Source organism: Aegilops tauschii, chromosome 2 (assembly GCF_002575655.3).
Source record: "Aegilops tauschii subsp. strangulata cultivar AL8/78 chromosome 2, Aet v6.0, whole genome shotgun sequence".
Lineage (NCBI taxonomy): Eukaryota > Viridiplantae > Streptophyta > Magnoliopsida > Poales > Poaceae > Aegilops > Aegilops tauschii.
In genome coordinates this window covers 39,302,693-39,374,781 of record NC_053036.3, presented here as the reverse complement: position 1 = coordinate 39,374,781, position 72,089 = coordinate 39,302,693, and the positions used below count along the sequence as shown (strand labels likewise).

General features: G+C 45.7%; 1 protein-coding gene and 3 pseudogenes across 1 annotated transcript; 1 reads left to right on the top strand and 3 right to left on the bottom strand.

Annotated features, from left to right (window-relative positions):
• Positions 1 to 44,095: 44,095 nt before the first annotated feature.
• Positions 44,096 to 46,031, top strand: LOC109761522 (uncharacterized). Its single transcript, XM_020320341.1, has 3 exons — positions 44,096 to 44,587; positions 44,692 to 45,010; positions 45,991 to 46,031. Exons 1-3 carry the CDS (start codon positions 44,096 to 44,098, stop codon positions 46,029 to 46,031), a joined length of 852 nt encoding a protein of 283 aa, XP_020175930.1.
• Positions 46,032 to 47,294: 1,263 nt separating this feature from the next.
• On the bottom strand, positions 47,295 to 49,005 carry LOC109761543 (uncharacterized; annotated as a pseudogene).
• Positions 49,006 to 49,029: 24 nt separating this feature from the next.
• On the bottom strand, positions 49,030 to 54,080 carry LOC141040701 (uncharacterized; annotated as a pseudogene).
• A 12,105-nt stretch (positions 54,081 to 66,185) lies between these two features.
• On the bottom strand, positions 66,186 to 67,896 carry LOC109761545 (uncharacterized; annotated as a pseudogene).
• Between the last annotated feature and the right edge of the window lie 4,193 nt (positions 67,897 to 72,089).

The following is a 72,089-nucleotide window of genomic DNA, read 5'->3' as shown; positions in this document are numbered from 1 at the left end:
TTATGTGAAAAAATTCAACCTGATAAGCTCGAACCCAAATCGGAGAAATGTGTCTTCATAGGATACCCAAAGGAGAGTGTTGGGTACACCTTCTATCACAGATCCGAAGGCAAGACATTCGTGCTAAGAATGGATCCTTTCTAGAGAAGGAGTTTCTCTCGAAAGAAGTGAGTGGGAGGAAAGTAGAACTTGATGAGGTAACTGTACCTGCTCCCTTATTGGAAAGTAGTTCATCACAGAAATCTGTTCCTGTGACTCCTACACCAATTAGTGAGGAAGCTAATGGTGATGATCATGTAACTTTATATCAAGTTACTACCGAACCTCGTAGGTCAAGTAGAGTAAGATCCGCACCAGAGTGGTATGATAATCCTGTTCTGGAGGTCATGTTACTTGACCATGATGAACCTACGAAATATGAGGAGGCGATGATGAGCCCAGATTCCACGAAATGGCTTGAGGCCATGAATTCTGAGATGGGATCCATGTATGAGAACAAAGTGTGGACTTTGGTTGACTTGCCCAATGATCGGCAAGCCATCGAGAATAAATGGATCTTCAAGAAGAAGACAGACGGTGATGGTAATGTTACTGTCTACAAGCTCGACTTGTTGCGAAAGGTTTTCGACAAGTTCAAGGAGTTGACTACGATGAGACCTTCTCACCCATAGCGATGCTTAAGTCCGTCCGAATCATGTTAGCAATTGCTGCATTTTATGATTATGAAATTAGGCAAATGACATAAAGACTGCATTCCTGAATGGATTTCTGGAAGAAGAGTTGTATATGATGCAACCTGAAGGTTTTATCGATCCAAAGGATGCTAACAAAGTGTGCAAGCTCCATCGATCCATTTATGGACTGGTGCAAGCATCTCGGCGTTGGAATAAACGTTTTGATAGTGTGATCAAAGCATATGGTTTTATACATACTTTTGGAGAAGCCTGTATTTACAAGAAAGTGAGTGGGAGCTCTGTAGCATTTCTAATATTATATGTGGATGACATATTGTTGATTGGAAATGATATAGAATTTCTGGATAGCATAAAAGGATACTTGAACAAGAGTTTTTCAATGAAAGACCTTGGTGAAGCTGCTTATATATTGGGCATCAAGACGCTTAATTGGACTTTCACAAAGCACATACCTTGATAAAGTTTTGAAAAGGTTCAAAATGGATCAAGCAAAGAAAGGGTTCTTGCCTGCGTTACAAGGTGTGAAGTTGAGTCAGACTCAATGCCCGACCACTGCAGAAGATAGAGAGAAAATGAAAGGTGTTCCCTATGCTTCAGCCATAGGCTCTATAATGTATGCAATGCTATGTACCAGACCTGATGTGTGCCTTGCTATTAGTTTAGCGGGGAGGTACCAAAGTAATCCATGAGTGGATCACTGGACAGCGGTCAAGAACATCCTGAAAAGGACTAAGGATATGTTTCTCGTTTATGGAGGTGACAAAGAGCTCGTCGTAAATGGTTACGTCAATGCAAGCTTTGACACTGATCCGGATGACTCTAAGTCACAAACCGGATACGTGTTTATATTGAATGGTGGAGCTGTCAGTTGGTGCAGTTCTAAGTAAATCGTCATGCCGGGATCTACGTGTGAAGCGGAGTACATAGCTGCTTCGGAAGCAGCAAATGAAGGAGTCTGGATGAAGGAGTTCATATCCGATCTAGGTGTCATACCTAGTGCATCGGATCCAATGGAAATCTTTTGTGACAATACTGGTGCAATTGCCTTGGCAAAGGAATCCAGATTTCACAAGAGAACCAAGCACATCAAGAGGCGCTTCAATTCCATCCGAGATCAAGTCAAGGAAGGAGACATAGAGATTTGCAAGATACATACGGATCTGAATGTTGCAGACCCGTTGACTAAGCCTCTCTCACGAGCAAAACATGATCAACACCAAAACTCCATGGGTGTTAGAATCATTACTGTGTAATCTAGATTATTGACTCTAGTGCAAGTGGGAGACTGAAGGAAATATGCCCTAGAGGCAATAATAAAGTTGTTATTTATATTTCCTTATATCATGATAAATGTTTATTATTCATGCTAGAGTTGTATTAACCGGAAACTTAGTACATGTGTGAATACATAGACAAATAGAGTGTCACTAGCACACTAGTAGAAAACAGGGCTTTCGTTCGGGCAGGGCAAGCCCATTAGTCCCGGTTCAGTCATGAACCGGGACCCATGGGGGCATTCGTCCCGGTTCGTTAGCCCAGGGGGGGCGGCCGGGGCCTCGTGGGCATTGGTCCCGGTTCGTGGGGACCCATTTGTTCTGGTTCTAGGCACAAACCGGGACCAATGTGCCTCGCTCCTGGCCCACAACCATTGGTCCCGGTTCCAGCCACGAACCGGGACAAATGAGTTGCCTATATATACCCATCGCCACGGGAGAGCACTCCACAGTGCTCTGTTTTTTCTGGCCGGCGAGGGGGGCATTTGGGTGCTCTAGCTCACCTCCTATGCGCATGAGGTGTTCGATGAAATGTCTGAGCCACACTAGTTAATCTTTCTCCTCTCGAAACTCGACCTCCGAGCTCCATTTCCCCCCAGATTTGTCTAGGTTTAGCGGTCCGTCACGACACGTCCCCGTCTTCACCGCCGTCAATCGCCCGTGCGGATCTCGTCGCGGGCACCACCGTGGTGAGCCTCTTGTTCTTATCTTCTTTCTGAAAGAAAAAAGTTCTTACTTTAGATGGATACTTGTCTAATTTTCTTACATTTATTATTCCTTGTTATTATATAGTGCAATGGTTTTGGTATCCGCCCCCGTCGGCCCTCGTCCTGTCTATGATTCGGATGTGGTATATATTATCTTTTTATAACTATTTGGTTCATTTATTGTTTATGACAATTATGCCGACCAACGTGACATAGATTTTATTTATCTAGGAGGTGGTTGAACCGGAAATTCCAACCGACCCTATTGTTGAGAGGTTAAATTTAGTTGAAGAAGAAAACAATTACTTGAAGGAAAAAATAAAAAAATTGAGGAGGAGAAGGTGATATTGGAGTTGCATGTTGCGGATGTCGTCGATGATCACAAGATCAAGATGGATGCAATGCGGTTGAAGATTAGAAAGATTAGAAAATATGCCATTCATACCGAGGCTTGGTATCATTATGCAGTTGGATCAATTGTTACCTTGGTTGCGATTATGATCGCATTTGTTGTTGCATTGAAATGTTTTACATAATTTCAATGTATGGTTTAATTAGATGCTCCGGAGAGCTATATGTTGTTCAACGAGAACTATGTATGTACTTTGGTTTGAATGTGATGATGAACTTCTATTAATTTGGTCACTTATCTACTTCGAAAGAGATTGGCCGTTTTGTACACGAAGTGCATCCAGTTTTTGCCGTAACCCTCTTTACTTTCTTGCACATGCTATGTGGGTGAAATGATGATACCATGCCAACTTTCAACCTTTTCAGAGTTCATTTGAAATGCTTTTCAATTTCAGGGTCTTATAGCTCAAAATAATCAGTAAATGCATGAAAATAACAAATGAAGTCAGAAAGGGTCGAAATTTGATGATGTGGCTTTGAATGGTGCATTTTGAACACAGAAAAACTTTGGAGTTCAAATAAGTTCAAAAAAAATGAAATCCCTTTGTAACAGACGAGTTTCCGTATGACACCCTGATACTTCGAAAGAGATTGTCCATTTTGTACACGAAGTGCATCCAGTTTTTGCCGTAACCCTCTCTACTTTCTTGCACATGCTATGTGGGTGAAATGATGATACCATGCCAACTTTCAACCTTTTCAGAGTTCATTTGAAATGCTTTTCAATTTCAGGGTTTTATAGGTCAAAATAATCAGTAAATGCATGAAAACTAACAAATGAAGTCAGAAAGGGTTGAAAATTGATGATGTGGCTTTGAATGGTGCATTTTGAACACAGAAAACTATGGACTTCAAATAAGTTAAAAAAATGAAATCCCTTTGTAAGTAAAATCCCTTTATAGAACTCTAATAGCAAAAGGAATGAACTAAAAAGCTTTAATAAACCTCTAGTATTTTTTAAAATAAAATTATATAAAATTCATGCCACTCAAATTATCAAAGTATTTTCTGTTCAAAACATGAAAAGCAGAAAGAAACAAAATAAACTTTAATAAATAAGTAGAAACAAAATAAAATAAAATAAATAAGTAGAAACAATATAAACTTTAATAAATAAATTAAATAAACTTTAATAAATAAGTAAAAAAAATAAAAAAATACAATAAACAAGTAGAAACAAAATAAAATAAAGAAGTAGAAACAAAATAAACTTTATAAAAGTAAAATAAATAAACTTTAATACAATAAATAAAAATAGCAACAGTAAGTTTTTTGTTGTAAGTATAAACAAAATAAAATAAATAAAGCAACAAAAAAAAGTGCCACCTATTGGGCCACCACGGCCTGAATACGACTAGAAACCCAACCATGGGCCAGGATTCAGGCCCGCAGGAGGCCCAGTAGGCCCACAAGCACATTGTGACAAATTAGGCCCGCAAGCCTGCAGTTGAGAGGAGCTCGAGAGGGTTGGCACAGCCCCGCTTACAAACCACTCTCGAGCTCTCTCAACTAGTGTTGGGGATATTACTACTGGGCGTAAACCGGCCAGGAGAGGCCGGGTTAACCCCATAATGGTTCACTGTACCTGAAGCCCATGAAGACAGACGGTGGTGCTTTACGAAGGCCCAGGGCCCAAAGACGGTTTAAGGTCTATAGATGTAAACCAACATTGATATATAAACTTGTGTTGTAAGATAGAAAGAGCAGAGACTGAGCCGGACACGTTTATGAGCCCGCCTCGGGACCCTGTAAACCGACGGGCGTCAACCCATGTATATAAGGGGACGACCCGGCGGCGGTTTAGGGGGAAGAGACAACAACTCAAGACCCAGGCAAAGCGTATTCGCTCCCTGGTCATCGAAACCTTAGCAATCCCACAACAACTGGATCGTAGGCTTTTACCTTCACCGCAACGGGCCGAACCAGTATAAACTCTCTGCGTCCCTTTTCTGCTTTAACCCCTTTAAGCTAACCCATTGCGATGGCTCCACGACTAAGTCCTTTCTCTACGGCATCTGCCATGACAAAACCACGACAGTTGGCGCCCACCGTCGGGCTATCGCACGATGGTTTCGAGTTCTTAGAGGGCAGCTTCGAAGGACTCAAGGGATACGCTGTGGGCCAGATGACCAAGAGTCGTCGCGGCAAGCTCTACATCGACGACGCAGGCTGGGGCCCTGAGGCCGGCTCAATCGAGTACGGGTACCGGGTCCCCTTCGGCGGTATACACGTTTTCATTGGCAAGATCGGCGAACCGGGCCCTGAGCCGGACATCTGCACCGACATCATCGAGACGGCTCAGCGTGCGAGATCTGCCCGGGTTAAGCCTGTCATGAAGCGTGCCTTCGTGGGAGTCATCCACGGAGTGGAATCTGAGGATAGATCGGAATCTGGTGGTGAAACCTTCGTTTATTCCGGCGACGAGTCATCGACCGGAGAGACCGAGTCACTATACCAGCTGCAAGATGGCCGGATTGGGGGCTGTTCCGATGGCGACAGTATTCCGGACCCCTTTGATCCGCCAAATCTGGTTGCGATCTTCATGGCCGGTACACAGCCAGCGCTCCACTCGTCGACCGCAGTGGCGGTGATTTCCGGATCAGCAGCAGCGACAGCGGCCAGGTCAGGAGGCCCCGTGCGACCGCCGGCTCAGGTTTTATCTGATTTATTTGACGCCTTGGCAGCACTGATGGCGGAGGTTAATCCGGAAAATCAAGATGAGCATAATGCGGAAATCGCGAAAGTGCAAGATCAGATAACCCAGGCCAAGGCCGACCTGGCAGCCGAGGATACCAGGATGGCTGCGGAATGGGCCGTGTTGGATGCACAGGCTTACCGGCTTATGTTGGATTAGAGCGCGTCAAACGATGTTATGAGGAGAAGGTACCGGTCTCACCTGCCGCCGGTTTATGAGGCCAAGAACCTCTTTAATACCCCAGGAGCGGGGACCAGTAATCCGCCGGTGGTAAACCGGACGGAGGCACCTGGAACGGGGGCGCCGGTTCAGCCACGTCCGACTGATCCGCCTCGTCAGAACAACGTTTTGTCACAGCACGTCCCAACACCACCGGGTCATTACTCTAACCCGATGGATAACATAGTCGCTGCCACTTCACGACTGACGGCCCTCCCGATCGAAGGCGAGTCCCCAATAGCGGTCGAGACGCGACGAGCTAGGGAGCTCCTTCAGACAGCTTTGACTCAGCAGCAGGCTTATTCATATAGTCGCGAAAGGATCCATTCTACACCCCGCCCAAGCCGGAGTTACAGCAGGCATATCGATGAACCGTGGCCATAACCCGGCGGGTGGCGGTGGTGATGCTCAGGATGTGGTGGATCGTGCTAGGGCATGTCGAGAGGCCGAGTTAGTGGCGCAGCATGAAGCTCGCCAACTTACTCCGGTTCGTCCAACCACATCGGTGGAACCAGGGGTTACTTCCAGCTCTTTGGGAGTGCCGTGTCTCGTCCCAGCGCTGCGCAACGTGCGCCTGCCCAAGGACTTCAAGGGCCCACGTAAAGTGCCGAATTACACCACCGATTTATCCCCCGAGTCATGGGTTGAAAGCTATGAGATGGCAATGGAGATGCTGGATGTGGACGATGCGGCGTGTGCTAAATACTTCACCATGATGCTGGAGGGGACAACCCGCACTTGGCTGAAGAATTTGTCGGCTAACTCCATTGGGTCATGGGCCGAATTTAGGGCCCGGTTTATCCAGAATTTCAAGGATACATGCAAGCAGCCCATGTCAATTGTGGACTTAGCTGCCTGTGTCCAGGAGGAAGGAGAATCAACAACCCGTTGGGTGTGCCGGGTTTCAGAGATTTTGCATTCATCGGACCGCATCAATGTTGATACAACAGTTTTGACATTGGAAGGCAATTGCTGGTTCGCACCTCTGAAGTTGAAGTTGGGACGGCTCAAACGTCATTGTAATGACATGGGAACACTTATGGCAGCTCTGGTAAAGTATGCCGACTCTGATAGTACCCGAGTCTGACGATGACAAGACAGGGAAGGGAAAGAAGAGCGGCAACACCAAGGGGCAACAGCATAACCCGGCGGGTCATGGAAACAGCGGTAAGCGTAAGGCAGATAACAGTTTAGATTTTGTGGCTAATACCAACACGCAGGACAAGGGCCAGCGGCGTAAGGGTAAACCGCCCCAGCGTGGTGGAGGACCAAGTCCTAATCCGGAGCGCCTGTCTTATCTGTTAAACCAGCCTTGCCCAAAGCACGGGACGCAGGACAAACCGTCCACGCACCTCTGGAAGGATTGTTATATCATGCAGGAGTTCAAAAACTCCGAATTTTTTCGGTATGATCACGGACCGGGCGGCGGTTCAGGCCCTGGATATCATGGGCCGGGTTACGGTGGAGGCAATTCCGGTTCAGGTTTTCACGGTAATCAGAGCGTACATGGTAATCAAGGCAATCAGGGCAACCAAGGTGGTTATTATCATCAGGGGAGTCAGCAGCAACAGCAGCAGTCGGGTTATCAGAGCAACCCGAAGCAGTTAAATAGTGGGCAGTATCATGTCTTTACCACTAGTCTATGCAAGCGCGATCAGAAGCTTCATAAAAGGGCAGTGAATTCCGTTGAACCGGCGGTGCCCCGTTAATTACTTGCGCTGGTCTGAGCAGCCGATCGTGTGGAGTAGAGAGGATCATCCACCCCAGGTTGATAATCCGGGTCATCTGGCATTAGTGGTGGCACCTCAGGTTGGAGGTTATAAGTTCACTAAGGTACTCATGGATGGGGGGAGTAGTATCAATATCCTTTATTATGAAACCTTCCGTCGCATGGGGTTAACAGATAAAAATCTTAAACCGTCCAACACGGTTTTCCACGGTGTGGTGCCTGGTAAATCGGCGTATCCAGTTGGTAAGATAGCTCTGGAGGTGGCTTTTGGAGATGAGCATGACTCAAGGTTAGAGACATTGACTTTTGAAGTGGTGAAAATCAAGAGCCCGTATCATGCCCTGTTTGGACGGCCGGCTTATGCTAAGTTCATGGCGAGGCCCTGTTATGTCTATCTGCAGCTCAAGATGCCGGGCCATAAGGGGACCATCACGATCCATGGGAGCCGCAAGATCACTTTAGAATGTGAAGAAGGTGATGCTGCTTATGCTGAGTCGGTTTGCGCAACAGAAGAGTTGAAGTTCTATAAGGACAATGTTGATCCGGCGGATATGACTTCTTTGAAAAAGCCAACTACAGAGCATGATCCGGCCTTGAAGTTTAAATCGGATGATGAGACTAAGCTTGCCGATTTCGTTCCTAGCGATTCATCCAAGCAATTTAGCATCAGCGCTAACTTGGATCCGAAATAGGAAAGTGTGCTCATCGAGTTCATCCGTGAGAATCGGGACATCTTTGCGTGGAAACCTTCTGACATGCCAGGTGTACCGAGAGAACTCGCTGAGCACACTCTCAATGTCGATCCCAAGTATAAACCGGTCAAGCAGTTTCTTTGCCGGTTCAATGAATAAAGACGCAAGGCTATTGGTGAGGAGGTAGCCAGGCTCTTGGCGGCTGGATTCATCGTTGAAGTATTTCATCCTAAATGGTTGGCTAATCCGGTGCTGGTACTTAAGAAGAACGGCACTTGGCGTATGTGTGTGGACTACACAGATCTCAACAAGGCCTGTCCAGTAAACCCTTTTGCCCTCCCTCGTATTGATCAAATCATTGATGCTACGGCGGGTTGTGAACGTTTGAGTTTTCTGGATGCGTATTCTGGGTACCATCAAATCAAAATGGCAGTTAAGGACCAGGAGAAGACAGCGTTTATAACTCCTTTTGGAGCCTTCTGCTATGTATCTATGCCTTTTGGGCTTAAGAGTGCTCAGGCGACTTATCAGCGCTGTGTGCGGAATTGTCTTCATGATCAGATTGGCCGCAATGTTCATGCTTATGTGGATGATATTGTGGTGAAATCCAGAAAGAAGGAGACATTGATAGATGACTTGAAGGAGACCTTTGATAACCTCCGGGTTTATAAAATGATGCTTAATCTGGCCAAGTGTGTCTTTGGTGTACCAGCACGCAAACTCTTGGGCTTTTTGGTGTCTAACAGGCGCATTGAAGCTAATCCGGAAAAAATCAAGGCTATAACTTCTTTGGCTAAACCGAAGTGTATCAACTATGTTCAACGCCTGGCGGGCCGGATTGCCGCATTCAGCCGGTTTATCAGTCGCCTTGGTGAGAAGGCCATCCCTCTATATCAGATGCTGAAGAAGACGGATAATTTCGTCTGGAGCGACACCGCCAATGAAGCGTTTGAAGACTTAAAGTGCCAGCTAGCCGAACCGCCTGTCCTTGCTGCTCCTATTGATAAACAACCTTTGCTATTATATGTGGCTGCTAATGCTCGGGCTGTCAGTGTGGCTATTGTGGTGGAGCGAAAGGAGGCCGGAAAGGAGTATCCGGTTCAACGGACGGTTTATTACATCAGTGAGGTACTTATTGAGTCCAAACAAAGGTACCCGCATTGGCAGAAGCTGGTGTATGGAGTTTTCATGGCGACCCGAAAGCTTAAGCAATATTTCTACGGTCATCCCATCACTGTGGTCAGTTCTGCTTCTTTGGGGGATATAATCCAGAACAGGGAAGCGACTGGCCGGATTGCCAAGTGGGCTATTGAGCTCGGGCCTCATGGGTTGAAGTATATGCCCCGGACGGCGATCAAATCTCAGGCACTTGTGGATTTCATCAATGACTGGACAGAATTACAGGCGCCAGAAGAGAAGCCGGATCATACCTATTGGACTATTCATTTTGATGGGTCCAGGCAATTGGAGGGCTCGGGGGCTGGAGTCGTATTAACTTCTCCACGAGGTGATAAGTTTTGTTATGTTCTCCGTTTAATGTTCCCTTGCACTAACAATGCAGCTGAATATGAGGCTTTACTCCATGGTCTTCGGATGGCTAAAGAGATGAATCTAAGCCGAGTTAAGTGCTTCGGTGACTCGGACCTGGTGGCTCAACAAGTCTCTGGTACTTGGGATTCCAAGGACCCACTCATGGCAGCTTATCGTCGAGAGGTGGATATTGTTGCAGGTCACTTCAAAGGTTATCACGTCGATCATGTGGACCGGCGGAAGAATGAAACGGCAGACGCTTTAAGCCGCTTGGGTTCCCAACGTAAACCGGTTCCACCCAATGTCTTCCTGGATGTGATGCATAATCCGTCCGTCAAGCTCCCTGGCGAAGAGGATTTGGCTATTCCTGATTCGGAGGCTCAATTGGTGGCGGCTCTTGATTTTATCCCGGATTGGATGGTTCCATATTTGGCGTATATGAACCGGGGTGAGTTACCAGAGGATGAAACTTCGGCCAGGCAGATAATCCGGCGGTCCAAGTCCATGACTATAATCAATGGAGAGTTGCATCATTGTAGTGTGACAGGGGCGTTTCAGCGTTGTGTATCTCCTGAAGAAGGCCGTGAAATTTTGTGTGAGATCCACGAAGGAGATTGTGGTCACCACGCCGGTTCAAAATCTCTGGTGGCCAAGGCATTTCGTCATGGTTTCTATTGGCTGACGGCTCATGCTGATGCCGAGGATTTGGTCAAGAGGTGTGATGGATGTCAAAAGTTCTCACGACGCGCTCATGTACCGGCTCAAGAGTTGAGGATGATTCCAATCACTTGGCCGTTTGCGACTTGGGGGCTAGATATGGTTGGGCCTTTTAAGAGATCTAAGGATAAGAAGACCCACCTGTTGGTGGCAGTTGACAAGTTCACTAAGTGGGTGGAGGCAGAGCCAGTCAGTAAGTGTGATGCAGCTACGACGATTCAATTTATCAAGAAGGTGATTTTCCGGTTTGGCTTTCCACACAGCATTATAACTGACAATGGTACCAATCTGTCCAAAGGTGCTATGAAGGAGTTCTGTCAACGTGACCACATCCGGCTTGACGTATCATCCGTGGCTCACCCCCAGTCTAATGGTCAAGCGGAGAGAGCCCATCAAGAGATCTTGAGAGGCATCAAGCCCTTGCTTATGGTTCCTTTGCAACAGACGCCGGGTTGTTGGGTGGAGGAGTTACCTTCTGTGTTATGGAGCATCAACACCACGCCCAACAGATCCACGGGTTACACACCTTTTTTCATGGTTTATGGAGCGGAGGCGGTTCTCCCTAGTGACATCCGTCATGACTCGCCTCGTGTGGCGGCGTATGTTGAAGCTGATAATGAGAAGGCACGACAGGAAGCACTTGACCTGTTGGACGAGGAGCGTACATTGCAGCAGCCCGTTCGGTGATTTATCAGCAAGATCTGCGTCGTTATCACAGCCGCCGGGTTAGAACCAGAACTTTTCAAGAAGGCGATCTGGTGCTCCGACTCATCCAGGATCAGACAGATATGCACAAGTTATCCCCACCTTGGGAAGGACCCTTTGTGGTCAGCAAGAATCTGCATAATGGGTCATACTACCTTATAGATGTTCGAGAGCACAAATACTCACGTAAATCGGAGGAGGAGACCCACCGGCCGTGGAATATCGCTCATCTTCGGCCTTACTATACCTGAGCCATAGGCTCTTCTTATGTACATAGTTATGATAATGTATATATTATGATCAATATAATAAACCAGAGCCTCAGCTAAAGCGGGGTATCTGTTGTTTTTCTTATATTATGTGTAGTTACATGGGGGCTTCTGTTCATAAAGCGGCGCCCGGTTTACACCTTGATTCAGCTTATAAAGCTTTATATACAAATCACTTGGGGGCTTGGTCGTATTCGAACCATAGTCACACCTCTTGATCAGCTCAAAGCCAAATTACTTCGGGGCCAAAGAGAGTGTTGTAAAAGAACAACTCAAACATAGGCACCCACTGAGCACAGCTCAAAATATTGCTTGGGGATTCTTTGCTATCGCAATGAACAAAGAATCTACACTTGTAATAGGCTATCAAGCCATGGCTTGGAATCCTGGTGTATACACCTAAAACCCCGGGTTAGCCTACCTTTTTAAGTAAGTCACTCCGTCCAGGTAAACCTGGTATGACCCGCCGAACTTCGACAAGTCAATCTGATGAGACCCTGAACTTGTCAAAGTTAAAATGACGACTGGTTAAGGATTGAGGACCATCTTAAAAGGCTTTGTGAAATGGTTTAACTCAGTGGCCTGGCAGCCCATGAAAATTTGGGGCATGGCAGCCCGTGAAAAGCCTCGACTACAAGTTTTTTCGTATGCTTTTTTGCCAAGTTTTTTTTCTTTTGATAACATTTATAATGTTCTGATAAACCGGCGTTCATTAAACCCGGCTTGACTTTCAACTACAAGTTGTCAGTATATGATCAGTCATAATCCGGAAATTATTAACCCGGTCTGGTTTTGGCTATAAGTCGCCAGAATTGAATATGGATAAACCGGTGTTTTTCACAACCCGGAACGGTTTTATCATAAACTAGTGTAATATGACAGGAGTTATTATTACTCCAGATTAGGGTGATCACCCTCACCACAACAGTTGGTCAGCCAACATTATGACTCAAGGTCACAGGTATCCATGATTTTCATATTTGATTATCTTTTTACAGCCTTGGTTATAAACCCTAGCTATATATCTGGGCATCATGACCCGTCCGGCGGTAAACCGCCAGGACACTATCTACTTATTGTGTGCAGGAATAGCTGAGTAAATCGCTACGGATTATGAGCATCATATGTCTTAAGCATGGCGGAATAATAAGTGTCAGGCACAAATAAATATGCATGATGGCATAGCAGACCAAGCGTTTTAACTAGACTATTACAAGGCGTTTCAGTGCCCAAAAGGATAATTGTTTTCTCGACAAGCATTGCAGCACGTGGAAGTTTAAACCGGCCTCCGGATCATGATTCGTCACCAGCTTGACCTGACGGTTGCGCATCATCTTGCACCGGTTCATCCTCTTCGTCTCTACCCAGCGGCTGGAAGTCAATAGTTGCCCAGTCGATCCCAGTTAGGGCTTGGAACACAGCTTCGTCGCTTATAAGGGTGGACGGTTCAATGTCAGGGGCATAAGTGTGCTTACAAATTGGCGGGATGAGATTTTGAACCTCAGGAGTTGGTGCGGCAACCCGTTTGTTGTTGACATCATAACTTGCCTGATAATGTGAAAGATCAGCTTCTTCAGGTAATTGGCAAGCTAGTGGACGTACTTCCCGGTTTATGGCTCGGAGGTCATCATTGCCAAATTCTGACCCATCTTCTTTTAAGCTCGGATAGCCTTTGCTGACATCTTCCAGATCAAGATCGGGCACCCATGCTTTTTCCCGGGTTAGCGCGGTCAGAGCACCAGCTCTTGCAGCAGATCTCTTTAACTCTTCTACCCGGGCAGGCAGCATTGACAGCCTTTCTAAGGTCTCCTTGATTAAAGTTTGGGGCGGCTTGTTGTGAGAAGCGGTGCAGATAATCCGTTGCACGCCGGTATATAACTGCTCTATAAGAGTATAGGCAGCCTTCAGCTTCTTCTATACGTCAGAGCCCAGATAACTAATGCGAGTTCCTGCATCATTACAAACATCAGTGAACCGACAATGTATGGGATGATATGTTGAAAACCTAAAGCAAGGATGTTTACCAAACACAGCAGCCGTCATGGCATGTATCTGCTACTTTATGCCAGTCAGCTCATCTACTACCGGTTTAAGAGCTGCTTCCACGTCCTCGGCTCTTTTTTGCAAAGCGGATTTTTCTGTGTCCCAATCCGCCCGCTCCTTGTTGAAACTCTCCTTTAGCTTTTCCATAGCGGCTAAAGCACTGGTCAGCTCATCCTTTGCCTTGGAGGTTTCGGCCTGCTGGGACTTGATGTTTTCTTGCAGATCGGCGGTTTGAGATTCCTTTTTGCTCAGCTCAGCCTATAAGAAACAGACATATTATGAGTTGACGGTACCTATTTGAAGTACCAAGCGCATAACAAGTTATGCACCTGATACTTGGGGGCTAATGCATATTTGCTTGTTCTCGGAAATTTCTACAAGTCCCAAGCACAATACAAGTATTACTCTTGGCACTTGGGGGCTAATGTATGTTTGCTCAAAGTACTGATATGGGAAGTCTTTTAAAAGTCCCGGTTCATCTTTATAAAGTTAAACTGGCCCTTGGGGGCTACACCAGTGAAAGATACAGTAATGCAATTCTACAATACCGGTTCATCTTAAAGAGATAACCCGGTCCCTGGAGGCTAAGCATGAAAAGTTAAGTTATTACTAAGTCCCGGTTTGGATTGATATCATAAACCGTCACTTGGGGGCTACTGGAGTTGATATTTGGAATTAAAAAGAGAAACAGATGCAGAGTTGAGCATTAGTTACCTAGTATCGCTCTTTCATTAAGTTTACCAAACCAGCTTCATAGTCGCGGCTGGTGTACAGACGGTTCAAGAAGCCTGAGTGAATATCTTGAGCATTGAGATGGGCATAGCTTGACAAATCGGCATTCCACTTGCCTTTGCCGATAGCATAAAGCTCATCCTTGGCAGTATGCTTTGATAAAGTGACAGGATTGCCAGGAGTGGTGTGGCCAATGCCAGTAATCATAATATCATTTTCTTCACCATCAGCGGCCTTCACGGGAGTCGATGGTTTGTCAGCGGCTTTAGCTGGACTTGCCGGTTTATCAGTGTCGCGGACTGGATTAGTCGGTTCATTGGACTGGCCCATTGGATCAATTTCCACTTGATCAACAACAAAGTCATGATCCTGCGGTGGCGGGTCATCAAGTATGGCGTCAGCGTTTTCCGGATCTGGAGTCCTCTCCGGTTCAACAGCGGTATTGTCGTCAGCCGGTTTATTTAACCGAGCCTTCTTACTGGGTCTGGGTTTAGCACTGAGAAGAACAGATATAAAAGATCAGTACAGTATGCAAAAATAACACATCAAGGATAAAATCAAGTGCATAGCTCACCCATGAACTGTCTTGAGGGTTGGAAGTTGTGTGGCTGTTGACTCGCCAGAAGATGAGTGAGGTGTTCCCTGATAATTCGAATTAGATGGATTAAGAGGCTGTCGGAAACAACCCGCCTTGGGGCAAGAAGTGTCAAGAGTATAAGAGACCTCTGAACGACGTTTCCGAACCGGAGTGTTCGGTAAACCGGCGAAGGTAACTACCTGGCCGCTGTGCCGGGTTGTGCGGCGAGCTTCGTGTTGCTGCGTCTTCAAAAGAAAGTTTGGGTCCAAGTAAGCAAGGGGGTGAGAAAATTTTACTTTCTAGTTTGCTCAATGGATTTTCGATGTTGGCAGAGGATCTGAATCGGAGGAAAGAATGATTACCTCTACGTCATCAGCTTGACTGCCTTCAGCGTTGTCCTGATAATAGTCATTGTTAATGAGGTGTATGAACAATGAACCAAGAGAGTCAAGTTCTACCTCTGAGTCCGGATTAGCCACATCGGCATCAGCATTTGGCTCGGAAGATGCAGTGGTCCTTTTCTTGGCAGGTTTTTTAACAACCTTGGTCTTCGGGCGAAGTGGCTTGGATGGTTTATCTTGTGGTTATGCCGGTTTATCTTGTGGTTTTTTCTTCCACAACGGATCATCGCCCTGTCAAAGATGGACAAGATTTTCAGAGAATATTTTGAAAGAAGCAAGTTAAAGTAAAAAGGGTATATGATCCTTACAGTTGGCGGTTTGTTGGAAACATAGAAAGGACTTAATCCGGTCTTGCTATAGACAGCCTCCGGTTCATTCAGCATCTTCTTCACAGCCTCAGTAACTTCAGCATCTCTAAGCTGAATATCAATGTGTCGTTGAGGGTCCTTCAAACTCCCGGTGTATTCACACATTAAATCGGGGCGTCGGCTTAAGGGCAATATGCTCCAAGTTATCCAACAACGAGCAAAGTCAACACCTGTTAAACCGTTCACCATAAAGGCTCTAAGCTTTGACAGTTTGGGGCATAGTTGGCCCTTTCCTTTGCAGTTAACCTTTGAGGAAAGGGATGTGTATTGCTAAGACGGTGAGGGCGGTAACCCGACAAGGGTTTTCATCAGTTGGTGATGTGTCCTTGCAGTAAAACCAAGTCTGGTTCCACTCCTTGGGGTGACTGTGAAGCTTGGCATGAGGGAAGCTGACTTCCTTCCTTTTTTGAACCACCATTCCGCCGAGTTCAGTATTGGGTCCATCTGTGAACTCTCGACGGTTTAAGTGGAATAAATCTCTAAAAAATTCAACTGTGGGCTCCTCTTGAAGATAAGCCTCACAAAAGACTTGGAAATGGCAGATGTTGGACATAGAGTTTGGACCGATGTCCTGAGGGTGAAGCTGAAAACTGGCAAGCACATCTCGGAAGAATTTTGAACCGGGAGGGCTAAAGCCTCGACCTAGATGGTCAACAAAAACGACTACTTCTCCGTCCTTGGGTTCAGGAGGATTTTTCGGACCAGGGGCCCTCCAGTGGATGACCTCTTTCTTGGCTAAAGCGCCAGTTGCGACACATCTGTTTAACTGATCTTCAGTGACCCGGGAAGGAACCCAGTTGCATTCATAGACTTGTTTGGCCATCTCAATGGAAGCTGAAACATAGTATTGCCGATTTAAGATTTGTAATGAGCAAGTATAAAGTGATGCAAGTTAAAGCAGAGGTGTACGCATATTGTTAAACCAGAATATGGCATTACTAAACCGGAGTCTGATATTGCTAAGCCGGAATCTTGCGATGGAGAAGGTGCAAAGATAAATGAATCGGCGGTTTAAGAGGGGACTAATGGTACCTACCGGATTATCATTTTTTCAAAGCTAAACCGCCTTTATTGGTATGAAAGGTATAGATCTAAGGTACCTAAGTGAAGGAAAAACAAGTTTCGCAGATTGATGTGATAAATTTCAGATCTGCGGTGTGACAGAAAACTAGAAAATATTCAGACCTAATTTCAAGTGCTTGAACAAGTTCATCAAGTTCAGTTGAGTTTTTATATAAAGGAGATGCTCCAATAAGGAAAAAGGGGATTATGGCCACGGCCACACAAGAAGTATCAGATCCAAACTAGCAGTTTGTGCTACTAAGAAGAATAGGGAAGAACGGCGCCGAAGCTGCAATAAACTCTAATGAACACTGAACCCTAATGGTGGATCTAGAGCGAGGAAAAGAGGAACTTACTGATGCTGAGGAAACAGCGGAGGAGCGCCGCGTTTCTCTGGGGCAATCAGGTTGATGCAGCGGCCGTTGTTGAGGCAGATGCGAAGATCGACGGCGGCAGCAGAGCTCGAAGGTTCGGTCGGCGCGAGGAAGAAGACGATGCGAAGAGGCATGGGGGGAATGGAAAGACCCCCTGGTCCTATTTATAAAGGCAAAGGGATAAGTGACAGGTGCGAAAATCGAGGAGCCCAAAAGTTAGATATATGGCAGAGTTGTCACCTCGATTGTCGGAGGCTCATTAAGGAAGGTGAGCTATATGCAATCTTTAATAGCAGGTGACGTCATGGCGGTTTATCACGATTCTAGAAGATGACATCATGGCGGTTTACAAGATTTCAGTGAAGATGATGATGCGTTGAAGATTGACATGAACCTGTTCAAATCAATCTGGGGCCTAATGTTGGGGATATTACTACTGGGTGTAAACCGGCCAGGAGAGGCCGGGTTAACCCCATAATGGTTCACTGCACCTGAAGCCCATGAAGAAAGACGGTGGTGCTTTATGAAGGCCCAGGGCCCAAAGATGGTTTAAGGTCTATAGATGTAAACCGACATTGATATATAAACTTGTGTTGTAAGATAGAAAGAGCAGAGACCGAGCCGGACACGTTTATGAGCCGGCCTCGGGACCCTGTAAACCGACGGGCGTCAACCCATGTATATAAGGGGACGACCCGACGGCGGTTTAGGGGGAAGAGACAACAACTCGAGACCCAGGCAAAGCGTATTCGCTCCCTGGTCATCGAAACCCTAGCAATCCCACAACAACTGGATCGTAGGCTTTTACCTTCACCGCAAGGGGCCGAACCAGTATAAACTCTGCGTCCCTTGTCCGCTTTAACCCCTTTAAGCTAACCCGTTGCGATGGCTCCACGACTAAGTCCTTTCTCTAGGACATCTGCTGTGACAAAACCACAACAGCTAGCGAGGTGGGACTAAAGTTTTGGCCGCGACACGGGCAGCACAGGGCCTTTGGTCCCGGTTGGTGCTACAAACCGGAACTAAAGGGGTGCATTGTTACCGGTTCGTGGCACCAACCGGGACCAATGCCCCCCCTTTAGTCCCGGTTGGTGCCACCAACCGGGACCAAAGTCCGCCGCTTCCCGCCCTTTGGGCTGCCGAAAAGTGACCTTTGGTCACGGTTGGTACTAAAGGGTACCCTGCTTAGCAATATCAGACTCCGGTACTAAAGGGTGCATTGGTACCGGTTGGTGCTACGAACCGGGACCAATGCCCTGGGTATATAAGCAGGAGTTGTGAAAATTTTCACTTCTCATCTTGCAGTTGCCTCCCCGACGACGCCGACGACATCGACGCCGCTAGGCTGCCGCCCCCGTCCGCAGTCTCCGTCGCCCTTGCCTCGGCCTCGCCGCACCCTGCCCCGACCTCGACGCGCCATGCCCTGACCTTCCCGTCGCGCACGCCGAGCGCCCTGCCCCAACCTCGGCGCCGCTCGCCTGCAGTGTGAGCCCGCGCCGTTCCCCCTCCTCTCCCCCTTCCCCCCGCGCCCCAGCGCCGCCGCGCGCCCGCCCCAACGCCGCCTCCCGCCCCGACGCCGCTGCCCGGCCCGTCGCCGACGACGAAGCAGGCCCCCTGTTCATATGCAAAAGTTAGGATTTTTTTATTGTAGATATGATGAAGATATTGTAGAATATGCAAATGTTTGTATGTTCATATGCAAAGAATTTTTATTTTGTTCATAGATTTTTATTTTGTTCATAGATTTTTTATTGTAATTTTGTTCATAGGATTTTTTATTGTAATTTTGTTCATAGGATTTTTTTCTGTTGTAATGTTGTTCATAGAATTTTTATTGTTTTTTCTGTTGTAATTTTGTTCATAAAGTTTTAGGATGAAAAAGAAGAAGAGGAAGAAATAAAAATTCTATGAAAAAAAGAAGAAGAAATAAAAAGGGAGGAGGAGAAGTTTCGTTTAGTTTTAGGATTATTTTAGTTTATGTTTAGTTTAGGAAGAAGGAAAAGAAAAAGATGAAGAAGAGGAGAAATAAATAAGAAGAGGAAAAAAGGAAAAAAAGAGGAGAGGAAGAAAGGAATAGATGAGAAAAAGAAGAAATAGAAAATATTCTATTTTTTCTTCTTCTCCTCTATTCCTTTCTTCTTCTCCGCTTTTTTTCTTCTTTTTCTTCTTCTTCTTCCTTTTCTTATTTTTTATCGGGTATGTCGTTGTCGATATAACCCCCTCTCAACCGTGATAACTTATACCACGGGAGCACCCCCCCCGGCCCTCTCGCTCGACCAAAACTCTCGAGGACACCCAAACCCTAGAAAAAACGATATCGGTCTCGTACCCCCTCCCGCCGCGCCCCTACCCGACAAACACTCTCGAGGCCACCCCAAACGTTTGCCAATAATATATGCATCTGTCATGTTTGAATAATAATTGCCATGTTGTAAATATTTGCAGAAACTATGGACCCCCGAGACAAAGCAATAGAAGCGGTGTTGGGGGACATAATCGCACACGGAAGTGATGCTGTCTTCTCGTTTCTCAACGACACCGATGGTCTGGAAGAACAGGGTGAAGAAGCAGACTACGGTGATCGAACAATGGAGGAGGAAGGACATGATCATGATGGCTCCGGTGACCCAATGCCGACGCAGGAAGGATACCGTGATGACGGCTCTGGTGACCGAACCGAGTCCGGCCAGGTATATATATTAGTTAAGCCTGTGCTGACTAGCTAATTGATGCATTCATTGTTTTGGTATATGTACACATATTAATTAACTCTCGTCTTTCTTATTTTTTCTAGCCCTCCGGATCGAGCACAACTTCGGTAAAGAGACGAGGCCCGAAGAAAAAGTTGCGCTCGGATGATAGGTTTGAGATCATAGAAATCGCGCGCGATGGCATGCCGATTGAACCCATCCGGACAAAGGAAGCATTTGCTGCTCAGTGCAGGGTTCTTGTTAGGGACAAGATCCCGATCAGCATCCACCAATGGTTAAAGCTGGCTAAAGAAGACCCTGAGGTGTCTTATGTCTCTGATATGCAGAAAGATGATCTTTGGACCGCGATGAAGGAAAATTTCACCCTACTGCCAGAGGAGGATCCGGAGAAGCTAGTTAAAGAGCAATTGATCAAGTCTCATGCTCTTAAGAAGATGGCAGAACTATTCAGGAGGTGGAAGAATGAGCTGAAAAAATTTGTCGACAAAGAAGAGACACCAGAATTCATCGGCCGGTATGAGAAGATCAGAGATCACTGGCCCGCATTTGTGGCCCACAAGACATCGGACAAGAGTAAGAAGATGTTAGTAACAAACAAGAAGAATGCTGCGAAGAAGAAGCTTCACCATCGCACGGGGTTAGGTGGCTACCTCAAAGCCCGGCCGTTATGGGCCAAGGTTGAGAATGACCTGCTTGATAAAGGGGTCGAACCAGAGACATTGAGGTGGCCAGACCGTTGCCGGACTTGGTTCTTCGGGGCTGGCAGAACCTTGGACCCTGTATCAGGGAAGTGCGTTTGGACGGACGAGCAAATGAGAATAACAGTCGTGAGGCTTCGGGAGTATATCGAAGTAGCCCAGCAAGGGACGTTCGTTCCAGAGAGAGAGAACGACGAGCTCACAATGGCCCTCGGGAATCCTGAGCACCCTGGACGGACACGAGGCACGCCAGGCTCCGTTCCGTGGAAGGCTGGGTTTCCGGACGCATGCGGTTACAAATGCCAGGATAGGAGGAAGAAAGTGGAGCATACCCAACTGCAGGCGTTGCACACAAGGGTACTAGCGATAGAGGAATGAGAAGCAAATATCAGCAAACGACCTGCCGAAGCTTCCCCCAAAGCTACCCTGCCATCTCAGCGGAGAAGCAGCGTGGCTTCCAGCGAGCTGCTTCAGCAGGAGCCTGTCTTCACGGCTCCTGCTAGCTACCCCGTGGATGCTATCACGGAGTCTCAACATTGCCACCTTATAACGCAATGGATGAAACTCAAAGTCAAGGCGGCTGTTGGCTCTGTTTTACCTACTGAACCTGGCGCAACCTACCACTGCCGGCCGATTCCAGAAGGATATGCTAGGGTGATGGTGGATGAAATAACGGACGGATTTGAGGACCTCGAGCTTGACCACCCTACCGGTGAAGGGGAGACTGGGCTGGGTTCTTCTCTGAAGACTCCATGCCTATGGCAGAAGGAGCTCATCAACCTTCCGAGCTGGACGCATCCGCCTCCTCCTCCTCCTCCGGCGAGTCAGGGCACTCCGCCTCCTCCTCCGCCTCCTCCTCCGGCGAGTGATCAGGGCACTCAGCCTCCTTCTCCGGCGCGTGGCGGCACTCCGCCTCCTTCTCCGCATGCGCCAGCGTGCCTGAGCAGCCAGCCTTCTCCTTCTCCGCCTCGCTAGCAAGGGCAGAAGAGACCCGCCGCCGCTTCGGCTGCTCCGAAGCGTCGTAGTCCTTCTCCTCCGCCTCGTAAGAAAGCACGAAAGAAGACAGCCGCGGCCGCTCCGTCTGCTCCGGCGTCTAGCAGTACAGCCAGAGGCGGGAGGCAATACAGATTCGGTTCTTCTTTGAAGACTCCGCCGAAGTTACCATACGAGAGGACCGTGGAGGAAAACAGGAATATCGTGCGAGCCGAAGTGAGGAAATTCTTTGAAGGGGTGAAAGCAAAGAAACATCCACCTCCGGAGGAGAAGATAGATCCGGTGAAAGCGAAGCGCACTATCAATGCCCTGAAGAAACCACCAAAGTCTCCGCCGAAAGCCAACTATGACCGCATTATTGAAAAGTCATTTCTCGAAGCGAAGCGGTCGGGAAGTACTATCAATGATCAAAGGTTAGCAGAACGACGAGCTGGGAAAAACATTGCCCAGCTCCGCGAACAAGCGGACCAATCGTGCCCCCTGCTCAAGTTGTCTAGTGACATCGTCGCTAATGATCCGAGGATGGTGCCTGGTTATAGCAATCTTGGAGATTACCTGCCCGACGATGTACATTATGATTTCTTGGAGGTGGACGAACACAGATGCGAGTACGGGAAGCCTCTCGTCAAAGATGAAAAATCTCTAACAACGATGATGCGAAGATTCCATGATTGGTACATGAAAACCTGCAGAGAGTCTGGGGGACGGATACTTTGACGCTGAGAGTTAAACAGGAGCATGACCTCGTTGGAATTGAACTGTTGAATGTTCCATTTGAGGAGTTCTTCCAGTTTTTCAATCAACAGGCCCTCGATAAGTTAACGATCACTTGCTATTGTCTGTAAGTACTACTTCTGTCATTAAGTCTCTATATATAGGTCAGCTCTTTCATTGCATGTATTTATAATTATCCTCACTATATTATGCAGATTGAAGATCGCCGAATTGAAGAAAAGACAAATCGGTGATATTGGGTTCATTAACACAAATCTCATAGATGCAAATGAGGTTAAATTTCATGCCAAAGATACCGAGGCCAACTTGCTAAGATCGTTGGTAATAAATGAAAACAAAGATATAATACTCTTTCCTTACAACTTCAAGTGAGTGTTACTGTCTTGTGCATATTCGGTTTCCCTTATTAGTCCAGGTTATAGTAATGTAATTGATGAGTTATGCATGCATGCGCAGCTTCCACTATATTCTCCTAGAGATTAAGCTTGAGCAGGGACTAGTAACCGTCTTAGACTCGAGACGAAAAGATCCTAAGGAGTATGCGGACATGACTGAAATGCTCGAGAAGTAAGTTAAATCGATCATTATCGCACCATATCAGCAACTTTGTTCATTTCCTGATATCAAGTAATTGTTTTCTTTGTCTGGCAGGGTTTGGACAAAATTCACCAAAAAAGCTCCGGGACTGCCGAAGAAGCTGCAATTTAGACACCCGAAAGTAAGTACTACTAGCATGTTCCGCGCATCTCCTAGTGATTCAAGCGCTAGTTTCATCAATACCATTTATAGCATGCTTGCTTATCAGTTTGATTGACCTCTATTTCTTGTAAAGTGGTTGTGGCAGGAAGCCGAGAATAATTACTGTGGATACTACGTTTGCGAGTCCATCCGCCACACGACCTGTGAGCGGGGCTACTCTGACGAATAATATGAAGTGTGTAAGCAATAATATTCACAATTTTATTTTATTACCATCATTTGTATTGAGTTTCATTTATTCATATATATATATATATATATATATATATATATATATATATATATATATTGACCCCCTTCTTCAAATTAGATCTTTCGGATGCGGGATGAACTCCTACCACCAGATCATATGCGAGCAATTCAAGAGGAATTGGCGGCATTCTTCCTTGACCACGTGGTCGCTAAAGACGGAGAATACCATGTGGACCCTGTGTTCATATATAATTAGGAGATTAAATTGTAAGAGATAATTATATTGTATATATGTAGCCAGTAGCGTCGGATAGATATACGAGAACTTGTTGTTCGACCAATCTCTCGGAGAAGGAGAGGTGGTCGATATCACTTCTCTCTGTATGCATATGTTCATGACAATCTTCTGTTTCCTTCATTTGCTTACTAGCTAGCGTGTTGAGTCCTCTCTATACGTATAATACGTAGCGTACGTCGACCAAGCATGGAGATAAGAGAGGACACTTCTCTCTATTAATTAGCTAGATAACACAATATATGAAACACCTAAATTAACCCCCCAAAACCCCTAAACCACCCCCTTTCAAAAAAAACTCAGCTCCTGCCAGCTGCTGACGCGTGGACGCCTATTGGTCCCGGTTTGTGCCACCAACCGGGACCAAAGGGCCTCCTGCCTGGGCTCGCTGCACGGGCCACGTGGAGGCCCATCTGTCCTGGTTCATGTAAGAACCAGGACTAAAGGCCCAGGGCATTAGTAACGACACTTTAGTCCCGGTTCAACAACCGTGACAAAAGGCCCTCAAGAACCGGGACAAATGGCCCTTTTTCTACTAGTGGTATGCCTCTACTTGACTATCTTGTTGAATCAAAGATGGTTAAGTTTCCTAGCCATAGACATGAGTTGTTGTTTGATTAACGGGATCACATCATTAGAGAATGATTTGATTGACTTGACCCATTCCGTTAGCTTAGCACTTGATCGTTTAGTATATTGCTATTGCTTTCTTCATGACTTATACATGTTCCTATGACTATGAGATTATGCAACTCCCGAATACCGGAGGAACACTTTGTGTGCTACCAAACGTCACAACGTAACTGGGTGATTACAAAGGTGCTCTACAGGTGTCTCCGATGGTACTTGTTGAGTTGGCATAGATCAAGATTAGGATTTGTCACTCCGATTGTCGGAGAGGTATCTCTGGGCCCTCTCGGTAATGCACATCACTATAAGCCTTGCAAGCAATGTGACTAATGAGTTAGTTGCGGGATGATACATTATGGAACGAGTAAAGGGACTTGTCGGTAATGAGATTGAACTAGGTATTGAGATACCAACGATCGAATCTCGGGCAAGTAACATACCGATGACAAAGGGAACAACGTATGTTGTTATGTGGTTCGACCGATAAAGATCTTCGTAGAATATGTAGGAGCCAATATGGGCATCCAGGTTCCGCTATTGGTTATTGACCAGAGAGATGTCTCGGTCATGTCTACATAGTTCTTGAACCCGTAGGGTCCGCACGCTTAACGTTCGTTGATGATATAGTATTATATGAGTTATGTATGTTGGTAACCGAATGTTGTTCGGAGTCCTGGATGAGATCACAGACATGACGAGGAACTCTGGAATGGTCCAGAGATAAAGTTTGATATATGGGATAATAGTGTTTAGTCTCCGGAAGGGGTTCCGGATGTTTCTCCAAATGTTTGGATACGAGAACACTTTATTTGGGCTAAAGGGGAAAGCCCACAAGGCTTTTGGAAAGTGCAAAAGGAAGTTTTGCAGAGACCAGAGGCTAGACGCCAGGTTGGGTAGACGCCGGGAAACCTGGCGTCTAGCCCTGGAGTCCGAGAAGGACTCTTGCCTTTCGGGAAAAACCGACTTGGAGAAGGCTTTTACTCCAAGTTTCGACCCCGGGGCTCAACATATAAATAGAGGGGCAGGGCTAGCACCAAAGACACATCAAGGATCACCAAGCCGTGTGCCGACAACCCCGTCCCCTCTAGTTTATCCTCTGTCATAGTTTTCGTAGTGCTTAGGCGAAGCCCTGCGGAGAACGTTCTTCACCAACACCGTCACCATGCCGTCGCGCTGCCGGAACTCATCTACTACTTCGCCCCTCTTGCTGGATCAACAAGGCAAGGACGTCATCGAGCTGAACGTGTCCTGAACGCGGAGGTGCCGTACGTTCGGTACTTGATCGGGACGGATCGTGAAGGTGTACGACTACATCAACCGCGTTGATAAACGCTTCCGCTTTGCGATCTTCAAGGGTATTAAGATACACTCCCCCTCTCGTTGCTATGCATCACATAGATAGATCTTGCGTGATCATAGGTAAAAAAATTGAAATAATGCGTTCCCTAACAACACAACCAATGATAAGATCAGATACTCCACAGGATAGGGAGTCGGTACATAAGCCTGGTGGAAATGGATTATTTGCGCATCTCTACTCCGAGGTGGAGAGGAGCGAGGTGGTGGATGAGGGAGTCCTGGACTATGGGCTCCTCGGGCATCCGGCCTGTTAGCCATGGGCCGGACTGATGGGCTGTGAAGATACCAAGACCGAAGACTCTACCCGTGTCCGGATGGGACTCTCCTTGGCGTGGAAGACAAGCTTGGCAACATGAAGATTCCTTTCTCTATAACCGACTTTATGTAACCCTAGTTCCCTCCGGTGTCTATATAAACCGGAGGGCTAGGTCTGTAGAGGCGAACAATCATAATCATAGTCATACAGGCTAGACTTCTAGGGTTTTAGCCATTATGATCTCGTGGTAGATCAACTCTTGTAATACTCATATTCATCAAGATCAATCAAGCAGGAAGTAGGGTATTACCTCCATAGAGAGGGCCCAAACCTGGGTAAACATTGTGTCCCCCGTCTCCTGTTACCATCGACCTTAGACGCACAGTTCGGCACCCCCTACCCGAGATCCGCCGGCTTTGACACCGACATTGGTGCTTTCATTGAGAGTTCCGCTGTGCCGTCGTCAAAAGGGTTGATGGCTCGCCTTGTCGTCAAGGAAAATCTCACCTCCGGAGGAGCCCTGGCCCCAGGCCAAACCCTCCGGCTGGGCGGCTTCATCATGACCGCCTGTTCGGCCCTTAAGCCAACGATGACCTCTCGAGTCATCGAAAATCGCCTCCGTGTTGATTCCGAATACTCCAAACGGATGGATCCGACGAAGCTATCGTCTTTAAATGAACTCCTAGATCGCATCGCCGACTTGGGGGTCGCTACAGACTATGATCGGATCGGGCTTAAACCTGACCAGAGAGAAATTAAAACTCCACTGATCACCCACCAGATAGCGGTACTCGAGGAGCAAGACAACTCCTCCTCTATACTGAGGACGAATTGTGTTCGGATCTCCGAGCTCGAGGAGCCGGACACCTTCCTCCAGAAAGATATGCCTTGTCCTCCGAACATAGAATCAGACGACAACCCCCAAAAATCAGTTGTCATCCCGGAGCCCGAACTATTAAGTTCGGAAGTTCTTCAGACTCCGGATCCCAAATTGGGTCAGGGTGCGGATTTAAATCCACCCACCCACCCAGATATAAGCGCTCTCATGGGCATACAACAGCAGTCTCAGGAAACGGTCCACCACTTCTGGGCCATATTCCTCCTTGTCAAACATAAGATTAAAGATTGCCGTGACGGAGACGCAATCTCAGCGTTCTGCAACAATTGCACGGATGAAGGAATCCTCAACGCCATCAACCGCCGTCGCGTATCACACTTCGCAGACTTGGCAAACATAGTGCACAAGTACTGCGCAATGGAAAGTGCCTGGAAAACTCATGCAGCCCGCTGGAAACCACCGGTTCCCACCAAACCCCTCGTTCAGGTGAAAAGGACGCACCCTCATGGCACTCCCGGCCCAATAATAAAGAAATACAAGCCCATTACAGGGCACGGAACCGTTCTTGAGGGATGGCTCGATGGGCCATGCAAAATACACACAACACCAGATACCATATCAACCCACAGCCTTAGAGCATGTTGGATACTCCGGCAAGTGGACAAGAGCGGTGAGGATATCCTCACCAAAAACACCGCAGAGCAGCATCCCCCAGAAGACGACGACCTCAGAGTACTGACGGTCTTCGAGATCTTTGCTTCAAATAATAAGCGCAAAAGGGCACTCCGCGACCTCGCCGAAGTCTGCCAAATCTCAGCAATAAACCCTTGGAACGACACGGCCATAACCTTTAATGCCGATGATGAACCAAAATTCAGAACAGTCCGGGCACCAGCCGCCTTGGTCCTCAGTCCGATCCTGGACGGCTTTCGGCTCACCAAGGTTCTCATGGACGGCGGCAGCGGACTAAACCTCATTTACGAGGATACACTCAGCAAAATGGAAATAGACAGGAGCCGCATCGAGCAAAGTAGCACGACCTTCCGAGGAATTATTCCCAATCGGGAGGCGCGATGCGCGGGAAAATCACACTCGACGTGGTATTCGGCACACCGGAGAACTATCGGTCCGAAGAAATAACCTTCCAAGTGGCCCCTTTCAACAGTGGATGTCACGCCCTATTAGGGCGAGATGCATTTGCATGCTTCCAAGCTATACCTCATAATGGGTATATGAAGCTCAAGATGCCCGGGCCCAACGGCATAATCACCCTCGCCAGTGATCCGGACATAGCACTCCGCGCCAAAAATAAAATTGCATCCTTGGCCCTTGAGGCATTATCTGAAGCCCTTGCGGCCGAAGAATTAACCGCATTGCGCTCCACGGTGGATAGGGATGACGTAATCCTGGACAAACGACCCAAATCCACCTCCTTCAAACCAGCAGAAGAAATAGTCAAATTCCAAGTGCATCCAACGGACCCCAAGAAGACAGCATCTATCGGGGCGCTAGACCCAACGGTCGACGCCGTGCTACAAGAGTTCCTGCGCGAGAACTGGGACATATTCGCCTGGCACCCTTCTGATAGGAATCCCACGCAGGTTGGCCAAACATAGCCTCAATATATTGAAGGGATATAAACCGGTCAAGCAAACACTGCGGCGCTTTTCTGAACCCAAACGTCAAGCTATGGGGGAGGAGCTAGCCAAGCTAATCGATGCCGGATTCATTAGAGAAATAAAACACCCAGACTGGCTAGCAAACCTGGTGATGGTACCAAAGAAGGATAAATCCTGGCGTCTGTGCGTCGATTTCAAAGACCTCAACAAGGCATGCCCTAAGGATCCCTTCCCCCTCCCTCGCATCGATCAGATTATTGATGCAACCGCAGGACACGACTCACTGTGCTTCCTCGACGCATAACCCGGATAGCATCAAATCAAGATGAAGGAGTCAGATCAAGCCGCAATGGCATTCATTACCCCATATGGGCCTTTCTGCTTCAACACCATGCCCTTCGGGCTCAAAAACGCCGGAGCCACCTACCAACGCATGATTCAAACATGCCTGGAGAAACAGACCGGCAAGACAGTTGAAGCATACGTGGACGACGTCATCATTAAAACTAGGCACGTCGAGTCACTAATAGACGATTTACGTCTCACATTCGACAACCTTCGGGCATATGACATCAAGCTCAATCCGGAAAAGTGTGTTTTCGGCGTCCCTGCTGGAAAACTGCTAGGCTTCATCATTTCCAATAGAGGAATTGAAGCAAATCCAGCCAAAATCCGAGCTTTGTCACAATTGGCTACGCCAACGGACCTTAAACAGGTCCAAAAACTCGCCGGATGCGTGGCAGCTCTAAGCCGCTTTATCTCCAGATTGGGAGAAAAGGCATGGCCACTGTATCGCCTCCTCTGGTGCACCAATCACTTCGAGTGGACGGATGCGGCAATGGCCGGACTGGAAGAAATAAAAGCCCTTCTAGCAAGCAACCCAATCCTGGCCGCGCCTAACGTCGGCGAACCCGTGTTATTATACATATCGGCAACACACCAGGTGGTGAGAGTCGTGCTCGTCGTTGAGCGAGAGCAGGATGGACACAAATTCCCGCTTCAGAAGCCGGTATACTACGTATCCACTGTCCTCACACCATGAAAATCCCGGTACCCTCATTATCAAAAGATAGCATACGCGGTCTTCATGGCATCCCGGAAGCTACGACACTACTTCCAAGAGTGTTTGATCACGGTGGCTTCCGAAGTACCACTCAATGACATAATCAACAGCCGCGATGCTACGGGCCGGATTGCCAAATGGGCCATTGAGCTCCTTCCATTCGACATAACATACAAACCGCGTTGAGCCATTAAATCCCAAGTACTGGCGGATTTCGTCGCCGAATGGACAGAGGACGAACTCCCTAAAGAGTACAGCACATATTCCAACTGGGTTATGTATTTCGATGGTTCCAAAATGCTGGCAGGACTAGGAGCGGGCGTCGTTTTAACGTCCCCCACTGGAGACGTAGTCCAATACGTACTCCAAATATTATACACAGACTCCAATAATGCAGCCGAATACGAGGCCTTATTGCATGGTCTTCGGATGGCTGTCTCCACGGGCATACAACGCCTGGAAGTGCGCGGGGACTCAAACCTCGCAATATCTCAAATAAATGGAGATTTCGATGCCAAAGATCCGAAGATGGCGGCTTATCGTAATGTCATCTTAAAAATGTCGGCTCGGTTCGAGGGGCTCGAGTTTCATCACGTGGCCCGAGAAAGTAATCAAGCGGCGGACGTCCTTGCTCACATCGGCGCCAAGCACGACCTCATCCCACCTAATATCTTTCTGGAAAGGCTTTTTAAGCCATCTGTGGTGTGGCAAGGGGACAGCAGCAACACCAGTCCGGATCCGAACACAACCCCAGAATCCGAACACACCGATATCATCGGGGGCTCAGCCACCGAAATAACACTGTCGGCCCATCTCATCATGGCAGTCATTGCCCCATGGATCGAACCCTTCTTGGCCTACCTTAATAGGAAAGAACTCCCTGAGGATCAAAATGAGGCCCGCCGCATCGTCCGGCGTTCGAAGGCCTACAAGGTTCACGGCGGAGAGCTCTAAAAGAAAAGCGCTACCGGAGTCCTTCAAAGATGTATCTCCGAGGAAGAGGGGCGGCAGCTCTTGGCTGAAATTCATGCCGGTCTCGGCGGTCACCACGCCGCAGTCCGGGCCCTTGTTAGCAAGGCCTTCCGTACAGGTCTTTATTGGCCGACGGCCCGAGCAGATTCACAGGACCTTGTCCAATGTTGCGTCGGATGCCAACTCTTCGCCAACCAAAGCCATATGCCCCCACCGCTCTACAAACAATCCCCATCACTTGGCCTTTCGCGGTCTGGGGGCTCGATATGGTCGGACCCCTTAAAGGAGGAAGCCATAAGAAAAAGTATCTGCTGGTCATGGTGGATAAATTCACTAAGTGGATAGAGGCCAAACCAGTCAAAACGGCCGAGGCCGGGCCAGTGATAGAATTTATATCTGGTGTTGTGCACCGTTATGGTGTTCCACACAGCATCATCACCGATAACGGCTCCAATTTCACAGCCGATGAGGTGAAAACCCGGTGCGCTAATCTGGGCATTAAGCTTGATTACGCCTCCGTCTATCACCCGCAAACAAACGGTCAAGTCGAACGAGCCAATGGTCTCATTATGAGCGGCATCAAGCCTAGACTAGTGCGGTCTTTGAAAGAATCGGACAAGCACTGGGTCGAGGAGCTCGACTCCGTACTCTGGGGGCTACGGACCATGCACAATTGCACTACCGGATATACACCTTTCTTCATGGTGTACGGCGCAGAGGTTGTGTTACCCTGCGACATTATCCATGACTCACCTCGAGTGCGCATGTACAAAGAGAGAGAGGCCGAGCTTGATCGGCAGGACATCTTAGATGCCCTGGAGGAGGAGCGCGACGTTGCAAAAGCCGGTTCCGCATTTTACCAACAGCAGGCTCGCAGGTATCAAAGCAGAGAAGTGTGGGCCAAGACTTATAATGTTGGCGAACTTGTTCTACGCCTGCCGGAGAAGAAAAGGGACGAACTCAAGCCCAAGTGGGAGGTTCCCTTCATCATTGACGAAGTTCTCACCAGAGGAGCGTACCTCCTGCGTGATGCGTCAGACAATCGCCTAGACCCAAACCCATGGAACGCGGCCAGACTCCAAAGATTCTATGCCTAGCGCTGAACTCTTTGTTCGGCTCCTTCTCCCTATTGTTTCCATTAATTTTTCCTCTCTTTTCGCTTTTTCCTTTTTTAGCCTTAAAGCTTTTCGTGCGGCTAAACCGTGCACCTGCGACATACACATACTCAAATGTGTACGTCAGTTATACCTGGGGGCTTCTTTGACAGAAGCTTATTATTGTTATTTCTCGAGCATCAAGCTCATCACATATGCGCGTTTTCCCATATGTACCTTTTCTTCGCCATTATATGCATCGATATGACTTAAGTTTTGGCCAAGCTAGGTTGTCTGGCTCCTGTGCTTATGCCCTACGTTCTCGTTAGTTCGGCTAGGGCATAAAGGGAGCATCTCTGCGATTGTTACTGCCGGGTCATCCGGATGTGTACCTCAGACTGGGTGAAGCCGAAAGCTAGCGTTCTTAAGGGAATATTCGGTCAGCGAACTAAAGATGTTTTTACATTCATTAAAACATGAACCCCCAGATGTTGAGTATCCTGCGATCTTTTCAATCACAGTTTGGACATGCACACTAACGCATGCACACCCAGGAAAAGGAACCCTTAACGGAACTATTCTCTCTGGAAGATGTTTCATACGATTACAATGTAATATAACATAGCTAGCCGGATACAACTTGTCTGTTCAAGCAACTATGACCCCTACGCCTGGTTTCCACGCATACCCCGGTTTATTTTTGCCGCTTAGGTATTCGAAAACACTCTGCACCTTCGGGTCCGGAGGTCGAAGCGAAAAGGTCTGCCATGACAATCGTTTTACAATCCGGCTAGGGACAACTTTGTCAAGGAAAGTGCATAGTCACTTGGACTCATAATCTTCCTCCTCTATACCGTCCAGCAGGCTGTCTAACTTACAATCCTACTGGGAATACTTGGCGGCTACTTCTACTTGGTCATATACCAAATTAACAGGAACTTCTTTTCCATCTGACCCTAGAGCTCTGACCCGGGCCATATGATTTGGATCGAGCTTGGTATACCATGTTTTTACCATGGCCCAGGCTTCTCGTGCACCTTCCCGGCAGGCCGATATCTTCCATAATCGGAAGCGCCGGCGCGCTCCCTTGAATAGCTCTATAAGCTCCTCCATTCTTCCTGGAGGGGAGGCGGATGGCCATAACGCCTTGGCAACACTTCGCATCGCCTGCTGAGCTTGCTCATGTATTTGCGACAGCTCTTGCAGCAGATCGCCCGACGATCCGGACATCTCCTCTTCAGGACGGCCCGTTAGCATACCTACAAACATAACTATATCAGTTCCTTTCATGTCCGAGTTATTCGAAGGTAAGTTTGACCACATACTGAATATGCCACCTCGCAGCCTTTTATTTTCCTTCACGGAGTCAGCCAGCTAGGCCCGCACATCTTTTAGTTCTTCGCCCAGCTGGGTGTTGGAATCCTGGAGCTTGTTTTTCTCCTCCCTGGCTCGGGTCAGCACACGTTCGCCCGCGGTGAGTAGTCTTTTGGATTCTTTCTCTCCCGCTTGAGCGGCTTTCAGTTGCTCCTTCAGTTGATCTGATGATCCTGTCATGAGATAAGCAACAGCATTAGCACAGCTGGCATATAATCATCATTCTTCGATGGAGAAGAATATTACCAGGTGACGCCTTCTTGGACTTCTCTAGTTCGGCGGTAACATCAGTTAGTTGTGTCCGACACCTTTCTAGCTCTTGGGACAGCAGGTTGTTCTTCTGTGTAAGCACCTGGTTATACGACGATCCTTAAATCAGTTGTATAAACTGCTTCAAGTCTCGGGGGCTACTGGTATATAATTATCATATTTAAACAATGTAAACTTACCTGCACATCTTTTAAATGTTGATTTGTGGCTCTGTTAAGCCCATCTCGAGTAGCTCGGATGTATGCATCAGCCGAGCTGAAGGCATTAAACGCCTCTTCTGTAAAGCTGGGGTCTCGTAAAACGGCCCTTCGGCGCCGATGATTCATGACGCTCTCCACTTCTGAGTTTGTGACGGATACATCATCCGAATCCTCGGCCGGAGGACAATCCGGCGCCACCCCCGCATCAGCCCTCGTCTTTACGGCAGGATCTAGATCCCTGCTGTGGGGAGTATGACCGGCCGGACTCCCGGACATAGTCCGGCAAACTCTTTTCCTGATCAAGGACAAGCAACAGTCACAGTTGGATGCGACTGCCAAGGGGCATATTTGCATATCCATACCTCTTCGATGAAGATGCGGTCGTGTCTTCGTTGGCCTTCCTCTTCGAAGGCTTGCCTGGCGCGGGGACCGCTCTCTTTGGAGTTGCCTCTGGGGTAGCATGGCGCGCCGAACGCCTCCCCTTTTGAGCGCGAGACAGTGCGGTGGGTGAGGCAGAACGAGGGAACTCTTTCAGAGGAGATGTCTCCTGATTACTTATGTGTGAAGCAGGGAGAAGACCGGGATAGTCGGCGGTGATGGCCACTTCCGTGCCATCATAGCTCGCCTGGTAAAACACCTCATCCTCGAGCACCACGAATATATCCGGGTCCTCTTCGAATCCGGGGTCAAGGTCCCGATTGTGGCCCTCTGGCTGTGGGGCGGGGCGGTGAAGCCCTTCGGAGATCTTTCGCCAGTGCTGTTGTAAATGGACGGATTAATATGCATTGAAAGTGGCTCAGGGAGTGGAGTGAGTAGAGCAGATGGGTTGGGACTTACCCAGCTAGGAGGACTGTACATGGAAAATCCATCTCTGCGCTTGATACGAAGAAATTCATCTTCCTCCCCTTTTAACAGTTCGGCCAATATTTTGGCCAAAGCGGCGGGGGTATCCGGACCCTTCCGGCCGCAGCGGGAGGCGTCATCTTCCCCATTGTAGTGCCACATGAGAAGACCTCTGTATTGGAGTGGCTGAACCCCCCGCACTATGGAAGTCGCCATTACCTTGACTATCGATAATCCGGACTGAGCGAGCGTCTTTATCTTGCTCATGAGTTGATGAACTTTCGCATTATCTTCCTCCTCGAGGCTCCGAGGGCGCCAGCTGCGGCGTTTCTTCAAAGGATCCCTTGTGAATTCAGGGATACCCCTCCGAACCGGGCCAGGAAGTGCGACGTCCTCGATGTAGAACCATTTAGAAGGCCATTCTTCGGATGCTTTCTTTGCTGTGCCGGACAGGTATCCGGCCTCAGCGATACGCCACACCTCGGCTCCGCCCACCTCGAATATGGATCCCTCGTGGTTGCGCGGGACGAGACAGAATAGTTTTCTCCGCAACTGAAAATGGGCCTCACAACCCAGGAACAACTCGCAAAGAGCAACGTAACCCGCAATGTGCAGGATGGAGGTGGGAGTGAAGTTGTGCAGTTGGAGGCCATAATACTCCAGAAGCCCTCTAAGGTATGGATGAATTGGAAATCCGACACCTCTTAGCAAATAAGGGACGAAGCATACTCGTTCCCCCAGATGGATTGGGGAAATTCTCCGCCTGGACCTCATCATTGAAGGAGGTCAACCGTGCCCGAATAGGGACCAGATCCGCGGGGGGGAGAAATCCTTGTGTTTGCAGCTTCACTAGCTGTCCATGGGATACGGAACATCTCTCCCAGTCGCCTTTTTCTGGGGCACAGGGACGGGAGGAGGAGCTGGGAGCGCTAACCATGTTGGAGTGGTCTTTTCTGGCTAGCTCTGAGGATTTTTTTCCGCATGGTGTTGAATGGATCTGAGATCCAATCTCTTTAAATAGACACTCCTCCTTACATGACAGGGGTGTTATGTGTAAAAACACCCTGACCTCTCGCATTCGCTCAACACGTGGAAGCTGAAGTTGTTGATACACAGGAACCGAGGGGTACAACATTAAATGGAAATCCGAATACATCACTTTGAAGTCATCAGAGAAGGAACCCGCCTTGGAATGCCGAAGACAATCTGCGCGCCGGACACCTCGGCATTGAAGCCTGGTTCGGGGGCTACTGAGGGAGTCCTGGACTATGGGGTCCTCGGGCGGCCGGCCTGTTAGCCATGGGCCGGACTGATGGGCTGTGAAGATACCAAGACCGAAGACTCTACCCGTGTCCGGATGGGACTCTCCTTGGCACGGAAGACAAGCTTGGCGATCAAACATGAAGATTCCTTTCTCTATAACCGACTTTATGTAACCCTAGTTCCCTCCGGTGTCTATATAAACCGGAGGGCTAGGTCTGTAGAGGCGAACAATCATAATCATAGTCATACAGGCTAGACTTCTAGGGTTTTAGCCATTACGATCTCATGGTAGATCAATTCTTGTAATACTCATATTCATCAAGATCAATCAAGCAGGAAGTAGGGTATTACCTCCATAGAGAGGGCCCAAACCTGGATAAACATTGTGTCCCCCGTCTCCTGTTACCATCGACCTTAGACGCACAGTTCGGGACCCCCTACCCGAGATCCGCCGGTTTTGACACCGACAGTGGGTACTATAAATGCATCCAACGAGCCAGACATTGTGGATCGGCCGGACCGTGCGATGGAGTCGAATCAGGTGGATGCGTGTCAGTTCGTGTCACCACCTTGATGCATGCATGCATGCCAAATTGCGTGCTTTTTATGCGGAACTAAAACAAGGGCAGGCAGTACCTACTAGGGTGCATGGAAAATATCTTTCACACACACAACCGAGTAATTAATGTTGTATAACAACTTTTTCTAGCTTATTGGAGCGGTATTTTCTTTTCGGATGCTTTCAAATAAAAAGATAATGGAGTGTTAACTTTAACTGAGCGAGAGAGAGAAAGAGAGAGAGAGAGAGAGAGAGACGGTGCCATCTGCACCTGCACCCGACAGTGTATAAACGCCTGCCCTAACACCACCAAAGGCCAGCCAACCAGCCTAGTTGCGGCTTGGGGCTGATTTTTGTGTTTTGACCCTTTTAACAAAGTTTAGCCGGATCTGGCCCTTTCGAAAGTATCTGACTCTTGTTCGAAAGTATTTCGGAATCTGACCATTTTCCTACCGTCATAATCCTTGGCGGTAGGGTACAACAGCCTATCGCCACTGGTCTTGACGGTAAGAACTTGGTCAATGTACCAGCGCCGTCACGAACTAGTGACGTGAATAAGTGGCTACCGCAAATGTCAATGGCGGTAGGCTGCACAAACCTACCGCCAAAGAGCATGGCGGTAGCTGTGCAACATGCGTGCATGCATCATTCCTACAAGGTGCAGTGGTGCGGCCTTATATTACTAGCCTTATATTCCCACGAACATGCATCCTTGGTGAACAGACATGCAAACAGAGACTTGTTTATTGGATCCAATCAATCAATCAATCACTCTCTTCTGATTGCACATGCATGTGCAGGGAGTACTAGCAGCAACAGCAGCTTAAGCTGGTTAGGCATGCATGCAGCAACAGCTTTAACCGGGTGGGCTGGATGCATGCACATGCAACTTTCTTCTGGGAACAAGGACCTGCCCTATCGCCAAGGACACTGGCCGTAAGGTATAAATGTGAAGGAAATATGCCCCAAAGGAAATAAAGTTGTTATTTATATTTCCTTATATCATGATAAATGTTTATTATTCATGCTGGAATTGTATTAACCGAAACTTGATACATGTGTGAATACATAGACAAAACAAAATGTCCCTAGTATGCCTCTACTTGACTAGCTCATTAATCAAAAATGGTTAAGTTTCCTGACCATAGACATGTGTTGTCATTTGATGAACGGGGTCACATCATTAGGAGAATGATGTGATGGACAAGACCCATCCGTTAGCCTAGCATAATGATCGTTAAGTTTTATTGCTATTGCTTTCTTCATGACTTATACATATTCCTCTGACTATGAGATTATGCAACTCCCGAATACCGGAGGAACACCTTGTGTGCTATCAAACATCACAACGTAACTGGGTGATTATAAAGATGCTCTACAGGTGTCTCCGAAGGCGTTTGTTGGGTTGGCATAGATCGAGATTAGGATTTGTCACTTCGAGTATCGAAGAGGTATCTCTGGGCCCTCTCGGTAATGCACATCACTATAAGCCTTGCAAGCAATGTGACTAATGAGTTAGTTGCGGAATGATGCATTACAGAACGAGTAAAGAGACTAGCCGGTAACGAGATTGAACTAGGTATGATGATACCGACGACCGAATCTCAGGCAAGTAACATACCGATGACAAAGGGAATAATGTATGTTGTCATTGCGGTTTAACCGATAAAGATCTTCGTAGAATATCTAGGAACCAATATGAGCATCCAGGTTCCGCTATTGGTTATTGACCGGAGATGTGTCTCGGTCATGTCTACATAGTTCTCGAACCCGTAGGGTCCGCACGCTTAACGTTCGATGACGATTTGTATTATGAGTTATGTGTTTTGGCGACCGAAGATTGTTCGGAGTCCCGGATGAGATCACGTACATGACGAGGAGTCTCGAAATGGTCGAGAGGTAAAGATTGATATAATGGACGAAGGTATTCGGACACCGGAATGGTTTCGGGACGTTTCGGATATTTATCGGAGAACCGAGAGGTTACCGGAACCCCCTGAGGAAGTAATGGGCCTTCATGGACCATAGGGGAGAGGGGAGGCAGCCCACAAGGGGTGGCACGCCCCCCTCCCATAGGGAGTCCGAATTGGACTAGGGGAGCCCCCCCCCCTTTCCTTCTCCTCTTCCCTCTCCCTTCCCTCTTTCCCCCTCCATGAGAAGGAAAAAAAAGGGGGGCGAATCCTACTAGGAGTGGAGTCCTAGTGGGACTCCCCCCCTTGGCGCACCCCTGGTGGCCGGCCTCCTCCTCTCCCTCCTTTATATACGTGGGCAGGGCACCCCTTGGAGACACACCATTTGTTCCAAGCCGTGTGCGGCGCCTCTCTCCACGGTTTACTCCTCCGGTCATATTCACGTAGTGCTTAGGCGAAGCCCTGCGCGGATCACATCACCATCACCGTTACCACGCCGTCGTGCTGACGAAACTTTCCCTTGACCCTTTGTTGGATCAAGAGTTCGAGGGACGTCATCGAGCTGAACGTGTGTTGAACTCGGAGGTGCCGTACGTTCGGTACTTGATCGGTTGGATCGCCAAGACGTTCGACTACATCAACCGCGTTAACCTAACGCTTCCGCTTTTGGTCTACGAGGGTACGTGGACACACTCTCCCCTTCTCGTTGCTATGCATCTTCTAGATAGATCTTGCGTGATCGTAGGAATTTTTTTGAAATTGCATTCTACGTTCCCCCACAAAATGCCTACCGCCAGAAACCTTGGCGGTAGGGTATTTTTCACGTTACGGTCATATGACGACGCAGTTAAACCCTACCGCGACAGATTGTGGCGGTAGCATGTTATACCCTATCGCTAAGGACTGTGGCAATAGGGAAAAGGGTCAGATTCTGAAATATTTTTAAACAAGGGTCAGATTCAGCTAAACTTTCGTAAAAGGGTCAAAACAACAAATTTGGCCGCGGCTTGGCTTGTGCTTCCCCTGCCTGGCCAGCTATGTAGACCCGACCGGCGCCTCTCGTGCAACTCCACCCCACCGCTTCATTTCCACAAGCTCGCTCACCGACCCGCTAGCTGCACCGCAGATCTGCTGCTCCGGCCGACCGGCAGGACGCCCCTCCCATCCCTCCCTCGTTTATGGTGCGATGAGCCCCCACCCTGCCTCACGCGTCTCCTCCCTACTCTCTCTAATTCCCATGCATGTTTTTCCCTGGTTATTCTGGCCGATCTTCCATGCTAGCTATTCCCGTTCTTGCATTGGTGCGTCTTCTTGTCATTCATCCGTTCGTGTCGGTGATGTTGCTGGTTAGATCTGGATGTTAGGAACGATCCTAGCATTTTCCCCCCTCCTTAGCTAGCCATATGCACGTCCTGTTCGTATTTGCTGATGTTCATAGCGTGAGTGCGTTCCTTGGATCCATCTCGAGCGATGGTGCGCAGACCGATGGCATGCGAACCATCTTAGGCACATCCAGTTCCGTACGAGTATTTGGGTATGGATGTCCATAGGGAACAATGAGTGCGTTCCTTGGATCCATCTCGATCGATGGAATGGATCGATGGTGCACAGACCGATGGCATGCGAACCATCTTAGGCACATCCAGTTCCGTACGAGTATTTGGGTATGCATGTCCATAGGGAACGATGAGTGCGTTCCTTGGAGATCCATTTCAAGGCCACATTGCCAGAGATCCATATTATTATATGTATTGTGCACACATGTTTATCGGGTGTAACTGTATTACTTTGAGTATGTACGCGCTTGCAGTTTTCAAATAAAATAAATCTCAAGTATAACCATGCATGTTTGCGCTCTTTGCAGTGTCCTTAAGCAGCGATCGTGGCTCGCAATGCCTCTGACGCCACATACGCTAGGCGGCTTTGCTATCGCTGGCACGTATCAACTACTGTTATGTGTGTATGTGTGTCTGACGCGATTTTCATCAGTGACGTTCTAACCGATGAGCGTTTCATTTTTCATGTGTTGTTAGCTGTCGTCACGGTGCTGGTCCTGTTTGCCCCGTGGCTCACCGCCGTCCCCGCCATCTACAAGTCACGCCCCGGGGGTAGGAGATCTCCCATGCCGAGCATCGCCACCGTGCTCAGTTATTGCGTTGCGCTTCTCTATGGATGCTCGCGTGGCAACGCCTCGTCATCAGCGTCAACGCCACCGAGGCTGTGATGCAGGTGGGGTATGCCATCTTCATACGTTTTGGCCCGGCATGGCGTCTCATCCTTGTGCAGTGTGCGGTGCCCGCTGTCAGCTACTTCCTTCTGCTGGGTCTCTACCTACGTCGCTGGAGTCTGCGCATGCCTCGTCCCCGTTGTGATCGTGTACGTTGTTGGAGTCTGCGCATACCTCATCCCTGCGATCAATATAATTTTGCTCGTTCTTTCATCGGATCTTGATTAATTTGACAGGAATGTAGACTCCATTTCAATCAAAATAAAATATGTTTTTTAACCTGTTTTTACTTGGCCCCTGGCTCATGGCCGTACCGGTCATCCACACCAACACGATGGGACAGCAGGTGTGTGATGTTCTTGATTTGGCTTATGTATTTTTTGATCAAATCAGATGTTATGTGTTAGTCTGCACAACTATTTCATGTCTTCTGTTTGAGTTCATCGCCTATTTATACTGAGCTTTTGTAGTATCATTAATTTTATGTTGCTTTTATTGGTACATCATTCAAATAATATATTTATTACTTTTTAGGTATAAATAGTAACATTTAGGTATAAATAGTAGCATTAAGAATGTAAACATGCCTATGTATACATTATGTTAAAAATTATTTCTAGTACTTATGACTACAAATGCATTTCTAGTGCTAAAGTGAATCACATTTTCTTTTGCAAAGCATGTTATTTTAATTATTTTAGGTTGTTTATGAAAATCTTGTCTTATAATGAATTCATACTAAATCTAACCAAACCAATATAATGATTTTACTCCAAAAAGTGAGTTTACACTTTTTATGTATCGTGTGTTAATAAGTATCTTAGACACTATCATGAAATATCTATAGAACCTAGTGGAGTTTTTTAGAGTGTGTAGGTCTAGCATATAATCCTAGGGTGTGTGTGCGCGCGCTATCAACTGTTAGCTCATTGAATCCATGCTGCTCCTCTTGCTTCAGTGGTGATTTTTTTCCTTGAGGGATATGTAGCTAGGCGCCCCCTTGAGGGATATCTGGTTCATAACATGCTCGACTATTTAGACATTGTTGCATAAACTATAATGTTGTGTTATCTTTGTTGAGACAACAATATATCATGTGTGTTGATGGTTAGTAGTTGAGACATAATGTGTAGTGCGGATTATTTATGCTGACCTTATAGCAATGGATGCCATACACTCAACAAAGTATGTCATAATGATGTTTCATAAATACCTTTGATCACCAGCTCGTGGAGCATGACCTATTCTTATCGACATCGACGATGCTCAAGATGGTCTTGAGCATGTGCAAGGGTGCAACCACATAAGGTCCACAAATAGCAAGGCGTCGAACCAGGTTACTGAAGTGATGTTGTTGCTTCATCTTCTTCTAGTCTCCTCATTCTACAATCAATCACGATGGTGCAATTCAATGAATAGACGATCAGAGCTTGGATAATGGCGGCAACCCACCTGATGGGGTTTGGCCATTTCATCACAATCGATGAGGTCAAGAGCCCAACTCATTAATTCCCAACACATTCCACTTTGCTATACCTCGCTTCTTTCACATTTTTTGTTTTCATTTTTCCTTTAATTTTTCCACTTTTTTTATACTTCCAACTATTCAAAATAAATATTATTACAAAAAACAGTCTAATAAAACGTTTTTGAAAAATGTTAATCTAGCATTTGTTAAATGTTAAATGTGAAAAAGGTTTCTCGTGTGTAAAAAATAATATTTGTACGAAAAAATTTAAGCATGTCTTTAAAAAAAATTAATCAAGAATTGGAAGAACAATTGTCAACATATATTTGAAAAATGGTAAACATGTATAGAAAATGTTTAAGACGTAAACAAAAAATGTAAAATGTGTATTTAAAAACAAACATAAAAAGCATAACTTTTTAAAATATTGATTGTGTATCAAAAAATTAATCATATATTCAAAAAATGTTAACGGTGTACAAAAAAATGTTCCTGATATCTACCAAAAACGTTTAATGTGTATGAAAAAATTAGTCATCAAATACAAAAATATTAAAAAATTAAGCATCTATTTAAAAAACGTTGAAGGTGTACAATTTTTTCTGGTGTATATGGACAATGTAGAACGTGTATTAAAATTTTTGAACCTAAAAGATAAACTTTTCAAAAATGTTTATCGTGTACAGAAATGATCGTCACATATTTAAAAAATGTTAAACATGTATTAAAAATGTTCCTAATTTATAGCGCAAATGTACAATGTGTATGAAAAAGTAGTCATCACACATAACTTTTCTTAAATGTTAATCATGTATTTTAAAAATATTAAATATGTTTAAAAAATTCTTAGTGTATGTGCATGAATGTGTAGACTACTTTGAATAAAAAAAACACGAAGAAACAAAAGAAACACCCCAAAAACAGAAAAAAAATACAAAGAAAACCGTGAAAACCCATGAGGAAACGAAGAAAACCCAAGAAAAGCATAACAAAACCGAAGAAAATGTAAAAAAAAGATGAAACTAAGAAAGAAACAAAAAGAAGAAGAAAATAGAAAAGAAAAGCAAAAACTAATAAAAATGGAGAAATGAACGAAAGAAAAAATGAAGAGAAAAAGCAAGAAAAGCAAAACCAGTAAAACCGAAATAAAATGAAGAAAACAATGAAAAAACAAAGGAGAAAAAGGAAAAAGAGTGATAAAGCAAAAAACCTGAGAAAAACGAAAAAGGAACAAAAAATAAGAAAAGCACGAGCAAAACGTAGCGTGCTAACGAGCGCACAGAAACGGGCTGGTCTCGCTATAAATGAGCACGGGAAACCTTCAATGAGACAGAAGCTAATCTCGCTATAAATGAGAGAGGGAGACAGAAACTAGTCACGCGCAAATTGCTCCTCAATGTCGACCAGAGAGAGGTGAAATCACTAATTGAAGAGTACTTATTATAAAGATCACTCTCACCTTCCCAGGTGTGCGCCAGTTGTCGCAACCCGGGAGTTTTCCCATTTTTCGTAGATCCGTTTATTCAAGATGTTTTATCTTAAACCGTACGTCCAAATCTCGAACCGTTTTCATTGCTGGATTTCTCGCGTTGAGATCTTCAAAACTAGATCTCATGCTGATAGGTTTTGACGAACCTTTTTTTCACGAAAAAACCGAACCGGGAGCACGGGTTTTTTCCCTTTCTGAAAGAGGCACGCCCATGCCTCTCGCGGAAGGAAAAAAAGAAAATACATTTTTATTCCTTTTCGGAGAAGCACGGCTGTGCCTCTCGCGAAAGCACAACCGTGCCTCTCGCGGAAGCAAAATTGTACCTCTCACGGAAGAAAAAAAATAGAAAATGTGTTTTTTTTCATTTCCGAGAGGCACGGTCGTGCCTCTCGCGGAAGGAAAAAAATGCAGTTTTTTCCGTTTCCGAGAGGCACGTTCGTGACTCTGACAAAAGCAAAACCGTGCCTCCCGCGAAATCAAAACCATGACTCTCGTGAAAGAAAAAAAACGCATTTTTCATGCAAAAAAGTTTATATTTTTTATCCAAAAGCTAAGGAAGACCGGTGAAAAACCGAAACATAAAAAAAACCATTTAAAAAACCGAAAACACGTGTGAAAAAATAAAAAATAAAATCCGGAGGGAGCGCCCAGAGCATGACACGTGACGGGCGGCTGAAAGCATGCCATGTGGCGTTGATCGTTGTGAGGCTCCTGAAGGAGCGCTCGTCAACTAGTTGCTCCCAGAAAGAGGGAGAGGCGCCTCTGGGTAATGTGGGCTGGGCCGGGGAAACTGCCCACAAGCCCAGAGCCTGGGACGGCGGCAGCGACACTGCCGTGCGGGCCTGTCCGGGACGAGGAAAGACGCTTCTGGGTAAATGTGGGTTGAGCCGACGAAACGGCGCAAGCCCAAAGCCCAGGACGGAGGCGGCGATGGTGGTCAGGCACGCACCTTGAAGTACCTGGCCTTGGCGCCCAACGTAACCGCCTCGACCAACAGCTTCCTCGCCGGAGCCCCAAGAAACCCTCCTCTCCCCATCGCGCAGCAGCCCACCGCCTCTGCTCTCCGGCGCCGGCGACGATGGACCGCTTCCAGGAAGGGCACCACGTGCGGCTGCGGAGCCGCGTGCAGCGCAACTACCTCCACGCCGCCGACGACGGGGAGAGCGTCACCCTCAGCCAGCTCCGCGCCTCCATGAACACGGCGTGGGCGGTGCACATCTACCACGGCGACGACGGCCCGTACCTGCTCCTCCACAGCGCCGCCCACGGCCGCTACCTGGCCGCCATGGCCACGCCGGCGAGGCTCGGCCACCGGGGCCTCCGCGTGGAGCTGCGCGACTACGACCAGCCGGGCGTGGAGGCCGTCATGTGGCAAGCCGTGGGGTCGGGCTTCGCGGACGACGTCGTCCTGCTCCGCAACATCGGCGGCCGCTACCTCCGCGCCAACGGCAGGTACATCCGCTGGAACGCCGGCGTCAGCGTCGACCACAGCGTCAGCTCCATGATGTACTGGGTCGTCGAGCCCATCCCCGCCAGAGAGGACATGCCTGCCCTTCCTGCCCCGCCTCCGGTGAGTTCGCCATGACCGACCGGCTTCTTGATACCTATTCTTGAATTGCTTTCGTCGATTGAGCGAATTCTCGAGCAGTTCTTGATCTCCCGATTCGACTGCAGAATCCCCCATACGGGTACCTCCTCGGGGTCTACCTGGAGCCGGGACGGCTGATCCGGTTCGTGCGGGCGCTCGACGACGGGCACTACCCCGAGGACCCCGAGGCCGACGGCTGGCAGCAGTTCTGGTTCAGGGGGAGGTCAGCGTTTCGCCTGAGGGACGACCTGGGGTTCCTCGTCGGCGCCGGCGTGTACTACCCGAACATCGCCATGTGCGTCCGAGCGGGCCGCTACGGGAGGCTGACCCCGCTCGTCGTCGACCTGCCCGACGGCGGCTACGGCGAGAGCCTCGAGATTGTCGTCTTCCTGGCCGACACCCCTGGCGAGAGCCTCTCTTCATGCCTACTTCCTCCTATGTATCTCCTGACTGAAATTGTCTTACTGAAGCTGTTAGGTGTCTTCAACTGAAATTGTTCTAATCTGAAAAACAGTTAACTGAATCTGTTGAAGTCTGAAACTGTTAGGTGTCTTCAACTGTTGAAATTTTGTAGATAAGTAAAAGATGATCTGAAATTGAAACCCCAAATTAGTTGATTCACCTTCTTTCAGCCTTAACAGAGAAGATAGTGATAACCGTTTAATTTGGCGCATTTTACTCACGAAATTCAGTTTCCAACAATACTAAATAAATCTCGTTTCTGCACCTGAGCTGTATTCAGTTCAGGTTTTGTACACGAGCTGCAATCTTGGTCCTGTTATTCTTTTTATTTTGTACATTATATTGTTTGAATTGTTCATCTGCTTTCCTGCGGAGAGACTCTGAGATTTAAATTGTTCATCTGCTTTCCTGCTGACCTTGTTTGTATAGAAATGTACTGTTGTTCTTGAATGTGTTATGAACAATGCACAGATGTTGGTGTAGATCTATTTTTGCTTCATCAACATGATATTTGAGTTCTAACCTGATCGTGCTTTGAAAAAGGGTATTATGATTCGTTTCTTTAGGACTTGGGAGCTGTCTGAAACTGTTGTTGTCCTGTAGAAAGGTAAAAGTAGTTGGATGAAACTGGTAGGTGCCATGTGGATCTATCAGTCTGTGTACGCATGGGAAAAGATTGTTTGAAGCTAGTTACACATTTCTGTTCTTGATTTGGATAATTCAGCTGGCCCATTTCATAACATCTGACGCAAGTAGAAATTATGGAAGCTAAAAAGCCAAATCAAGTTCAGTCATCTCATTTCGCTTTTGCATAAAAATCTTTAGTTCCTTGCACATTATATTGTTTCAGTTTTTTTTCTTCTTGACCTTGTTATTAATTTTTGGTCTTCCGCCTAATTGGCTCATAATTTCTGCTAATTCAGCCTACAATGAGCTGCGACACCCGGATGTCGACGCGGAGTAGAGAAAGGTCATAGCGGGAGCCCTGAAAGTACACCTGTCCACAAGTTTCGCCGCCTCGACGACAGCAGAACTGGACACTTACTTTTGCCTATATAGATAGAAAGATATATGTTCAAAAACTATCTCTGTTTCTTCTGGTAGCTGAACTTGCTCCGTTCTGGATTCAGAACTGCTGAGAGTGTTGTGCCCAATGGCTGAACAATTTTCTAGCTTGTTGCAGTGTCGCTCTTTTGACATTCATATCTGAGATGTTATTTCTGGTGTGCTTCATAGACGCCTGCAATATTTTTAGATCATGCATTCCGCGTCACTGAAAAATGCAGTGGATTTGACAATGAGCTAATGGTCCTGCATTCATTTTTTAGACTATGCATTTCGTGTACAAATGTAAAATTTTAGTGTTTTTAGTTGTGCTGCCTTGATAGTATTTTAAACATGCTTGAGTACCCGAATTCTCGTCAAGTCTGTCAGGACACAGATTGACCTGGCTCTTTCGCAAGGAGTTTTGGACTCCGTAAACAAACGGGTAACCTAGAGAATTAGAAGAAGTTTTAAATACCAAAGCAACAGGCAGGTGGTGTGCACAAGCAATCACACTCCTGGGAATTCAACATTTGCAGGCTTATTACTTCACTATGCTGCTCCACAACAGCATACACCTTCTCTGCTAGAAAAAACGAAAGAGTGAAAAATACGCCATGAACTGACGCATAATATTTTTCCGCACCAGGTTTATCGTACTCAGGTGTACCAGTGTTGCCTAGATTCTACCAAGTAATTTCATGAACGCTGCCCCCCAAACTTTTTTTAAGAACTTGAAAAAAAAAACATGGTTTGATTGGGTGCAGGGTGCTATTCCATCATGTACAATGAGCCACACAAAAATGGTGATGAACACTACTATAAAATGTAGATTTAGCACAAAGCTCTAGCTGGAATTCAATTGACAGAGATTTTTGGAGCTCACATCCAGAACCCATCACAGTTAAATAATACCACTGCGGATTTTAGTTAAACTGCGAGCGAAGGAAGAGTGGCAGTTCAATAACTGGACCAAAAGTAAAAACAGCAACTGCAACAAATGCCAGGCTTCTAACTAGATCATAGAGGTACCGGCTGCAGGAAGACTAAACAAGCACATAATAACATGGAGAGCTCCGGGCAGTTTGAAACACGGTGTGACCAACTTCCACATAATCTTTCGCCTTGTAATTTCATCGTGAAAAGAGGCTTCCAAAAGATTCGCCATGAACAAGGTTATCTCTCACCTTGAATTAGTGACAAGAGACCCCTTCTGCACCGACAAAGGATCGAGCTCCAAACAGCCTCGAAGCTTGCCTCCTTTTTCATTTGTGAGACAGAAGCAAGGGACCTGGTGAGAGAACTTTAAGTAATCATACTTATGTATCGTTTCCACAGCTCCCTCCCTTCTAAATACTGTCCTGTGACCATCCACCTTCATTAACAGCTGAACTTGTATGGACGAATCAGTACAGTCAAATATCTCCACGAACTCATATATAGTCACAATTTTTAAAATCTTGTGCAGTCCACCCAGCCCTCCAGTCCTTGTAAACAGCCCAGACATCACGAAGGCGAGGGAATATTTCATATTCATTTCTTATACCAGTTGGTATACCAGGTACAGGATGAGAAAAGTATGCTGTACGGGTGCAAGTACTAATACCATCATTGCCAGTGGAAACCCTAAAGGTTCCACACCCAACAGGATGATCTTCTTTGACCAATCTTTTCTCCTCCATTCCCTCAGGACAGACAAGGAGCCATCTCAATGTTACTTTATTATTCTTGACATCGACTTTCTTTATAATGGCATAGTAATTGGGGAAGTAATATATATCATTGTAGAGAGCCCAGATCTGCCCAGGTTTGAACTTGCAAAGCAATCTTATTTCTGTAAAGTCATAGAATTCTGAATCAGGACATACAAATTTTGCCTGGATAATATCACCAGATTCCTCATCAACATCAGTACCTTCTACAGCAGATCGAGTGTATACGATGCCAAACTCCTGACCTTTCCCTGAACTGCTTTCAGGAACAACAGAAGCTAAAGCATCTTCCAAGTTAAGGGGGAGCGCTGCAGGATCAAGTTCAAGAGCTCCTTCTGGAATGCCTTCACTTTCAGCTGCACCCATGAAACGGTATGGGAGAGAATGCGAGAACCATATTGGGTCATCCTGAGGTATGAGGTATGCGGTAGCCTCTTTGTCCTGCATAAATAAGCTAACAAAGACTTTTATCTTGACAAGTGGCATGACAGTGATGCTAGTGCCAGTCGTGAAATCAGAGAGGACCTGAACAACTTCATAGTTGTAGTTCTTTTGGTTGTGAGCATCTGAACTCCAACCAATATCCCATCCCCTGAGAAGGGCCCAAACTTCATCTTTCCTAGGATATATTTCATAGGAGTTCCTTCTACCAATGAATGCCGCATGTACAGGATGAGAAAAGGGTTTTGTGTCAGTGTAAATCATAATACCACATGTGGTGGAAACCCTATAGGTTCCACACCCAACAGTTGGATCTACTACCAATCTTTGGTCCACCTCTTCATCAGGAAAAGCTTCAAGCCATCTTGCCTGTACTTCATTATTCTCGAGATCAACTTTCTCTATGAAGACATAGTAATTCGGAAACTTATCTATGTCACTGTAGAGAGCCCATATCTGCCCAGGTTCGAACTTCCGAAGCAATCTAATTTCTGAATACACTCCTGCACTTATCCACAGCTCAGCAAACTGTTGATATGGACCAAAAGGAACATGTTGCTCAGTTAAAGCGTGTGCTATGAAGGCTTTCGAGCAATTCTGGCAGCAGACAGCTTTCTTCAAAATTGCATGGTGGTACTGAAATTTGGTGCCACAGGTTGGACAGATGGTCCAAAATGTTGGCGGCCTTGCAGAATTTGAGCCCGATAGCTGTTGTTGCTGACAATTATTATGGAGATTCATGGTGGTAGTGTGGAGTGAGATATACTACTTCCAGACAACAAAGAGCAAGCAGTAGACCAGAGAAAGTAACTTGTCAACCTGCACCAAACAAACACAAAATTATGATCAAGAAATTTCATGAGTACATTCTAAAACAGAAGGACAATAAGTGCTTCTTACTGCATAAGGGTGCGTGCATTTGTGCTATCTTAGCCATGCCACCTAGGATACTTGCTAAGTTGGAAGAGAGAAATGAGAAGAAACAAGGTTTGTCTTCTCTAGCTAAGAGATGATCTCTTAGTAAGCAGGATAAGACAATTCTATCCATTTTACAAGATGCCACCTCTTAGTTTCATATTTTCTAATTTAATTTTAATTCTCCCACTAATTTAGGAGCACGCAAACATTAATTGATAGAGATGACACTAAGAGATAATCCACTTCATAATATGTTTTATTTGTTCTCTAAATGACATACATCTAAATGGTACTCCCTCTGTCTCAAATATAAGGTGTCTTAGAGGGAGTACAAGCTAAGAAATATGTGCTGAACTGATCAGAGAGCACTCCCAGCAGGGTTCAATTTCCCAGATTCCAGGTAAATCCTGCAAACCACCAAAAGTGAATAATGACTTGGTTTTCTGTGGATTCCGTTTAAACCTGTCTCTTCATCTTCTCTTTGTATGTTTCTCGGTTGTTTACTTGCCCGTGAAACATTGTCCTTCGTGTTTATGGGAGGAACCCTCTGACAGGATGGCTACAACATTGGTTTCAAGGTAATGCGCCAAAAAACAAACTAAGGACAATTAAAGCTCTACAATCGGTTGCTTGTACTCTGTGCCTTCTTTGGTGTTCTTCTAATACACAACGACGCACACTTAGATGCATTTTCGAGAAAAAAAGGACAACGACACCTGATAGCTTAATACATCAGATTTTCCTCTACCTTTTGTGCAAATTCAGTTGTACTACAAATTCTTAATTGTTTAATCATGTATTTCTTTAATGATGCAATGCCAATTTATTTGTTTTTTTAATAGATATAGAAGGAAAAGGTCAAGTTTTGGTCTCCCAATTGTCTGCTGAGTCTATTTTTACTCGCAACTGTAAAACCGTTTAATTTGTATACACAACTATACAACTGCAAATAGTCCCATTAACCTAAATACATTGTTTTTCACGAATATAGCATCCTTTTAGGCAGTATATGTTGAGGCGGTGTTGTTGCCAACGGAGTTTCTAATAAGGTGACTTCAAGTTCACTAGCCATAGATTAGTGAAATACTCTTACAATAAGCATTGCCATATTGTGTAAAGAAAAGAGTAAAGTGAACAATCATAACATAACAAGCTAGGACCTAAACTTTAATAACAGAATGAAAGAAAGCGTCATCATTAAGGTAGGGCGCTACTAATTGATATCAGAAGGCCCAGTATAATATCTTGTCATGCAGTGGAAGACTATTATGTAGTCATGACAAATAAGTAGATGCATAGAAATAAAATTCTTTAGAATTTAGCCAGCATGTAAATAGCAGAGGAAAATAGTTGTGTGTGCCCACTTGTTACATTTGTGCTTTAGAGAATGGTAAAGGTTGTAAACATAAAGAACAGAAGTTGTACTTACCAGAGATGATCAGCATGATAGGCACGAGAGCACGCTTGGTACTGTCTGCGGAAAAATTCGTCTCATTAATGTTTGTTTTCAACTTATCACTACACTCGTAATCATACAAACTTCAAAATAAATGCTACACGCAACTACCAACCAATATGATTATAGTTATTATTTTGCTCCATCTGAATACAGACAGGGAAAGGAAGCTAAACTGAAAAACAGAATAGTTGTCAGTTTTCACTCTTGGTATTTTTTTCAGGAAATAGAGGCAATGCAAAGCTTTGCCCTGTGTCATTAATTAAGAAGGTTGTTTCCCGATTAATCGTAGAAAACCGTCAAAACCTAGAATCAACTCATGTGTGTTTCTGTCCAAATGAACAGAGAAATAAAAACCCTAATTTAACAGCAACAGAATGAATGCATTTAATATTCAAGCTAGAAGGTAACACAATATCATTTTCCCCCATTTTTTGCTCCAAAAATGTTTTCCCTGTTTTGTGCTACAAAAATTCCCCCTTTTTCCATAACAGAGAAAAGGTTTGCACATCAGAAGGCCACTTTCACACTGCAGAGGCATGTTCCCCAAAGGAGAAGACCAACAGAAGCTTTGGTACATATGAGCCCTGCTGAAAGCCTAACGAAAGAAGAAATTGGTACCAATGTCCACGAATCCGCGTGACGGAGCAACCCAAAATCAGCTCGTGGCTCAAGCTTCCCCCAAACCCTAGCAGGTGAAAAAGGAGATCCTAGATACCCAACCCGGTGGCCATGGTCGAATCCAGATTTGCCCCAAGGTTCAGCATGCCAAAGACGTACGCCGTTCAGTCAAACGCAGGCTCTGTGCTGCCTCAGCGCATGCAGCAGGGGAGACAATGCGAGTACCTAATCGTCGGCGGCCGATGACGCGGGACGACGATGGCCTCCGGCGAATGGCAGCGGGATATGCCGGCCGACGGCCGACGGCGACGAGGAGGAGGAGGGAAAGGGGAGAGGGTTTTTAGAAGAAGGGGAGGGAGTGAGGAAGCGAGGAAGGAGGGACGGTGTGGAGAAGACGGGAAGTAGTGGAATGTGGAAGACGACCCAACCAAGGAAAACGAATTAATTTTGACTCCTACTCTGATATGCTCGAAAGTACTTCACACGATTCTAAAGAAAGTATACTTCACACTCGACATTTTACCGAACCATCACGGAACGATGGCTAATCCAACCGGCTTGGGCTTGGATGGTGGGATATGAGAGCATCTCCACTCATTCGCCCAGGGACTCGAAATATCGCCGCTTGGGGCGAACCGGCAAAAATTTCGACACGGGGGGCTCGGTTTTCCAGTCGCCCCCTCAGGACGTCATTTTTTTAAATACAAATTCGGCTAGATTTGGAAGAAAATGCACGAATTTGGTCGAAATTCAGGCGGTTTTCATTGACATTTTGTACAAAATTAAAGACATAATTTAAAAACTTAGAAAAAATAAAACTATGCCGCCGCCACCCCGAGCCTACTGCATGCCGAGGAGCTTTTAGAAGAGTGGCAGTTCAATAACCGGACCAAAAGTAAAAACAGCAACTGTAACAAATGCCAGGCTGCTAACTAGATCATAGAGGTACCGGCTGCGGAAGACTAAACAAGCACATAATAACATCACTGGAACATGGAGAGCTCCGGGCAGTTTGAAACACGGTGTGACCAACTTCCACAGAATCTTTCGCCTTGTAATTTCATCGTGAATAGTGGCTTCCAAAAGATTCGCCATGAACAAGGTTATCTCTCACCTTGAATTAGTGACAAGAGACCCCTTCTGCACCGACAAAGGATCGAGCTCCAAACAGCCTCGAAGCTTGCCTCCTTTTTCATTTGTGAGACAGAAGCAAGGGACCTGGTGAGAGAACTTTAAGTAATCATACTTAAGTATCATTTCCACACCTCCCTCCCTTCTAAATACTGTCCTGTGACCATCCACCTTCATTAACAGCTGAACTTGTATGGACGAATCAGTACAGTCAAATATCTCCACGAACTCATATATAGTCACAATTTTTAAAATCTTGTGCAGTCCACCCAGCCCTCCAGTCCTTGTAAACAGCCCAGACATCACGAAGGCGAGGGAATATTTCATATTCATTTCTTATACCAGTTGGTATACCAGGTACAGGATGAGAAAAGTATGTTGTACGGGTGCAAGTACTAATACCATCATTGCCAGTGGAAACCCTAAAGGTTCCACACCCAACAGGATGATCTTCTTTGACCAATCTTTTCTCCTCCATTCCCTGAGGACAGACATGGAGCCATCTCAATGTTACTTTATTATTCTTGACATCGACTTTCTTTATAATGGCATAGTATTTGGGGAAGTAATATATATCATTGTAGAGAGCCCAGATCTGCCCAGGTTTGAACTTGCAAAGCAATCTTATTTCTGTAAAGTCATAGAATTCTGAATCAGGACATACAAATTTTGCCTGGATAATATCACCAGATTCCTCATCAACATCAGTACCTTCTACAGCAGATCGAGTGTATACGATGCCAAACTCCTGACCTTTCCCTGAACTGCTTTCAGGAACAACAGAAGCTAAAGCATCTTCCAAGTTAAGGGGGAGCGCTGCAGGATCAAGTTCAAGAGCTCCTTCTGGAATGCCTTCACTTTCAGCTGCACCCATGAAACGGTATGGGAGAGAATGCGAGAACCATATTGGGTCATCCTGAGGTATGAGGTATGCGGTAGCCTCTTTGTCCTGCATAAATAAGCTAACAAAGACTTTTATCTTGACAAGTGGCATGACAGTGATGCTAGTGCCAGTCGTGAAATCAGAGAGGACCTGAACAACTTCATAGTTGTAGTTCTTTTGGTTGTGAGCATCTGAACTCCAACCAATATCCCATCCCCTGAGAAGGGCCCAAACTTCATCTTTCCTAGGATATATTTCATAGGAGTTCCTTCTACCAATGAATGCCGCATGTACAGGATGAGAAAAGGGTTTTGTGTCAGTGTAAATCATAATACCACATGTGGTGGAAACCCTATAGGTTCCACACCCAACAGTTGGATCTACTACCAATCTTTGGTCCACCTCTTCATCAGGAAAAGCTTCAAGCCATCTTGCCTGTACTTCATTATTCTCGAGATCAACTTTCTCTATGAAGACATAGTAATTCGGAAACTTATCTATGTCACTGTAGAGAGCCCATATCTGCCCAGGTTCGAACTTCCGAAGCAATCTAATTTCTGAATACACTCCTGCACTTATCCACAGCTCAGCAAACTGTTGATATGGACCAAAAGGAACATGTTGCTCAGTTAAAGCGTGTGCTATGAAGGCTTTCGAGCAATTCTGGCAGCAGACAGCTTTCTTCAAAATTGCATGGTGGTACTGAAATTTGGTGCCACAGGTTGGACAGATGGTCCAAAATGTTGGCGGCCTTGCAGAATTTGAGCCCGATAGCTGTTGTTGCTGACAATTATTATGGAGATTCATGGTGGTAGTGTGGAGTGAGATATACTACTTCCAGACAACAAAGAGCAAGCAGTAGACCAGAGAAAGTAACTTGTCAACCTGCACCAAACAAACACAAAATTATGATCAAGAAATTTCATGAGTACATTCTAAAACAGAAGGACAATAAGTGCTTCTTACTGCATAAGGGTGCGTGCATTTGTGCTATCTTAGCCATGCCACCTAGGATACTTGCTAAGTTGGAAGAGAGAAATGAGAAGAAACAAGGTTTGTCTTCTCTAGCTAAGAGATGATCTCTTAGTAAGCATGACAAGATAATTCTATCCATTTTACAAGATGCCACCTCTTAGTTTCATATTTTCTAATTTAATTTTAATTCTCCCACTAATTTAGGAGCACGCAAACATTAATTGATAGAGATGACACTAAGAGATAATCCACTTCATAATATGTTTTATTTGTTCTCTAAATGACATACATCTAAATGGTACTCCCTCTGTCTCAAATATAAGGTGTCTTAGAGGGAGTATAAGCTAAGAAATATGTGCTGAACTGATCAGAGAGCACTCCCAGCAGGGTTCAATTTCCCAGATTCCAGGTAAATCCTGCAAACCACCAAAAGTGAATAATGACTTGGTTTTCTGTGGATTCCGTTTAAACCTGTCTCTTCATCTTCTCTTTGTATGTTTCTCGGTTGTTTACTTGCCCGTGAAACATTGTCCTTCGTGTTTATGGGAGGAACCCTCTGACAGGATGGCTACAACATTGGTTTCAAGGTAATGCGCCAAAAAACAAACTAAGGACAATTAAAGCTCTACAATCGGTTGCTTGTACTCCGTGCCTTCTTTGGTGTTCTTCTAATACACAACGACGCACACTTAGATGCATTTTCGAGAAAAAAAAGGACAACGACACCTGATAGCTTAATACATCAGATTTTCCTCTACCTTCTGTGCAAATTCAGTTGTACTACAAATTCTTAATTGTTTAATCATGTATTTCTTTAATGATGCAATGCCAATTTATTTGTTTTTTAATAGATATAGAAGGAAAAGGTCAAGTTTTGGTCTCTCCAATTGTCTGCTGAGTCTATTTCTACTCGCAACTGTAAAACCGTTTAATTTGTATACACAACTATACAACTGCAAATAGTCCCATTAACCTAAATACATTGTTTTTCACGAATATAGCATCCTTTTAGGCAGTATATGTTGAGGCGGTGTTGTTGCCAACGGAGTTTATAATAAGGTGACTTCAAGTTCACTAGCCATAGATTAGTCAAATACTCTTACAATAAGCATTGCCATATTGTGTAAAGAAAAGAGTAAAGTGAGCAATCATAACATAACAAGCTAGGACCTAAACTATAATAACAGAATGAAAGAAAGCGTCATCATTAAGGTAGGGCGCTACTAATTGATATCAGAAGGCCCAGTATAATATCTTGTCATGCAGTGGAAGACTATTATGTAGTCATGACAAATAAGTAGATGCATAGAAATAAAATTCTTTAGAACTTAGCCAGCATGTAAATAGTAGAGGAAAATAGTTGTGTGTGCCCACTTGTTACATTTGTGCTTTAGAGAATGGTAAAGGTTGTAAACATAAAGAACAGAAGTTGTACTTACCAGAGATGATCAGCATGATAGGCACGAGAGCACGCTTGGTACTGTCTGCGGAAAAATTCGTCTCATTAATGTTTGTTTTCAACTTATCACTACACTCGTAATCATACAAACTTCAAAATAAATGCTACACGCAACTACCAACCAATATGATTATAGTTATTATTTTGCTCCATCTGAATACAGACAGGGAAAGGAAGCTAAACTGAAAAACAGAATAGTTGTCAGTTTTCACTCTTGGTATTTTTTCAGGAAATAGAGGCAATGCAAAGCTTTGCCCTGTGTCATTAATTAAGAAGGTTGTTTCCCGATTAATCGTAGAAAACCGTCAAAACCTAGAATCAACTCATGTGTTTTTCTGTCCAAATGAACAGAGAAATAAAAACCCTAATTTAACAGCAACAGAATGAATGCATTTAATATTCAAGCTAGAAGGTAACACAATATCATTTTCCCCCATTTTTTGCTCCAAAAATGTTTTCCCTGTTTTGTGCTACAAAAATTCCCCCTTTTTCCATAACAGAGAAAAGGTTTGCACATCAGAAGGCCACTTTCACACTGCAGAGGCATGTTCCCCAAAGGAGAAGACCAACAGAAGCTTTGGTACATGTGAGCCCTGCTGAAAGCCTAACGAAAGAAGAAATTGGTACCAATGTCCACGAATCCGCGTGACGGAGCAACCCAAAATCAGCTCGTGGCTCAAGCTTCCCCCAAACCCTAGCCGGTGAAAAAGGAGATCCTAGATACCCTACCCGGTGGCCATGGTCGAATCCAGATTTGCCCCAAGGTTCAGCACGCCAAAGACGTACGCCGTTCAGTCAAACGCAGGCTCTTTGCTGCCTCAGCGCATGCAGCAGGGGAGACAATGCGAGTACCTAATCATCGGCGGCCGATGACGCGGGACGACGAGGGCCTCCGGCGAATGGCAGCGGGATATGCCGGCCGACGGCCGACGGCCGACGGCGACGAGGAGGAGGAGGGAAAGGGGAGAGGGTTTTTAGAAGTGTTGGGGAACGTAGTAATTTCAAAAAAATTCCTATGCACACGCAAGATCATGGTGATGCATAGCAACGAGAGGGGAGAGTGTTGTCCACGTACCCTCGTAGACCGAAAGCGGAAGCATTAACACAACACGGTTGATGTAGTCGTACGTCTTCACGATCCGACCGATCAAGTACCGAACGCACGGCACCTCCGAGTTCAGCACACGTTCAGCTCGATGACGTCCCTCGAACTCCAATCCAGCCGAGTGTTGAGGGAGAGTTTCGTCAACACGACGGCGTGGTGACGACGATGATGTTCTACCGACGCAGGGCTTCGCCTAAGCACCGCTACGATATTATCGAGGTGTAATATGGTGGAGGGGGGCACCGCACACGGCTAAGAGATCAATGATCAATCGTTGTGTCTCTGGGGTACCCCCCTGCCCCCGTATATAAAGGATCAAAGGGGGAGAGGTGCGGCCAGCCTTGGGGCGCGCCAGGAGGAGTCCTACTCCCACCGGGAGTAGGACTCCCCCCTTTTCCTAGTTGGATTAGGACTTGGGATGGGGGAAAGAGGAGAGGGAGAAGAAGGAAGGGGGGCGCCGCCCCCTTCTCCTTGTCCTATTCGGACTAGGGGGGAGGGGCGCGCGGCCCAGCCCTAGCCGCCTCTCCTCTCTTCCACCTAGGCCCACTAAGGCCCATTATGTTGCCGGGGAGTTCCGGTAACCTCCCGGTACTCCGGTAAAATCCCGATTTCACCCGGAACACTTCCGATATCCAAACATAGGCTTCCAATATATCAATCTTTATGTCTCGACCATTTCGAGACTCCTCGTCATGTCCGTGATCACATCCGGGACTCCTAACAACCTTCTGTACATCAAAACATATAAACTCATAATATAACTGTCATCGAAACGTTAAGCGTGCGGACCCTACGGGTTCAAGAACTATGTAGACATGACCGAGACACGTCTCCGGTCAATAACCAATAGTGGAACCTGGATGCTCATATTGGCTCCCACATGTTCTACGAAGATCTTTATCGGTCAGACCGCATAACAACATACGTTGTTCCCTTTGTCATCGGTATGTTACTTGCCCGAGATTCGATCGTCGGTATCTTAATACCTAGTTCAATCTCGTTACCGGCAAGTCTCTTTACTCGTTCCGTAATACATCATCTCGCAACAAACCCATTAGTTGCAATGCTTGCAAGGCTTAAGTGATGTGCATTACCGAGAGGGCCCAGAGATACCTCTCCGACAATCGGAGTGACAAATCCTAATCTCGAAATACGCCAACCCAACAAGTACCTTCGGAGACAGCTGTAGAGCACCTTTATAATCACCCAGTTACGTTGTGACGTTTGGTAGCACACAAAGTGTTCCTCCGGTAAACGGGAGTTGCATAATCTCATAGTCATAGGAACATGTATAAGTCATGAAGAAAGCAATAGCAACATACTAAACGATCGAGTGCTAAGCTAACGGAATGGGTCAAGTCAATCACATCATTCTCCTAATGATGTGATCCCGTTAATCAAATGACAACTCATGTCAATGGCTAGGAAACATAACCATCTTTGATCAACGAGCTAGTCAAGTAGAGGCATACTAGTGACACTTTGTTTGTCTATGTATTCACACAAGTATTATGTTTCCGGTTAATACAATTCTAGCATGAATAATAAACATTTATCATGATATAAGGAAATAAATAATAACTTTATTATTGCCTCTAGGGCATATTTCCTTCAGTCTCCCACTTGCACTAGAGTCAATAATCTAGATTACACAGTAATGATTCATACACCCATGGAGCCTTGGTGCTGATCATGTTTTGCTCGTGGAAGAGGCTTAGTCAACGGGTATGCAACATTCAGATCCGTATGTATCTTGCAAATTTCTATGTCTCCCACCTGGACTAAATCCCGGATGGAATTGAAGCGTCTTTTGATGTGCTTGGTTCTCTTGTGAAATCTGGATTCCTTTGCTAAGGCAATTGCACCAGTATTGTCACAAAAGATTTTCATTGGACCCGATGCACTAGGTATGACACCTAGATCGGATATGAACTCCTTCATCCAGACTCCTTCATTTGCTGCTTCCGAAGCAGCTATGTACTCCGCTTCACATGTAGATCCCGCCACGACGCTTTGTTTAGAACTGCACCAACTGACAGCTCCACCATTCAATGTAAACACGTATCCGGTTTGTGATTTAGAATCGTCCGGATCAGTGTCAAAGCTTGCATCGATGTAACCATTTACGATGAGCTCTTTGTCACCTCCATAAACGAGAAACATATCCTTAGTCCTTTTCAGGTATTTCAGGATGTTCTTGACCGCTGTCCAGTGATCCACTCCTGGATTACTTTGGTACCTTCCTGCTAGACTTATAGCAAGGCATACATCAGGTCTGGTACACAGCATTGCATACATGATAGAGCCTATGGCTGAAGCATAGGGAACATCTTTCATCTTCTCTCTATCTTCTGCAGTGGTCGGACATTGAGTCTTACTCAACTTCACACCTTGTAACACAGGCAAGAACCCTTTCTTTGCTTCATCCATTTTGAACTTCTTCAAAATTTTGTCAAGGTATGTGCTTTGTGAAAGTCCAATTAAGCGTCTTGATCTATCTCTATAGATCTTGATGCCCAATATATACGCAGCTTCACCGAGGTCTTTCATTGAAAAACTCTTATTCAAGTATCCCTTTATGCTATCCAGAAATTCTATATCATTTCCAATCAGCAATATGTCATCCACATATAATATCAGAAATGCTACAGAGCTCCCACTCACTTTCTTGTAAATACAGGCTTCTCCAAAAGTCTGTACAAAACCAAATGCTTTGATCACACTATCAAAGTGTTTATTCCAACTCCGAGAGGCTTGCACCAGTCCATAAATGGATCGCTGGAGCTTGCACACTTTGTTAGCTCCCTTTGGATCGACAAAACCTTCCGGTTGCATCATATACAATTCTTCTTCCAGAAATCCATTCAGGAATGCAGTTTTGACATCCATTTGCCAAATTTCATAATCATAAAATGCGGCAATTGCTAACATGATTCGGACAGACTTAAGCATCGCTACGGGTGAGAAGGTCTCATCGTAGTCAATCCCTTGAACTTGTCGAAAACCTTTCGCAACAAGTCGAGCTTTATAGACAGTAACATTACCGTCAGCGTCAGTCTTCTTCTTGAAGATCCATTTATTTTCAATGGCTTGCCGATCATCGGGCAAGTCAACCAAAGTCCATACTTTGTTCTCATACATGGATCCCATCTCGGATTTCATGGCCTCAAGCCATTTTGCGGAATCTGGGCTCACCATCGCTTCTTCATAGTTCGTAGGTTCGTCATGGTCTAGTAACATAACCTCCAGAATAGGATTACCGTACCACTCTGGTGCGGATCTTACTCTGGTTGACCTACGAGGATCAGTAATAACTTGATCTGAAGTTTCATGATCATCATCATTAACTTCCTCACTAATTGGTGTAGGTGTCGCAGAAACCGGTTTCTGTGATGAACTACTTTCCAATAAGGGAGCAGGTACAGTTACCTCATCAAGTTCTACTTTCCTCCCACTCACTTCTTTCGAGAGAAACTCCTTCTCCAGAAAAATTCTGAATTTAGCAACAAAAGTTTTGCCTTCGGATCTGTGATAGAAGGTGTACCCAACAATCTCCTTTGGGTATCCTATGAAGACACATTTCTCCGATTTGGGTTCGAGCTTATCAGGTTGAAGTTTTTTCACATAAGCATCGCAGCCCCAAACTTTAAGAAACGACAACTTTGGTTTCTTGCCAAACCACAGTTCATAAGGCGTCGTCTCAACGGATTTTGATGGTGCCCTATTTAACGTGAATGCAGCCGTCTCTAAAGCATAACCCCAAAACAATAGTGGTAAATCAATAAGAGACATCATAGATCGCACCATATCTAGTAAAGTACGATTACGACGTTCGGACACACCATTACGCTGTGGAGTTCCGGATGGCGTGAGTTGCGAAACTATTCCGCATTGTTTCAAATGAAGACCAAACTCATAACTCAAATATTCTCCTCCACGATCAGATCGTAGAAATTTTATTTTCTTGTTACGATGATTTTCAACTTCACTCTGAAATTCTTTGAACTTTTCAAATGTTTCAGACTTATGTTTCATTAAGTAGATATACCCATATCTGCTCAAATCATCTGTGAAGGTGAGAAAATAACGATATCCGCCACGAGCCTTAATATTCATCGGACCACATACATCTATATGTATGATTTCCAACAAATCTGTTGCTCTCTCCATAGTTCCGGAGAACGGTGTTTTAGTCATCTTGCCCATGAGGCACGGTTCGCAAGTACCAAGTGATTCATAATCAAGTGGTTCCAAAAGTCCATCAGTATGGAGTTTCTTCATGCGCTTTAAACCGATATGACCTAAACGGCAGTGCCACAAATACGTTGCACTATCATTATCAACTCTGCATCTTTTGGCTTCAATATTATGAATATGTGTATCACTACTATCGAGATTCAACAAAAATAGACCACTCTTCAAGGGTGCATGACCATAAAAGATATTACTCATATAAATAGAACAACCATTATTCTCTGATTTAAATGAATAACCGTCTCGCATCAAACAAGATCCAGATATAATGTTCATGCTCAACGCTGGCACCAAATAACAATTATTTAGGTCTAAAACTAATCCTGAAGGTAGATGTAGAGGTAGCGTGCCGACCGCGATCACATCGAATTTGGAACCATTTCCCACGCGCATCGTCACCTCGTCCTTAGTCAATCTTCGCTTAATCCGTAGCCCTGTTTCGAGTTACAAATATTAGCAACAGAACCAGTATCAAATACCCAGGTGCTACTGCGAGCATTAGTAAGGTACACATCAATAACATGTATATCACATATACCTTTGTTCACCTTGCCATCCTTCTTATCCGCCAAATACTTGGGGCAGTTCCGCTTCCAGTGACCAGTCTGCTTGCAGTAGAAGCACTTAGTCTCAGGCTTAGGTCCAGACTTGGGTTTCTTCTCCTGAACAACAACTTGGTTGCTGTTTTTCTTGAAGTTCCCCTTCTTCTTCGCTTTGCTCTTTTTCTTGAAACTAGTGGTCTTATTGACCATCAACACTTGATGCTCCTATTTGATTTCTACCTCCGCAGCCTTTAGCATTGCGAAGAGCTCGGGAATCGTCTTATCCATCCCTTGCATGTTATAGTTCATCACGAAGCTCTTGTAGCTTGGTGGCAGTGATTGAAGAATTCTTTCAATGACGCTATCATCCGGAAGATTAACTCCCAGTTGAATCAAGTGATTGTTATACCCAGACATTTTGAGTATATGCTCACTGACAGAACTATTCTCTTCCATCTTGAAGCTGTAGAACTTATTGGAGACTTCATATCTCTCAATCCGGGAATTTGCTTGAAATATTAACTTCAACTCCTTGAACATCTCATATGCTCCATGCCGTTCAAAACGTCGTTGAAGACCCGGTTCTAAGCCGTAAAGCATGGCACACTGAACTATCGAGTAGTCATCAGCTTTGCTCTGCTAGACGTTCATAACATCTGGTGTTGCTCCTGCAGCAGGCCTGGCACCCAGCGGTGCTTCCAGGACGTAATTCTTCTGTGCAGCAATGAGGATAATCCTCAAGTTACGGACCCAGTCCGTGTAATTGCTACCATCATCTTTCAACTTTGCTTTCTCAAGGAACGCATTAAAATTCAACGGAACAACAGCACGGGCCATCTATCTACAATTAACATAGGCAAGCAAGATACTATCAGGTACTAAGTTCATGATAAATTCAAGTTCAATTAATCATATTACTTAAGAACTCCCACTTAGATAGACATCCCTCTAATCCTCTAAGTGATCACGTGATCCATATCAACTAAACCATGTCCGATCATCACGTGAGATGGAGTAGTTTCAACGGTGAACATCACTATGTTGATCATATCTACTATATGATTCACGCTCGACCTTTCGGTCTCCGTGTTCCGAGGCCATATCTGTTATATGCTAGGCTCGTCAAGTTTAACTTGAGTATTCCGCATGTGCAACTGTTTTGCACCCGTTGTATTTGAACGTAGAGCCTATCACACCCGATCATCACGTGGTGTCTCAGCACGAAGAACTTTCGAAACGGTGCATACTCAGGGAGAACACTTATACTTTGATAATTTAGTGAGGGATCATCATATAATGCTACCGTCAATCAAAGCAAGATAAGATGCATAAAAAGATAAACATCACATGCAATCAATATAAGTGATATGATATGGCCATCATCATCTTGTGCTTGTGATCTCCATCTCCGAAGCACCGTCATGATCCCCATCGTCACCGGCGCGACACCTTGATCTCCATCGTAGCATCGTTGTCGTCTCGCCAACTATTGCTTCTACGACTATCGCTACCGCTTAGTGATAAAGTAAAACAATTACATGACGATTGCATTGAATACAATAAAACGACAACCATATGGCTCCTGCCAGTTGCCGATAACTCGGTTACAAAACATGATCATCTCATACAATAAAATTTAGCATCATGTCTTGACCATATCACATCACAACATGCCCTGCAAAAACAAGTTAGACGTCCTCTACTTTGTTGTTGCAAGTTTTACGTGGCTGCTACGGGCTTAGCAAGAACCGTTCTTACCTACGCATCAAAACCACAACGATAGTTTGTTAAGTTGGTGCTGTTTTAACCTTCGCAAGGACCGGGCGTAGCCACACTCGGTTCAACTAAAGTTGGAGAAACTGACACCCGCCAGCCACCTCTGTGCAAAGCACGTCGGAAGAACCAGTCTCGCGTAAGCGTACGCGTAATGTCGGTTCGGGCCGTTCATCCAACAATACCGCCGAACCAAAGTATGACATGCTGGTAAGCAGTATGACTTATATCGCCCACAACTCACTTGTGTTCTACTCGTGCATATGACATCTACACATAAAACCTGGCTCGGATGCCACTGTTGGGGAACGTAGTAATTTCAAAAAAATTCCTACGCACACGCAAGATCATGGTGATGCATAGCAACGAGAGGGGAGAGTGTTGTCCATGTACCGTCATAGACCGAAAGCGGAAGCGTTAACACAACGCGGTTGATGTAGTCGCACGTCTTCACGATCCGACCGATCAAGTACCGAACGCACGGCACCTCAGAGTTCAGCACACGTTCAGCTCGATGACGTCCCTCGAACTCCGATCCAGCCGAGTGTTGAGGGAGAGTTTCGTCAGCACGGCGGCATGCTGACGATGATGATGTTCTACTGACGCAGGGCTTCGCCTAAGCACCGCTACGATATTATCGAGGTGTAATATGGTGGAGGGGGGCACCGCACACGGCTAAGAGATCAATGATCAATCGTTGTGTCTCTGGGGTGCCCCCTGCCCCCGTATATAAAGGATCAAAGGGGGAGAGGTGCGGCCAGCCTTGGGGCGCGCCAGGAGGAGTCCTACTCCCACTGGGAGTAGGACTCCCCCCCTTTTCCTAGTTGGATTAGGACTTGGGAGGGGGGAAAGAGGAGAGGGAGAAGAAGGAAGGGGGGCGCCGCCCCCTTCTCCTTGTCCTATTCGGACTAGGGGGGAGGGGCGCGCGGCCCAGCCCTAGCCGCCTCTCCTCTCTTCCACCTAGGCCCACTAAGGCCCATTATGTTGCCGGGGAGTTCCGGTAACCTCCCGGTACTCCGGTAAAATCCCGATTTCACCCGGAACACTTCCGATATCCAAACATAGGCTTCCAATATATCAATCTTTATGTCTCGACCATTTCGAGACTCCTCGTCATGTCCGTGATCACATCCGGGACTCCGAACAACCTTCGGTACATCAAAACATATAAACTCATAATATAACTGTCATCGAAACGTTAAGCGTGCGGACCCTACGGGTTCGAGAACTAGGTAGACATGACCGAGACACGTCTCCGGTCAATAACCAATAGCGGAACCTGGATGCTCATATTGGCTCCCACATATTCTACGAAGATCTTTCTCGGTCAGACCGCATAACAACCGTTGTTCCCTTTGTCATCGGTATGTTACTTGCCCGAGATTCGATCGTCGGTATCTTAATACCTAGTTCAATCTCGTTACCGGCAAGTCTCTTTACTCATTCCGTAATACATCATCTCGCAACAAACTCATTAGTTTCAATGCTTGCCAGGCTTAAGTGATGTGCATTACCGAGAGGGCCCAGATATACCTCTCCGACAATCGGAGTGACAAATCCTAATCTTGAAATACGCCAACCCAACAAGTACCTTCGGAGACACCTGTAGACCACCTTTATAATCACCCAGTTACGTTGTGACGTTTGGTAGCACACAAAAGTGTTCCTCCGGTAAACGGGAGTTGCATAATCTCATAGTCATAGGAACATGTATAAGTCATGAAGAAAGCAATAGCAACATACTAAACGATCGAGTGCTAAGCTAACGGAATGGGTCAAGTCAATCACATCATTCTCCTAATGATGTGATCCCATTAATCAAATGACAACTCATGTCAATGGCTAGGAAACATAACCATCTTTGATCAATGAGCTAGTCAAGTAGAGGCATACTAGTGACACTTTGTTTGTCTATGTATTCACACAAGTATTATGTTTCCGGTTAATACAATTCTAGCATGAATAATAAACATTTATCATGATATAAGGAAATAAATAATAACTTTATTATTGCCTCTAGGGCATATTTCCTTCAAGAAGCAGGGGAGGGAGTGAGGAAGCAAGGAAGGAGGGACAGTGTGGAGAAGACGGGAAGTAGTGGAATGTGGAAGACGACCCAACCAAGGAAAACGAATTAATTTTGACTCCTACTCTGATATGCTCGAAAGTACTTCACACGATTCTAAAGAAAGTATACTTCACACTCGACATTTTACCGAACCATCACGGAACGATGGCTAATCCAACCGGCTTGGGCTTGGATGGTGGGATATGAGAGCATCTCCACTCGTTTGCCAAGGGACTCGAAATATCCCTGCTTGGGGTGATCCAGCAAAAATTTCGACACGGGGGGCTCGGGTTTCCAGTTACCCCCTCAAGACGTCATTTTTTTAAATACAAATTCGGCTAGATTTGGAAGAAAATGCACGAATTTGGTCGAAATTCAGGCGGTTTTCATTGACATTTTGTACAAAATTAAAGACATAATTTAAAAACTTAGAAAAATAAAACTATGCCGCCGCCACCCCGAGCCTACTGCATGCCGAGGAGCTTTTAGAAGAGTGGCACTTCAATAACCGGACCAAAAGTAAAAAACAGCAACTGCAACAAATGCCAGGCTGCTAACTAGATCATAGAGGTACTGGCTGCAGGAAGACTAAACAAGCACATAATAACATCACTGGAACATGGAGAGCTCCGGGCAGTTTGAAACACGGTGTGACCAACTTCCACAGAATCTTTCGCCTTGTAATTTCATCGTGAAAAGAGGCTTCCAAAAGATTCGCCATGAACAAGGTTATCTCTCACCTTGAATTACTGACAAGAGACCCCTTCTGCATCGACAAAGGATCGAGCTCCAAACAGCCTCGAAGCTTGCCTCCTTTTTCATTTGTGAGACAGAAGCAAGGGACCTGGTGAGAGAACTTTAAGTAATCATACTTATGTATCGTTTCCACACCTCCCTCCCTTCTAAATACTGTCCTGTGACCATCCACCTTCATTAACAGCTGAACTTGTATGGACGAATCAGTACAGTCAAATATCTCCACGAACTCATATATAGTCACAATTTTTAAAATCTTGTGCAGTCCACCCAGCCCTCCAGTCCTTGTAAACAGCCCAGACATCACGAAGGCGAGGGAATATTTCATATTCATTTCTTATACCGGTTGGTCTACCAGGTACAGGATGAGAAAAGTATGTTGTACGGGTGCAAGTACTAATACCATCATTGCCAGTGGAAACCCTAAAGGTTCCACACCAAACAGGATGATCTTCTTTGACCAATCTTTTCTCCTCCATTCCCTGAGGACAGACATGGAGCCATCTCAATGTTACCTTATTATTCTTGACATCGACTTTCTTTATAACGGCATAGTAATTGGGGAAGTAATATATATTATTGTAGAGAGCCCAGATCTGCCCAGGTTTGAACTTGCAAAGCAATCTTATTTCTGTAAAGTCATAGAATTCTGAATCAGGACATCCAAATTTTGCATGGATAATACCACCAGATTCCTCATCAACATCAGTACCTTCTACAGCAGATCGAGTGTATCTGGTGCCAAACTCCTGACCTTTCACTGAACTGCTTTCAGGAACAACAGAAGCTAAAGCATCTTCCAAGTTAAGGGGGAGCGTTGCAGGATCAAGTTCAAGAGCTCCTTCTGGAATGCCTTCACTTTGAGCTGCACCCATCAAACGGTATGGGAGAGAATGCGAGAACCATATTGTGTCATCCTAAGGTATGAGGTATGGGGTAGCCTCTTTGTCCTGCATTAATAAGCTAACAAAGACTTTTATCTTGACAAGTGGCATGACAGTGATGCTAGTGCCAGTCGTGAAATCAGAGAGGACCTGAACAACTTCATACTTGTAGTTCTTTTGGTTGTGAGCATCTGAACTCCAACCAATATCCCATCCCCTGAGAAGGGCCCAAACTTCATCTTTCCTAGGATATATTTCATACGAGTTCCTTCTACCAGTGAATGCCGCATGTACAGGATGAGAAAAGGGTTTTGTGTCAGTGTAAATCATAATACCACATGTGGTGGAAACCCTATAGGTTCCACACCCAACAGTTGGATCTACTACCAATCTTTGGTCCACCTCTTCATCAGGAAAAGCTTCAAGCCATCTTGCCTGTACTTCATTATTCTCGAGATCAACTTTCTCTATGAAGACATAGTAATTCGGAAACTTATCTATGTCACTGTAGAGAGCCCATATCTGCCCAGGTTCGAACTTCTGAAGCAATCTAATTTCTGAAAACACTCCTGCACTTATCCACAACTCAGCAAACTGTTGATATGGACCAAAAGGAACATGTTGCTCAGTTAAAGCGTGTGCTATGAAGGCTTTCGAGCAATTCTGGCAGCAGACAGCTTTCTTCAAAATTGCATGGTGGTACTGAAATTTGGTGCCACAGGTTGGACAGATGGTCCAAAGTGTTGGCGGCCTTGCAGAATTTGAGCCCGATAGCTGTTGTTGCTGACAATTATTATGGAGATTCATGGTGGTAGTGTGGAGTGAGATATACTACTTCCAGACAACAAAGAGCAAGCAGTAGACCAGAGAAAGTAACTTGTCAACCTGCACCAAACAAACACAAAATTATGATCAAGAAATTTCATGAGTACATTCTAAAACAGAAGGACAATAAGTGCTTCTTACTGCATAAGGGTGCGTGCATTTGTGCTATCTTAGCCATGCCACCTAGGATACTTGCTAAGTTGGAAGAGAGAAATGAGAAGAAACAAGGTTTGTCTTCTCTAGCTAAGAGATGATCTCTTAGTAAGCATGACAAGATAATTCTATCCATTTTACAAGATGCCACCTCTTAGTTTCATATTTTCTAATTTAATTTTAATTCTCCCACTAATTTAGGAGCACGCAAACATTAATTGATAGAGATGACACTAAGAGATAATCCACTTCATAATATGTTTTATTTGTTCTCTAAATGACATACATCTAAATGGTACTCCCTCTGTCTCAAATATAAGGTGTCTTAGAGGGAGTATAAGCTAAGAAATATGTGCTGAACTGATCAGAGAGCACTCCCAGCAGGGTTCAATTTCCCAGATTCCAGGTAAATCCTGCAAACCACCAAAAGTGAATAATGACTTGGTTTTCTGTGGATTCCGTTTAAACCTGTCTCTTCATCTTCTCTTTGTATGTTTCTCAGTTGTTTACTTGCCCGTGAAACATTGTCCTTCGTGTTTATGGGAGGAACCCTCTGACAGGATGGCTACAACATTGGTTTCAAGGTAATGCGCCAAAAAACAAACTAAGGACAATTAAAGCTCTACAATCGGTTGCTTGTACTCTGTGCCTTCTTTGGTGTTCTTCTAATACACAACGACGCACACTTAGATGCATTTTCGAGAAAAAAAGGACAACGACACCTGATAGCTTAATACATCAGATTTTCCTCTACCTTCTGTGCAAATTCAGTTGTACTACAAATTCTTAATTGTTTAATCATGTATTTCTTTAATGATGCAATGCCAATTTATTTGTTTTTTTACTAGATATAGAAGGAAAAGGTCAAGTTTTGGTCTCTCCAAATGTCTGCTGAGTCTATTTTTACTCGCAACTGTAAAACCGTTTAATTTATATACAATACAACTGCAAATAGCCCCATTAACCTAAATACATTGTTTTTCATGAATATAGCATCCTTTTAGGCAGTATATGTTGAGGCGGTATTGTTGCCAACGGAGTTTCTAATAAGGTGACTTCAAGTTCACTAGCCATAGATTAGTGAAATACTCTTACAAGAAGCATTGCCATATTGTGTAAAGAAAAGAGTAAAGTGAACAATCATAACATAACAAGCTAGGACCTAAACTATAATAACAGAATGAAAGAAAGCGTCATCATTAAGGTAGGGCGCTACTAATTGATATCAGAAGGCCCAGTATAATATCTTGTCATGCAGTGGAAGACTATTATGTAGTCATGACAAATAAGTAGATGCATAGAAATAAAATTCTTTAGAATTTAGCCAGCATGTAAATAGCAGAGGAAAATAGTTGTGTGTGCCCACTTGTTACATTTGTGCTTTAGAGAATGGTAAAGGTTGTAAACATAAAGAACAGAAGTTGTACTTACCAGAGATGATCAGCATGATAGGCACGAGAGCACGCTTGGTACTGTCTGCGGAAAAATTCGTCTCATTAATGTTTGTTTTCAACTTATCACTACACTCGTAATCATACAAACTTCAAAATAAATGCTACACGCAACTACCAACCAATATGATTATAGTTATTATTTTGCTCCATCTGAATACAGACAGGGAAAGGAAGCTAAACTGAAAAACAGAATAGTTGTCAGTTTTCACTCTTGCTATTTTTTCAGGAAATAGAGGCAATGCAAAGCTTTGCCCTATGTCATTAATTAAGAAGGTTGTTTCCCGATTAATCGTAGAAAACCGTCAAAACCTAGAATCAACTTATGTGTGTTTCTGTCCAAATGAACAGAGAAATAAAAACCCTAATTTAACAGCAACAGAATGAATGCATTTAATATTCAAGCTAGAAGGTAACACAATATCATTTTCCCCCATTTTTTTGCTCCAAAAATGTTTTCCCTGTTTTGTGCTACAAAAATTCCCCCTTTTTCCATAACAGAGAAAAGGTTTGCACATCAGAAGGCCACTTTCACACTGCAGAGGCATGTTCCCCAAAGGAGAAGACCAACAGAAGCTTTGGTACATGTGAGCCCTGCTGAAAGCCTAACGAAAGAACAAATTGGTACCAATGTCCACGAATCCACGTGACGGAGCAACCCAAAATCAGCTCGTGGCTCAAGCTTCCCCCAAACCTTAGCCGATGAAAAAGGAGATCCTAGATACCCAACCCGGTGGCCATGGTCGAATCCAGATTTGCCCCAAGGTTCAGCATGCCAAAGACGTACGCCGTTCAGTCAAACGCAGGCTCTGTGCTGCCTCAGCGCATGCAGCAGGGGAGCCAATGTGAGTACCTAATCGTCGGCGGCCGATGACGCGGGACGACGATGGCCTCCGGCGAATGGCAGCGGGATATGCCGGCCGACGGCCGACGGCGACGAGGAGGAGGAGGGAAAGGGGAGAGGGTTTTTAGAAGCAGGGGAGGGAGTGAGGAAGCGAGGAAGGAGGGACGGTGTGGAGAAGACGGGAAGTAGTGGAATGTGGAAGACGACCCAACCAAGGAAAACGAATCCCTTTTTTGACCTCAACGCGAAGGAGGAAAACGAGTTAATTTTTGACCTCAACCAAACTGGAACGATGACTAATCCAACCGACTGGTGTTGTTTAGCCTTGGGTTTGGATGGTGGGATATGACATGTCGTGTATTTCGTGTGGTACTATCATGATTCATGCATGTAACAGTATTATATCTAAAGCATCTTCAATGTTGATCTTCAAACCAAACACTGCATCCGTCCGCAGATCTATGGGGACCAATCCGCGAACACTGATGCGGGAGCTGGCCATCCAACCGTGCCCGCATACATTTCAAAGCGGGTTTGAACAAATTAAACAAATTTTATGCAAACAAGATGGAATTCACTAAAAACTCCAAAAAAATATAAACCACTCATACTTGGCAGTGACCTCGTACACCATGCCACGCTGGTCCGCGGCACAACCGTCACCGTCGTCGCGCTTCGAGCGGCAGTAGGGCGCGGGTTGCGGCTGTTAGAATTACAACTGTATAGAGATAGGTCTCCTGTTTAACTTGTAGTCCTTCTCTATCTCTTCTTCTCTCTCGTATCTCCTGTAACAACTTTCTCTCTCGATCTCTTGATTGACAACTTGTACGCCAAGGTTGTTGCCATATATATATCAATGCGGCCCGAGACAAAGGGTTTAACGCTTTCCAACCTATTTTACATGGTAGTCAGAGCCTCTTCCTCATAGATCAAAGATCGCATCTAGCTACCTCCCGAAAAGCGCATCAAGCCTCCTCCCTCGACCGAGATCATGTCCACCGCCGCCGCCGCATTGCTGTCCGACACCTCGGGCACGCTCACCACCACCTCGTCCTCCGCCTTTGCACCATCCACATCCAGCACCACCGCGGGGTCTCTCGGATCGCCACCACAGGAGAAGCTCACGAGGGGAAACTTCCTCTTATGGAAGGCCATTGTGCTACCTTAGATCAAAGGCGCTCAGATGGAACACCACCTCGACGGGACGAGCCGGCCACCGCCGGCCACCCTCACCGTTACCAAGGACGGCAAGGAGGAACAGATCTTCAACTATGCCCGATCCCTCTGGTACGCACACCAGCAGCAGCTACAAGGGTATCTGATGGGATCTCTCTCCCGCGATATCCTTGCACAGGTCGCTGCAGACGCCGGCCGAAGTCTGGAGCACCATCCACGCCATGTTTGCCGCCCAGAGTCAAGCCCAAGCCATCAACACCCGCATCGAGCTCACTAACCTAAAAAAGGTAACATGACCATGGCTGAATATCTTGGCAGGATCAAAAGTCTCACCGATGAAGTCGCGTGCACTGTTGCGGCCCTCTCCGATCCGGAAATCGTCTCCAAGCTCCTCGCTGGCTTGGACATGGAGTACAATCCGGTCGTTTCCGCACTTGCTGCTCGTGTGGAACCCATCACCGTCCAGGAGCTGTACAGCCAGCTACTGAGCTTCGACGTGTGCCTCACCCTTCTTCATGGCGGCGACCTACGACAGTCCTCGGCCAACTTTG

Coding starts and splice junctions, on each gene's coding strand:
- LOC109761522 (XM_020320341.1), top strand. CDS start 44,096: ATGGACCGCTTCCAGGAAGGGCACCACGTGCGGCTGCGGAGCCGCGTG. Junction 44,588..44,691: donor CCCTTCCTGCCCCGCCTCCG/GTGAGTTCGCCA, acceptor ATTCGACTGCAG/AATCCCCCATACGGGTACCT. Junction 45,011..45,990: donor CTTCCTGGCCGACACCCCTG/GCGAGAGCCTCT, acceptor CTGCTAATTCAG/CCTACAATGAGCTGCGACAC.